The sequence below is a fragment of the Muscardinus avellanarius genome (genome assembly GCF_963383645.1).
Source record: "Muscardinus avellanarius genome assembly, chromosome: 10".
In the NCBI taxonomy this organism is placed as follows: Eukaryota; Metazoa; Chordata; class Mammalia; order Rodentia; family Gliridae; genus Muscardinus; species Muscardinus avellanarius.
In genome coordinates this window covers 39,782,909-39,854,997 of record NC_137796.1, presented here as the reverse complement: position 1 = coordinate 39,854,997, position 72,089 = coordinate 39,782,909, and the positions used below count along the sequence as shown (strand labels likewise).

General features: G+C 40.6%; 1 pseudogene across 1 annotated transcript; it reads right to left on the bottom strand.

The window, feature by feature from the left end:
- Positions 1-22,608: 22,608 nt before the first annotated feature.
- Positions 22,609-48,323, bottom strand: LOC308269324 (kynurenine/alpha-aminoadipate aminotransferase, mitochondrial-like; annotated as a pseudogene). Its single transcript has 13 exons — positions 48,230-48,323; positions 46,628-46,796; positions 45,629-45,761; positions 41,981-42,055; positions 39,390-39,597; positions 37,138-37,203; positions 35,267-35,358; positions 34,522-34,610; positions 32,473-32,534; positions 30,848-30,912; positions 28,618-28,724; positions 24,230-24,331; positions 22,609-22,650 (listed from the first exon to the last, which is right to left on the bottom strand). The product of its transcript is annotated as a kynurenine/alpha-aminoadipate aminotransferase, mitochondrial-like (transcript).
- Between the last annotated feature and the right edge of the window lie 23,766 nt (positions 48,324-72,089).

Below are 72,089 nucleotides of genomic sequence, written 5' to 3'. Positions count from 1 at the left end.
GACAATGTGTACACAATATATATCAGCATCATAATCCCTCCTTCTATTCCCTACCAACCCCAAGCTTTCACAGCTAGGGCATGCACATTTCTGACTTTCTCATAGGCAGGCTGGTGGTAGGCGTCACTGATCATTCTGCAGGCACGTAGCATGGCACACTGCGCATGCTCAAGGAGACGTCCATCTTGTGAGTCTCATGACTTGGCTGCAAGTCTAGGCGCCATCTTGAATCCATGCTGGCAACAAGCCTGGGTGCCATCTTGGTCCAGCCGAGTGGGCCCCAACAACCAGGCACCAGCAAACAGAAACTAAAATGAAATAAAATTAAAGAAAACAAAAAACATAAAGCCCCATGTGGAAATTAGGCCCTTTATACAAAACCTCAGAGACCGGGCCCCCGAGGCAAAGGTAGGAGCACATGCCTGGGTCCGCATCTGGGTCGCTTACTTGTGACAGGGACTTGCGGTGCACACCGAACAGACAGACACACAGCCCGCTGGTCTCTGCTCTGAGCCCTGGCCTGCCTACACGATGGAAATCCTTTTGGTTCTGATCCCGTGGGCCTCCATCCCTCTCCTGTGCCCAGTTCTGGACACTGTCCAGATTGGGAGGTCTGTGTTTCGCTGGGACATCGGGCATGGAGCCCCTCAGCCCTCTCCAGGCTCCCTCCTTTTAAAAAACCCAGTTTCTCTGGGTTCCGTGGTCCGCGCATGCGCAGTGGCAGTTTGGACTGCCTCCCCTCTCCAGGGCATTTGCCAGGGGAGGCAGAACAGTCAGCAGGCTGGGGTGCATGTTGTACAGATTCCCTCCCATTCCACGGAGCTGCCTCCTGTTACCCAGGGATTCCAGTGCCCTCTTTGCCTTGCGGTGTCTACTGAGAACACCACACAAGGCCTCTATTCTGCCCTATGTGTAAGCCGGGACAGGAAGCGCCACTGGGACTGTATCATTCTTGCTAGAGGGCATGCAGCCCCTCCCGCAAGCCCAGGTATTCACAGCTGCGGAGGCTTAAATCCCAAGTGGAGCCTGGCAGGGTGGCGCACGCTTATAACCCCAGTGCTGGGGAGGCTGAGACAGAGCGTACAGGTTCGAAGCCAGCCTCGGCAACATAGTGAAGCTTTCAGTGCATCCAGGGTTAAAAACAAAATATTAAATAGGTCTGGCAGTAGAGTCCGGAGGTAGAACAGACATTGGGCTCAACCCAGCACCAGCCAAACAGAAACTAAAATGAAATAAAATTAAAGAAAACAAAAAACATCAAGCCCCAAGTGGATATTAGGCCCTTTACGCAGAACCTCAGACTCCGGGCCACTGAGGCGAAGGTAGGAGGACATGCCCGGGTCCGCATTTGGGTCGCACTGGTGACAGGGACTCGTGCTGCACATCGAACAGACAGACAGACAGCCCGCTGGTCTCTGCTCTGAGCCCTGGCCTGCCTCCAGGAAGGAAATCCCCTTAGGTCCTCATCCAGTGGGCCTCCCTCCCTCTCGTGTGCCCAGTTCTGGACCCTGCCCAGCTTGGGAAGTCTGTGTTTCGCTGGGACTTTGGGCATGGAGCCCCTCAGCCCTCTCCAGGCTCCCTCCTTTAAAAAACCCAGTTTCTCTGGATGTCCGTGGTCCACGCATGCGCAATGGCAGTTTGGATAGCCTCCCCTCCCCTGGGTGTTTGCCAGGGGAGGCTGAAGAGTTAGCAGGCTGGGGTGCATGTTGCACAGGTTCCCTCTCTTTCCACGGAGCTGCCCCCGGTTACCCAGGGATGCTAGTGCCCTCTTGGCCTTGCCGTGTCTACTGAGCGCACCACACACAGCCTCTATTCTGCTATATGTGGAAGCCGGGAAAGGGAGCGCCATGGGGACTGTGTCATTCTCGCGAGAGGGCATGTGGCCCCTCCCGCAAGCCCAGGTATTCACAGCTGCAGAGGCTTAAACCCCAAGTGGAGCCGGACAGGTTGGCGTAAGCTTGTAACACCTGTGCTGGGGAGGCTGAGATATAGGATTGTACAGGTTCGAAGCCAGCCTCGGTGACTTAGCGAAGCTTTCAGGTCTTCCAGGATTTCAAACAAAATATCAAATAGGTTTGGCAGTTGAGTCCGGAGGTAGAACAGACCCTGAGCTCAACCCAGCACCAGCAAAACAGAAACTAAAATGAAATAAAATTAAAGAAAATAATAAACATAAAGCCCAAGTGGATATTAGGCCCTTTATGCAGAACCTCAGACGCTGGGCCCCCGAGGCGAAGGTAGGAGGACACTTCCGGAGCCGCATCTGGGTCGCTTATGGGTGACAGGGACCCGCGCTGCATACTGGACAGACAGCCCACTGGTCTCTGCTCTGAGCCCTGGCCTGCCTCCATGCTGGAAATCCCCTTTGGTCCTCATCCCGTGGACCTCCCTCCCCTCCTCTTCCCAGTTCCGAGACCCTGCCCAGGTTGGGAGGTCTGTGTTTCGCTGGGACGTCAGGCATGGAGCCCCCCAGCCCTCTCCATGCTCCCTCCTTGTAAAGAACCCAGTTTCTCTGGGAGTCCGCAGTCCCAGCATGCGCAGTGGCAGTTCAGACTGCCTCCCCAGGACGTTTGCCAGGGGAGGCGGCACAGTCAGCAGGCTGGGGCGAGAGGTGTACGGGTTCCCTTCCTTTCCACGGAGCTGACCCTGGTTACCCAGGGATGCCAGTGCCCTCTTTGCCTTGCTGTGTCTACTGAGTGCACCACACAAGGCCTATGTTCTGCCCTTTGTGGGAGCTGGGATGGGAAGCACCACGGGGACTGTGTCATTCTCGTGAGAGGGCACGCGGCCGCTCCTGCACGCCCACACATACACAGCTGTGGAGGCTTAAACCCCAAGTGGAGCCTGGCGGGCTGGTGCCCACTTGTAATCCCCGTCCCGGAGAGGCTGAGACATAGGATCGCATAGGTTCGAAGCCAGCCTCAGCGACTTAACGAAGCTTTCAGCCACTTAGTGCGTCCAGGGTTCCAAATAAAATATCAAATAGGCCTCGCAGTATAGTCTGGAGGTAGAACAGACCCTGGGCTCAACCCCAGCACCAGCAAAACAGAAACTAAAACAAAATTAAATTAAAGAAAATAATAAACATCAAGCCCCAAGTGGATATTAGGCCCTTTTCGCAGAACCACAGACGCCTCGCCCCCGAGGCGAAGGTAGGAAGACACATCGGGGCTTCACCTGGGTTGCTTACGGGTGATAGGGACCCGGGCTGCACACCTGACAGACAGCCCGCTGGTCTCTGATCTGAGCCCTGGCCTGCCTCCACGCTGGAAATCCCCTTTGTTCCTCATCCCATGGCCCTCCCTCCCTCTCCTGTGCCCAGTTCAGAGACCCTGCCCAGCTTTACCATGGAGCTATCCAATATCTATGCTCTCAGTCCTATTGACTCACATCGAATATTCTTTTTCAGGCTGGGTACAATGATGCATGCCTGTAATCCCAATTTGTGAGGCTGAGACAGGAGGATAGCAGGTTTGAGGTGAGTGTTCAGTGACTTAGTGAGATTCTGTCTTAAAATAAAAAATAAAATATGGCTGGGTGTATAGGTCAGTTGTAGAACACTTCTGGTTTCAATCTCCAGTACTACATACACATACAAAAATATATATAGCTATTTTATACAGGTTATCCCTGCCTACACAATGCATTGAATTGTGAGGAAGCTATGCAAAGAAAGCAGTAATGCCAGTTTCAAAAAGGCCATGGTATTTCTCTCTGTGCCATACCCTACTCTCCCCTCCCTGTACATGCTAGTGAGATTGTTAATGATACTTTCATACAAATGCAGAGGGAAACACACCAAGAGATGTGTGCATCTGTGAATGTATCACTGTGAATCTCACTATGATGTCTAATTACACAGTTTAATTAATTATAAAATAAATATATCAGATTTGCCTAACAATTTAGAAATATTGCATAATTTATAGAAAGAACCAGGGTATTTCTTTTTTAAAGCCATGCAACAAATTAGAGGGATACTCTTATCCCATGATTTATTCATGGTAGAATATTAATAAAAAATTAAGTGTGATGAATACATTTTAGTGACAGGGTTCTAGTAAGAAAAAAATGCCAGAGGCCGTGAAAATTAAATGAATTTTACATTTTTAATCAGTCTAAAGAATTTTGCTAAACAGCAAATTGAATGATTTTATATTTTACCTTGTACAACATGAAGATTGTCTGATTATGCAGATTACATTTAACACATATTTTGTTTTCCCAAATGAGGGTTAAAACCCGTTGAAGATAGAGGTTACAACTCTATGTTCTTACAGCCTCTGCATAGCCAGGTATTAATCCTGCACATAGAGGTACTTACTAAATGTCTGTTGATGAATGTATCAATTTGATAATGATTTAGAGTTTTCAAATAAACCAGCTTTTGTTAGAAAGAGAAGTATATAAAAGAAAAGCAATGAGTCTGTTTTGAATAGTTACTCCAAAAGATAGAATGATTATTTGGCTAGGGCTAAGTTGGTATACTGGGAGGTGGTTTCTCAGGCAGAGTTGTTACAAAGTTAGCAGACAGCAAAATTATCTAGAAAAGCCCCCAAATCCATCACAAAATTTAACATACCTGCTTGAATATAAAGTCCATACTAAAATTTTTATGCACACGAGAATTTCTGAAAGAAAGAATTGAGGCAAAGTCTCCTTGCAGATGTCTGGGTGGTAGTTGCCCATCTACTGTCTTGATGGTATCTATCAGATTCCTAGGTGAGTGAAGGCCAAGGAGGGATGCCCGAGCTTGTCCTGCTCACCCATGGGTGTGCACCATTCTGTCTAAATAGTAAATCTTCATGGCTTAATCTATCTCACTACAATGATTAAACATGACGAGAAGCCACATTTTTTTTGCATCTAAGGTAGGAAATGGGCAGATGCTGAAACCAGGGAGTCCCAGGCCCTTTATTTTATTTTTTGCAGTACTGGGGATGGAACCAAGAGGCATTCTACCTCTGAGTGACACTCCCAGCGCTATTTTTTATTCTTTATTTTGAAACAGGGTCTCACTAGGTTGCAGAAAGCCTCACTAAGTAGCTTAGGTTCTCTAAGAACCAAGATTCTCCAGTCTCAGCCTCCCCAGTACTGGGATCAGAAGCATGCGCCACCATGTCCGGCTTCCCGGGCCCTTTATAAAGATGGCTGTGTCTGATGTGAAGGCAAACTGGAAGTGATTCTCTGATTTAGTTGAACTTTTTGGAGTTGCTGTGGCCCTATGCTCAGCCATCTCTAAGTTTGCTCAGAGAAGGTCTGATCCAGCAAAGAACTTCTCGATGAGGTCCTGTTCAGTTGGTCATTGCTCTTGGGTCACAATATAGTGTGATATTAAAGCTGATATGTCATTTATATATGAAGTTTAACCTCATTTTCCTCTGAGTCTTAGGAAGACTCTGTCTAACCATCTTAAAGCTGTCAAAAGCGAGATGGTACAGTGGTGTATTCTAGGCAAAACGTACTATACAATTCATCAGCACAATAAGCAAAGACCATGCAAAATCAGATGGAAAGTTTAATGTTGATTTTATGTCTGAAGTTCACCATTAGTAATGTTTTTCAACAGAGATATACTATTTTTGTTTTATTGTTGTTCCTGCACTGTACATTTCCCAGCCATTCCTCTTCTCCTCTCCTCTCCTCTCCTCTCCTCTCCTCTCCTCTCCTCTCCTCCCCTCCCCTCCCCTCTTGTTCATCCTTCTCCTCCTCTTCCTCCTCCTCCTCCTCCTCCTCCTCCTCCTCCTCCTCCTCCTTCTCCTTCCCTCTCCCTCTCCCTCACTCTTTTTTCAGTACTGGGGATTGAACCCAGGCATGTTCTACCTCCATTCTTCACCCCATCTCCATTTTATTTTATCTTTTGAAACGGTCTCACTAAATTGCTGAGGGGCTCCCTAAGTTGCTGAGGCTGGCCTTGAACCTACCATCCTCCTGTTTCAGCCTGCTACATACTGGGGTTATAAGCATGCAGCACCATGTCTGGCTTTAAGCCTTTTTAAAATTATATCCCTACCAATTTAAGTGCTACCTGGGCCTGTGTTTGTCAGCTGCATAAGGAGCCTGGATGGTCTAAGATAATGGAAGATTTACTCTGAAACAAATTGATGGTTTAGATGCTAAAAATGCTGAAATTTGCATTTAGGCTTCAAATACCAGTAGCTATGATGGCCCAAGTTAGCAAAAAGATTTATTCCTGAAAATTTTAGGAGAGGACTTCAGCTTCTGAATCATTTTCTGGAGGTCACAAGGACACTGACACTTGCCATATTGTTGAGCATAAACTGAATACTAGATAGCATGGATCCTGTGAGATCCATGATTTTTTGTGCTTTTTCATTTAGTTATAGTTTATTATTATACTGATCAATTTTCTTGGATTATCTGCTTTATGTAAATGTCATGTAGTTATTTCAGGCTTTGAAAGCACATGTCTTTATAGTATCAAAGATCAGGTATGCATTTTCACTTGGTATCTAAGTAGACTTTACCATCCCCTTAAAGCAGACTTGATTAACGGTGTAAGTATCCTGTCCATTTCAGACCACATGGTTTATAATGTACTTGTTGGCCACATGTTTTTATGCATGCCACCTCAAGTTATTTTGAGAAATAGTTTATCTCATAACAGTGTGATTGGCTTGGAGATAATTTATAAAGTGTCAGTATTACGGTGAGAGACTGTTGGGCTCCAAAACTGTAACAGTGATATGTAGCTGCGGGTTCTTGTTCTGAGCTATGTATAGAAAACAATAGTCTGAACTCTTGCTGTAAGCTTAAGTAGTTTTATTATTACAAAGATGGAAAGATAGGACCTAGCTTAGAGTAAAGCCTTACACCATAAAGGGTGCCATAGTGGGGTGACTTGAAAAGTCACCAAAGTCTTTTGGATACAAAACAGTCTTATACCAAGTCTTCTGACCTGACTAGATCTGCCCCTTCTCCAGGCAGGTCTTTTGATGTGAGGATTCCTTCTTGTAGGCCTGCCCTGTCTCTGGTACAGACCCCAAGCCTTTTGTTACACCCCAAAATGTGTTAATTGATTATCAGAGTCTGGGATCTCTTGCTTGGGGAATTTTGCTTATCTTTAAAATGTAGAAGACCTTGGGCTTCCTCTATTTTCTCGCTAATTGCTTCTGGCCTTCCAATACCAAAGTTATTTTCAAATACATTTTAAAGCCATTTCCCAATTCTGGCATATTAATACCAAAGCTATTTTCAAAAATATTTTGAGGCCATTTCCCAATACCGGCACAAGTACCAGTTGGATCCTTGATAATCATGGGACATGCATCTTATTTTGCATCTTAAGATCACTGGACAAGGCCGGGCGTGGTGGCACATGCTTGTAAGTGCTTGGGGGTGGAGACAGGAGGATCACAAAGATTCAAAGCCAGCCATGCTATTAAGAGACCCTGTTTTCAAATAAAAAAGTATAAAAATAGGTCATAGGTCTGGGAGTATAGCCCGGAGGTAGAAGGGCTTCCAGGAACCCCAATACCACCAAAAAAAAAAAAATCACGGGACAATAAAGAGCATATTATTTTAAAAATTAAGGAAGGTCCTTTAGTAATTTGGTCCAGCCTATCTCCTTTTTTTTCCCAAACTGACAGTCAAAATAAACTCACTGTGTTATATTTTCTCTTGGGCCACACACTTACTAGACTTCTATCATCTAGGTTAAGACGTCAGGGTCCAATTGTTCAAGGGAGCGCTCATATTGAGGACTAGGAAACTTATCAGAGATACAAGAATTAATCCCCTTCATCTTGAAGCAGAGTGGGGAGGGGTTCATGGGTCAGGCTGTGGAGTGAAGTAGAAATAATAACTGAAGCAATGAGGACTCGATCTGACTTGTCAGCCAGATGTCAGGTCAGCCTCCATTTCCTGCTTTGATAATGTTGGCTTTTTTTTTTTTTTTTTTTGGTACTGGAGGGTACTGGAGATGGAATTCAGGGGCATTCTACCTCCAAGCTACACCCTCAGTCCTATTTTTTATTTTTATTTTTTATTTTGAAACAGGATCTCACTGAGTTGCAAAGGGCCTCACTAAGTAGCTGAGGCTGTCCGCACACCATGATCCTCCTGTCTCAGCCTCCCAAATGCTGGGATTACAAGAGTGCTTCTCCACACCCAGCTTAAATGTTAGCATTTTGTTGGGAATGTAGATGCAATCATGTACTTAGGAAGTTTTAAAAGTTTTCAGGGCTATAAGAATCTACTGGGCTTGTCTCTGTAACAAGATAAGTTACTTGGGGAAATAACTTTTTTTTTCTTTTTTACTTCTTAACACCCCCTGGTGAATTCATTGTTAGTGAAGCCAGAGATTTTTTCTATTGTTAATAAGGTCAATAAGGAAAAGTATGTTATCTTCCTGTAATACATTCAGTAAATATTTTGAGAGTAAACACATGTTTGCCATGATTGCCAAGTGAAGTTTGTAATTTTTAACTTTGAATAATATTGAACTATGCTCTTAAATATTATAAAACTATTTAAGAACTATGCTCTTAAATATTATAAAAATTGCAACCATATATTAGTCCTTCCAAAGAGTTAAATATAGTTTCAATATTTCTCTAGAATTAATAAAACATTTTAAAAAACAAATGAGACTAAGAGTATATAATATACAGTTCTCACATACCAAAGCAAATTTATGTTACAGATGGTAATTGGAAGATCAATATTTAAGCATATTATCCTCCTCACCACAACCTATAATGATCTATAATTATACTTTTATCTAGTGTGCAGAAATTTATCCTGATGGTGAATTAAACTTAATATTTACATATATTATTACATTGTATTTTTGTAGCTAATTGAATGAACAGGTTTAGTCAACCATTAGTCATAAAACTCTGGGCCATATTATAATTAAATAATATTGTATGTTACAATTAAATAATATTGTATTTGAAATTCCATATAAATATGAGTTATGTTTGGGTTTCTGTAATATTAACAGAACCAAAAAATTTACTGGAATCTTTTCTACAGTTTTAAAGGATTCACCATGAAGCCAGGCTGCCACCTGCTGGTCAAAATTTGTTACTTTATTTTACATTTCAAATAAATGGCATTTTTTATTCACCACAGTATTGGATGCAATGATACAATATGAAGCAATCTATCATACAGAATTTTGAGATTTCTTAGGTTGTCACAAATTAAGCATTGAAATTCTCTTTTTATTGTGGTACTGGGGTTCCTGGAAACCCTTATACCTCCAGGCTACACACCCAGATCTATTTGGAAACAGGGTCTCTTAAGCCAGCGTGGCTGGCTTCGAACCTGCGTGATCCTGTCTCCACCTCACAAGCGCGGGGATTACAAGCCTGCGCCACCACACATGGCTTTGCACTGAAATTCTAATAGTTCCATTTTCACATGGCTTTTGTGTTTCTTCTTCTTGATGATCATTAATTACAAATTCATGGCTGCCTATTTCTGAGTCTTTGATAAATCTGACTTGGGCCCCTTTCTCTGGAGCAGTTGTGAGCCAAGCGTTGTCTGTAGGTGAGAGGTCCCTAAGTGTTGCTATACCTGCTGCATAACTGTACCTCTGCCTTTTCCTTTTCCAACCACTATCTCACACACATAGGTAATGCTGCTCTGTGCCTTCCTACTCCTCTGATCAGCTCTGAGCCATCCCTGAGGCCATCCATCACAGCAGCTATTTTCAGCTTATTTCCTAAAGTGACACAGTCACACATCTTTTTAATACCTTTATACCTTTATTGGTGCATTTTAATGATACATCATACCGCACTATGGAGTGATAGGAATGCACTTGCACGTGGCCTGCTTTCCCCTGAGAATCCCAGCCCACTCCCTCTTCCTCCCTGGATTTGTGATTGAGACTGGTTTTGGTGACATCACATGTGCACATGGTGTTATTTAAACTGCTACTCTCCTTGCGTCTCTGAAAATCATGCATCTTGACCTGAGTCAAGGGTTGCTTTATCCTTGGCTACCTGTGGGGCAGTAGCCTTCCAGAACCTCTTTTCCCTGATTTATAAAATAGGGCAATCATTTTGTTTTTAAGGTTTTTTTTAATTTTTTGTTCTTAACTGAGGATTGAATCCAGTGGCATTCGCCTCTGAGCTACACTCTCAGCCATATTTTATGTTTTATTTTGAAACAGGGTCTCACTAAGTTGCTGAGGCTGGCCTTGAAATTGTGGCTCTCCTATCTCAGCCTCCTAAGTACTGGGATTATATATAGGCATGTACCATCACTCCCAGCTACCAGTTGTATTGAGCACTAAATTAGGTAACTCATGAAAAGCTTTAAGATGAGTGTGGGATTACAAGAGTGTGTCACCACACTCTTGTAATCCCAGCATCTGGGAGGCTGAGACAGGAGGATCATGGTTTGCGAACAGCCTCAGCTACTTAATGAGGCTTTTTGCAACCCAATGAGACCATGTTTCAAAATAAACAATAAAAAATAGGGCTGGGGGTTGCTTGGAGGTAGAATGCTTCTGGATTCCATCCTCAGTACCAAAAAGAAAAAAGAAAAAGAAAGAAAGAAAGAAAGAAAGAAAGAAAGAAAGAAAGAAAGAAAGAAAGGAAGGAAGGAAGGAAGGAAGAAAGAAAGAAAGAAAGAAAGAAAGAAAGAAAGAAAGAAAGAAAGAAATGCTTTATTATTATTTGTGAGCCTTATAAGATTCTACTCTACACATTTATCTTGAGAAGTTGGAAGATTTACTGAGATAATGAAGGTGCCTCTTATCTTTTCTTTTTATCTTTTTTCTTCACTCTCATACTTTGAAAACCCCCTTTCTCGGCAGACAGAATTTGCAATTCCTGGCCATTTACATGAAGTCATTTGGAGCCTGGGGAGATGCCCACAGGGTCCTCCCAACAGGGAGAGCATGTCCAGCTTTGCTTGTGGGCTATTCAGTCTTTGCTCATTAAACCTAACTTTGTATTTGCTAAAAAGAGAGGATAATAATGATCACTATTTCGGTAAATAAGAGCAAGTGAAGCAATTAGTTTAATAAATGTTAATTAGGCACTAACTATATGCAGCTACTGTGAGAGGTGCTGGGAATACAAGATCAGGAAAATAGCCCTGGTCCAGAACTCTACCACTATAATCCTAAGAAGGAGGCAACTGTCCTACGTATTTTATGTTACATATGGATTCCCCAAATTTGTTTGTTTTACGTTATTGGTCTTCCATGCTTCCAGGTCCTAAAATTTCTATTTTCCTTCTCTCCATAGATGTATTGACAAATTATATATGCTGGATGGGTCTCTGACTATCCTGAGTCAACAGTGTTCATGGTACAAAGTACACATTCTTCTTTCTTTTTTCTTTTTGTGGTACTGGGGATTGAACCAAGGGGCATCCTACCTTTGAGTTATACCTTCAGCCCTATCTTTGAAATAGTCTTTTCTATGTTGTTGAGGGATTTGCAAAGTTGCGCAGTCTGCCCTTGAACCTGTGGTTCTCTAGTCTCAGTTGCCCAAGTTGTGATATTACAGGTCTGCACCTCTATGTCCTGCTCACTCACATTTTTTTATTTAAAAAAATCAACCTCCAAAATTCTACCCTGTGCTATACCCCCAGCCTGGTTTTACTTTTTGTTCTGAAACAGGGTCTTTCTGGGTTGCCAAGAGTCTCCCTCCATTGCTGAAGCCTGTTCATCTTTCTTACCTTTCTTTCTTTCTTTCTTTCTTTCTTTCTTTCTTTCTTTCTTTCTTTCTTTTTCTCTTTCTCTCTTTCATTCCCTTCCTTCCTTCCCTTTCTCTCTCTCTCTCTCTCTCTCTCTCTCTCTCTCTCTCTCTCTCTCTCTCTCTCTCCTCTTTCTCTCTCCTTTCTCTCTTTTGGTACTGGGATGGAACCAAGAGGCATTATAGTTCTGAGCTAAACCCCAGCTCTATTTTTTTCTTTTCTTTTCTTTCTTTTTCCAATGGTACTGGGGATGGAACCCTTCTACCTCCAGCTACACTCCCAGACCTATTTTATATTTTTTTATTTTTTATTTGGAAACAGGGTCTCTTAAGCTAGCAAGGCTGGCTTTGAACCTACGCCATCCTCCTGTCTCCACCTCCCAAGAGTGGGGATTATTAACGTGCGCCACCACGCCAGGCATTTTTTATTTTTCATTTTGAAACAGGGTCTCACAAAGTTCCAGATGACCTCATGCAGTTGCTGACGCTGACCTCGAATGTGTGATCCTCCAGCCTCAGCCTTCCCAAGCACTATGATTACAAGTGTGTGCCACCACTTATCTTTTAAAATGCAGTGTTTAGCAAGTCCATACTGGATGGAAAGTGTTCCATACAAACTTATTTTAATTACTGAAAATGATTTTCACGTTGTCAGGGGACCACTTGTCAACATGTTCAATAATTTAGGTTTGGAAATAACAGACGGGGTAGCATGCTGGACACAAGGGGAAGCTGGCGCAATGTCTGGGAACTGAGGCTGACCGCTGCGAACTCCACCTGATCCCTTGGATCCCTGGTGCCAGCCACAGATCCTGGCAGGTGGGGGCTGAAGCATCTAGGAAAGGATTAGAATAACTCTTATTATTATTTTTTTTTGGTGGTACTGGGGGTGGAAGCCAGAGGCTTTCTACTTCCGGGCTATACTCCCAGACCCATTTTATATTTTATTTGGAAACAGAGTCTCAATAAGTTGCTGAGAGCCTCACTAAGTAGCTGAGGCTGGCTTCGAACCTGTGCAATTCTCCTGTCTCAGCCTCTCAAGTGCGGGGATTACAAGCGTGCGCCACCATGCCCGGCTAAATATCTCTTATTTTGACTTCTTATAGGTATGTTTTTTTCAGTCAACTGGTAAAAAGATCTGAGGGAACCACCTCAAAACATCACCCCCCCAAGGCGCTGCTCATTACTCTTCTGATACACACCACCAGGCTTTGTCTATGAGCACAGCTGCGTGGAGCTCTTTTCCTTCCACTCTTTGCCGCACCCATGGCAGTCAGCTTTGCAAAGTTCTCCTCTCCCCAAACCTGCCTTTACCCAGGTCACCAGTCATTTGCACATCATGTAATCCGGGAATCCCCTGGGTCTGTCTGTGCTGGGTCTTCAGCTTGCCTGATTGATTGGGGTACTTGGCACTGATTGCCTGATTGATTGGGGTACTTGGCACAGTTGGTCTCTGTCTCCTCTCTGCTGCCCTTTCTCCCCTGGCTTCCAGAGTTCCCCACTCGACTGGCATTTCCTACCTGCTGGTTTTCTTCCAACCTATTTTGTCTCTTCTTTCCCATAGCCTCTCCCTGTTGACCAGAAGCTGAAGTGAGAAACTAGGAGGTTGCAGATGCCATTAGTTAAGAGGAGGTCCTCTGGATGGAAGTTGGGGCTCTACTCCCATATTGCTGCTGTCCTTGGAGAGGGAGATGTGGACACAGATGTACATGTGCAGTCAGGGACAGTGTTTCAGGTAGGTATCTTTTTGATAACAGGCTTGTATCAATCTAAGAAGTCTAGGATTCTACTCTCCGGGACTCTAGCTAATTTCACATATAAGACTTAAGGACCCAGGACTTGCATATTTTCAGAAAAATGTGTGAACCTTCCTTACTTGAGAAAACTTAGAATTATAATGTTCACAACAGAGTTTTAGTTAAAATTGTTTACTTGCAGGGAACATTAGAAAATAAGGATTGAAATCCACAAGGGTGATGAAATGCATTTTTAAAAATTGTTAAACAGAAGCATCTAAGAGCTCGAATGTGTTGAAAATTGCCTCCCAAACGTTTTCTGACAGAAGGCAAATGAAAAGCTTAAGGAACAAACCAAAGATGAGGGAGAACTGTGCCATGGCTGGATGAGCCCCGACCTTCCCTTGGTCCACCTTTACTTAAGCACTCCATGTCCCCTTACCTGTCTGCCCCATTACCTTTTCACTCTGGAGATAAAGGAAAAGGAGGAGTTAGCCAAATGCCTTACAGGTGAGATGCTCTGACCAGCCTGCCCTGCCTGTTATGACTGCTTTGGTTTCATAGTCTGAAGAACTTAGCTTAGAATCATGTGAAAGACTTTTTTTTTTAGTGGTACTGGGGGTGGAACCCAGAGGTTTTCTACCTCCGGGCTATACTCCCAGACCTATTTTATATTTTTTATTTGGAAACAGGGTCTCACTAAGTTGCTGAGAGCCTCACTAAGTAGCTGAGGCTGGCTTCAAACCTGTGTGATCCTCCTGTCTCAGCCTCCCAAGTGCAGGGATTACAAGCGTGTGCCACCACGCCTGGCGTGAAAGACTTCTTTAAACCAAGAGAAATCCCTCAAAACTTTACCAAGGAATCAAAAATCCTCACAGGAGCTCACAGAGCAGGACTCTCTGACCTTTATGAATTTATTCATGTGATATTCATTCCAGACTAGTGAGGATGGACAGTGGATGGCAGTAATAGATGGGGGAGAGCCTGAGGAGGCTACACAGAAATTCCCAAAGCCTCCTCACTAGATGAGCCAGAGGAACTAGAGGAATTGCCGGAAACCTTTTAAATTCAATCCCCAAGCTTTTTCCAGAAAATAAATAGATCAGTTAATTATACAATATTACAAAACAAACACAAAACAACAACAACAAAGAGAGAACCAGTTTTTCCTTATGGAGCTTGTTTAGAAACAGTATTTGTAAACAATTGGGGGCTCTAAATACAGCCAGGAGTAGTTCCTGTGGTGTCTGGAATGGCATTAACTGCTTTTTGTAGTTTGTTTGTAGATGGACTTCCTCCTGAACTCAGTAGCCTAATTAAAATATGGAAGCCACTGGGATGGGAATTTACAGAAACGGTTCAATTAGTGGCCTTGGCTGAGCATTTAGAGGATTCAAGAACAGGAGAGAGAGAGCCCAAGTCTAACAAGCTTGACTCCAAGTACAACAGTCACAGGGAACAAGACCAAAAGGAACTTCTCATCCTTATTTTAAACTACAACTAAGAAGTGCGACAACAAGAAATTCTTTACATCTACATGTCTGCTTTTACTGCAGCAACCAGGACACCGGAAGAAAGATAATCCACTTTTAGATGCACCAATATGCCTCCTCCTTTTACACTTGACTATGTAACCACTAGAGGGAGCCTGTGAGATAATGATCCGGGCTTTGAGAGATTACTGAGAATCCCTATAATGCCTTTAAATAAAGTCTGAAGAAACAAAAATGAAGATAAACAGGAAATCCTGCATAATTCTAGTAAACATGAAGGCCACTTTGCCTTCACAAAATCCTGTATTAATAAGCTAAAAAAAAACCCCTCAGAATAATAAAAGTCATTTCTGTGGTAAGAATTCTGAACCAAGTTGAGAGGTTCCCATAACATAAATCCGTCCAATTGATGTTGAGACCATTTTCTGAAAAAATATAATGTTATATGATATGATACTGCTCCAGTAAGCTTTCTAGGGTGTAACTTTCTAAGCTAACGGAGTATATAGAATTCTCTCTAGAAGGAGAAATAATCTTAGGGTTTCCTGACTCCTGAAGCAGAAATGCTGTGTTCTTTATAGGTAGAAATTTATAAGTTTGAAAAATATGCCTGTAATGATTCTGATCTTTCTGAAATACTTGATTATTTATGGTCTTCTGTCTCTACTAGTATAGAAAGAGTTGGAGCCATGCATGGTGGCACACACTTGTAGTCCCAGTACTTAGTGAAATCCTCAGGCTGGTCAGGCTCAGACAGGAGGATAGCAGGTTCACAGCCAGCCTCAGCTACTTAGGGAGGCCCTCTACAACTTAGTGAGACTCTTAGTTTCAAAAATAAAGAATAAACCGGGCGTGGTGGCGCACGCTTGTAATCCCCGCGCTTGGAAGGCGGAGACAGGAGGATCGCGCAGGTTTGAAGCCAGCCATGCTGGCTTAAGAGATCCTGTTACCAAATAAAAAGTATAAAATAGGTCTGGGAGTGTAGCCCTGAGGTAGGGCTTCCAGAAACCCCAGTACCACAAAAAAAAAAAGAATAAAAATAGAGCTGGGGATGTAGGTCAGAGGTAGAATACCCCTGGGTTTCATCCCTAGTATCAAAAAAAAAAAGCTTGAAAATATAGAGCCTATAAAAGTATAAATAGATCATTCTAACCCTTTGCTTAAATTATCCCAAAAGACACTAAAACTTGAAGCAATTCAAGGATTCTCCTCAATCACAGAGGACTTAATTAAACAGGGACTTAAAATTCCACGTGCCAGTCATTGTGATGCTCCTATCCTACCAGTTAAAGAAACAAACAGACATGTTTGGAATTGTGTCAAGATTTATGAGCAACTTATAAAAGTGTGATACCACAGTTTTTTATAGCTACAAACCCTAATGCTATATTATTTAATGTGCCCACTGATTCAAAGTGGTACACGCAAATTGCACTTGGGTCTTCTGAAAGTAACATATCATGAGGAAGATCTGAGAATCCCTACATGGTGAACTCTCAACCTATGCAGTGGCCAATACTGTTCCCAATACAAGGAAAAAGACTGTTCGGGAGAGAGGAAACAGAAAGAGCCCTGTTGATGCTTGACTACCAGTGCCTACACATGGGCTCAGATCAGTTAACTTTTAGAGTCCACCTTCCCAGAGACAGCAAAAGGACTGTCAGGCAGCAAGTTTTACTCACCCTGCCTAAGGGTGTCCAGGACAAGTGGGCAGTGACCTTGATTCTGGAAAAACAGCTCACTTCTTACACTCCCTCCTCCTATAGCAACTCTTCTCCTCTTTCATCTCTATCCAAATACCCCCACACCCTCAAGAACAAGATAAAATTAAGTAAAGCAATTTACTTATGTGTACACATGTATGTATGTGTACATATAAATGCATACTCATGTATACACACATGCATAAACCCAAAGCAGAATAACATTAGAGAAAGTCATAGAAGGCAACCAAGGTCTTTTTTGTGCACCCTCAGCTCAGTGTGTGTGTGTGTGTGTGTGTGTGTGTGTGTGTGTGTCTTTTACTGGACATTTTGCCTGTGTACTAGACCTTCAGCTCTATTTTATTTCTTATTTTGAAAAAGGATTTCACTAAGTTGCTGAGGGCTTTGCTAAGTTGCTTAGGCTGGCCTTGAACCTATGATTCTCCTGTCTCAGTACTGGGATTCTTCCTCCTCCTTCTACTTTTTTTTCTAAAATTGAAACAGGATCTCACTAAGTTGTTGAGGCTGTTCTTGAACTGGTGATCCTCCTATCTTAACCTCTCAAATAGTGGTATTATACCTAGCTTCTCTGAGCCTTTAAAATTAGATATCCCCAAGGAAAAAGCAATCTTTAGTAAATCGCTTAACCAAACAATTCCTACATATGCAGCTAGAGGCAGAATTGTATCCTTTGTCAGAATAATCATTTCTCTGTTCCTTTAAAGCTGAAAACCAGCAGCATGCCTAAAAATGGATTTAACACTCCAAGAATTAAAACCTACACAAGAACAGACACCTACAGAAATTTCTCTGATGTTTAACAATTGAATATTGACCATGAAAGATATGATGTAACAATAAGGATAAAATTGTTTTTGAAAGATATGTAAGCCATGTGTGATAGTGCACTCCTCTAACTCTAGTACCAAGGAGGCAGAGTCAGGAAGATGGCAGGTTCAAGGCCATCCTCAGCAACTTAGTGAGACTCTTACAAAATAGAAAATAAAATAGAGCTGGGGTAAAATGCCCCTGGGTTCAATCCCCAGTCCTACCCCCAAAACACACACACACAACACACACACACACACACACACACACACAAACACAAACACACACACACACTCTACAGGTCCCTCAAGGGGTTTTCAAGATGAGGCTAAAAAAATTCATCAGAGGAAGCAGAAGTCCTTATAAATATTAATAATAATGGGTGAGGGAACAAAAATTACCCTGAGTCTACTGTGATATGTTGTCAGGTTATGCCAAAATGTTTCAAATGGCTTCACTTGAAAAATAGCCTCTATATCATGATCTGAGATTCACTGGTGAGGACTTAAATCACAAAAATGATAATATTGCATTTATAAATATGGTATTTCTGAAGAATTGAAGAATTACTTGTGCTCAATGTATTGGCTATAATGAGAATAAATAGTAAAACCAAATATTTTTTAAAGCCCCCAAAGCAAAAATTCAAAATGTTGTGCAGTGATCAACCTTCAGTCAGCTTCCTTTAGTATTCCTGTTGAGAAAGAGGGTCAGTATTTGCTTGATCTTGGCAAAGTCAACAGTACACCTGGGCTGCAACACCCCAAGGGCTTACTGATGCTCCTTCTTAATTTTCCCTGGTGTTGCATCAGGACTACAGCCCTGCAGTCTCTTTGAAATTCTATGCTCACTCGGTGCCTAGATGATCTAGTGTTACACTTTCCCCTAAAGAGTGCCCTGAAGTTGACACAGCTTACCTTATACAGAAATTTGCACATAAAGGTAACAAAGTTTTGAAGGAAAAACTTCAGAGTTCAAGGGAAAATGTCCCCTATTTAGGACCTGACCTGCCTGCCAAAGGGATTTCCCTTTCATCTGTGAGAACAAAAACTGTTTAGCTGCCCCTGGCTTACAACCAAAAGACAGTTAAAAGGTTTTCTTGGATTGCAGAATACTGCACATCCTGCAGATTTTTCACTGATGGCCTCATTGTTATGTGAGCTCACTAGCAATGGAGCCCTGAGACTTTACCTTGGGAAGATGGTCAAAGTAGGGAATTAATTGAAAACAACAGCCCAGACACTTAAGAATTGCAGTTATACCAAATCCTTTACCTTGTTTCTTCCTGAGTGCAACAATTAGGCATTTGGAGTTCTGACTCAAGAACCTGGGGGGAAACACTGGCCCATTATATATTAATATGGCTGCAGTTAGGCCTCATAGCTGAGGTGTGCCCTAAAATGTTTAACAGCAATAGCAGCAGCAGCCAGATTGGGAGAGGTCTCACCTGATAATGGTTTTAAGAAATAAACTTTGTGAGTCCTTTGTGCTAGAAAGCCTATTAGCTTTCAGACTCAGCATTTCTCAGCAGATAGACTACCCTGAGTTATCTTTATTAGCTTCATTAAATTCTTCACTTTTCTCCTTCTAATGTCCATCTTAAGTGTTTTAACTCACTTAACACTGTGAATCTACGTACCTCTATCTGATGATAGAGGAGATCCCAATTCATGAATGTAGGGTCAGAAATAGTGGTGGCTTCTGTTGATTATTTGTGAATGACTGCATTGGATAATTCTGAGTTCATACTTTCTACGGAATATCAATGGATCTTAAGCCAAAAACTTGCAAGGAAAATATAGACAGAGTCTGCTGTCACAACCAAGATGCGTCTGTAGAAGAGAACTCTTAGTAGGGTATGGTGGTGCATACCTGTAATCCCGGTACTTGGTAGGCTGAGATAGGAGGATTACAGGTTTGAGCCTAGCCTCATAAACTTAGTGAGAGCCTTATCAATTTAATGAGACCCTGCTTCATAGTAAAAAATAAATAAATTAAATAAAGGGCTGGGAATGTAGCTCAGAGGTAGAATGCTTCTGGGTTCAATCCCCATTATAAACAAACAAACAAACAAACAAACAAACACTTCCACAAGAGTTCCAGGAAAAGGAACTCTTCTCTAATTGGAGTCAACTCAACCTTCAGAGCTGCTTTTTCTCTCACACAAACTTGTCATATAGCAATCAGTAATGTTTACGCAGATAAGAGATATGATTTTGCGGTAGACTGCAGTTTTGCCAAATACTTGTGGGAACAAAGAGGGTTTCTCACTTTTAGTCAGACTCACATAAAAAATAGACTCCAACAGATGAACTCCTTTTTGTGATCCTGTTACCATCACGAATGACCGCAGTTAACGCTGAAATGACAACCTGTAAAACTGATCCCACAGATCAAGAAAATGTGCCGGCAGATTTCTGGGCTAAGTCACGAGTGCTAAAACTATTGGAATGTGTAATTTGAAAGAATTCCACAAGATGGGTCCAAGTCAGCTCCCCTAGATGACCTATTTAATAAACAGTGCATTAAACCCTGCAAGAGTTTAAATTCAACGTTATGCTTGGAAAACTGCCTGATCCTTCCTAAGTCCTTGAAACTTTCATTGTAACAGCTGTGTGCTCCTCAATGCAGACAAGATGATCCAAGTTATGAAAAATAAAATCATTGGTGGAGTGAGATGCTCTAGCCTTGATAATATGAGTCAGGCATGGAGGCCCATGCCTCATTCTAGTACTTAAAAAGAGTCTGAGACAGGAGGATTACATGTTAGAAGACAACCTCAGCAACATGGTAAGATTCTCAGCAACCTATTAAGACCGTTTCAAAATAAAAAAGGCTAGGTGTAGAGCTAGTAGGTAGACTGGCCCTGGGTTCAATCCCTGGTACCATAAAAAATAAACAAATACATTTAATAATATGGTTTATAATCAATGTTTGGTTTGCCAAATTTGTTATCCAGGGGAAGACAACTAAAATGACACGTGGTGTATATCTACCACCTGGTGGACAAATTGAACACTTAGAGGTTGACTCTACTTAGTTGCCTCTCTCATCTGGGTATCAATTTGTTCTTCTAACAGTCTGCATGTTCTCTGCCTGTATAGACATTTTCCCATGTAGGAAGGCTGGTGCTATGATGGTAGCTAAAAGTTATTAGGAGTTGTGTGTCTTAGAAATGAAGATTTGGAGCCAGGTGTGATGGCACATGAATTTAATCCTTCTTGTTGGGAGGCTGAGAGAGGAGGACTACAGGTTCTCAGCCAGAAAAATAAAATGAAATAAAACAAAATAAAAAATAGGGTTGGAGGTTTCCAAATGAAAAATAAAATAAAATAAAATAGGGTTGGAGGTGTAGTTCAGAGGTAGACTGCTTCTAAGTTCAATCCTAGTGACACAAGAAAGAAAGAAAGAAAGAAAGAGAAAGAAAGAAAAAAAAGGAAAAAATTGGGGGTTGGGGTTAGCTCTTTTAACATTTGAAGTAGAGATTTTGGCTTAATAATTTTAGCTGTTGGAAAATGTGACATCTCTTCCAGATTCCAGGAAAATAATAAGATGGTGGAAATCTTCATATACACAAGGGATGGAATAAATAACAATGACATAAACTTCTCAATTTCTTATAGGAACCCATGACTTCTGAATCTTGAAACACTGTGGTAATGTGTTAAGCAGTGGTAGTAAACAGTTACAAGGTACTTAAAATACACTGTCATGATGAGTGTCTATAGTTTTAGATATTACATGTGTTATGCCTACAGTTTTAGATAGTACATGTGTAGTTTTTTGTTTGTTTGTTTGTTTGTTTTTGTATTGGGGTTTGAACCCAGAGGCATTTTACCTCCAAGATATACCCCAGCCCTTTTTATTTTTAGGGAATGCTAAGTTGCTGAGGCTGGCTTTCAACCCATGATATTTCCATTTTAGCCTTCCAAGTACCAAGATTACAGGTGTGCACCACTGTGCCTGGCTCGTGTGTATGTATTCTTATAGGAAGAATGATATATGCTCAGAGTAGTTATTGGTGGAGGTGAGTTAGTGAACGGCTTTTACTTTACTCCTATGCTTTCTTGTTAGAAAATGTAAGGTGACCATATATAACATTAATAATCAGATAGGAGAATGAAGATCTTAAAAAGTGAGGAAAAGCCGGGGTGGTGGCGCATGCTTGTAATCCCAGCATTTGGAAGGCTGAGACAGGAGGATCACGGTTCTTGGACAGCCTCAGCTACTTAGTGAGGCCCTTTGCAACTCAGTGAGACCCGGTTTCAAAATAAAGAATAAAAATATAGGACTGGGGGTATAACTCAGAGGTAGAATGCCCCTGGGTTCCATCCCTAGTACCGCAAAAAAAAGAAAAAAAATGAAGAAAAATGTATTTATTTTCCTTTTTTTCCTAAGCTCGTTCTCCACTCTTTATTTAGAATTAATAGGTCTGGTGCTGTCAGTAGTTTCAGGATTTAATATTTATTTGTATTTATTTTCGTGGCACTGGGCATTCTACCTCTGAGCTACACCCCCAGTCCTATATTATTTTTATTTTGAAACAGGGTCTTACTGGGTTGATGAGAGTCTGCTATTTGCTGAGGCTGTCCTCAAGATTGCAATTCTCCTTTCTCAGCCTCCCGTGTACTGGAGTTACAAGTATATGGCACCATGCCTGGCTAGAATTATATTTTAAAGGGATTTCTTAGCATAACATAATATCTATGACACTCTTACTAAATTATTCTTTATAATGGTCAAATGACTAAAATTTTTATAAGCTCTCATTACATTTCCCTAAAAATAGAAAGCACCAAATTATATGCAATTTTGAATGTAATTGTTTCCTTAAGATTTCAAAATAAATTAATGTAAAATGTTGGTCTCAAAGATTGATAGGACATCATAAAGCAGCTAGAGAGTTCTTTACAATAAAATCCAAGAAAAAATAATTTTTTGCTCAGATTGAAATTTACTTAAAAAGTATAAATGGGTTACAATTTTTTTTGACAATCTAATAGATTTAGAGGCACTTTGAAAGTTTCTAATTAAACTGTGAGGCACAGATGTGACTTGTTTCATGAAATCTGGTCTATAAAATGTAACTCCAATGATCATATCCTCCAGCTAAAACACAGAAATCACTGGAAAAATCCATGAGTACTCTGACAGTTTGATTTCTTCATAAAGATTCTTTTATAAATTGGGCTAATCTCTGGAAGGCCTGGAATAGAAAAAGACAAGAATTGATAAAATTAGGATGTTACTATGGAAGAGCCCAACATAACTTTAAAAATTCAGAGTATTCATGTGAGGTTGGGTTAAGATAATAAAGAGTCATGTTCGGTACCAACCTTTTCTGGGTAAGAATGCCATCAGTTATCTACTAAAATATGTAGGTATTAGCACATCAGATTTCCAGGATTTGTTTAGGTTCTTATAGCCCTCCTAATTATCATTTTCTATTTTATCCACAACACATTTCATATTTTCATAAACACTCTTTCCTGCAAATGCATTCTACTAAATTTTAGTTTCAACTGTCCAACTCTATTTATATATCTAAAAGCAGAGATAACTATTTTTGGTGGTACTGGAGATGGAACCTAGGGGCAATCTTCTCTGAGCTACACCCCCAGCTGTATTTTTTTTATTCTTTATTTTGAAACAGGGTCTCACTAGTTGCAGAGGGCCTCGCTAAGTAGCTGGGGCCTTGAACCTTCAATCCTCCTGTCTCAGTCTCCCAAGTAGTGGGATTACAAGCGTGTGCCGCCATGTCTGGCCATAGAGAAAACTTGAAAAGTAGCATTTAATGACATGAGAAAGCAAGAAAAAGCAGGCCCCAAATGTTGATCCCAGGGTTAAATATAAACTCTTCCAGTTAATGTGTAGCTCTTCTTTTTTAAAATTTTTATTCTCAATTCTTAGGACTTTGCTTTTTGCTTATTTTGATCAAAGCTACACTGTGAGTAATCAAAAAATATTAATCGATTTGATCTTTGATGATGCTTTGGTCTTCAGAAAAAGAGTCTGATGGATGTCATGAATTTGTGCATTTCATTCATGCCAATTCCCTGAAGGAAGGAAGCAGATTTTTCTGAGAACATGTTGTTAACCTCCTAGCGCCGATCAGTAGATTATGAAAACTTATTTATGAAGATAGCAAACTTTAATTAAATTTAGTCCAGTTTGTCTACTGAAGTCTAGCAACAAAGTAAAAGGGGGCATTTAATGGGATCCACTAAGAACTGCTTTTTAAAACACAAGAAGAAATCCCGGGCATGGTGGCGCACGCTTGTAATCCCCGCGCTTGGGAGGCAGGGACAGGAGGATCGCGCAGGTTCTAAGCCAGCCTCGCGCGCTGGTTTAGGAGACCCTGTTTCCAAATAAAAATGTAAAAATAGGTCTGGGAGTGTAGCCCGGAGGTAGAAGGGCTTCCAGGAACCTCAGTACCACAAAAAAATAAATAAATAAAAAATAAATAAATAAAACACAAGAAGAGCCGGGCGTGGTGGCGCACGTTTGTAATCCCCGCGCTTGGGAGGCAGAGACAGGAGGATCGTGCAGGTTCGAAGCCAGCCGCGCTGGTTTAAGAGACCCTGTTTCCAAACAAAAATATAAAAAATAGGTATCTTGGGAGTGTAGCCCAGAGGTAGAAGGGCTTCCAGGAACCCCAGTACCACAATAAAAAAATAAATAAATAAAACACAAGAAGACATTAAACAATGTTCTAAACTACACAGTGAATGCATGCACCAAGAGCCAGAGCTGAGAGCTAGTGTTACTCTGGAAACAGCACTCACCGTATCCATCTGTTCTGGAGAAACTGAAGAGAAGGAAGCTCTGAAATAAGGTCTGGGAGCTGAGCTATTGATGTAGAAAGCATTCCCAGGAACCATTAAGATCTAGGAGAAATGGCGGAAAAATAAGTGAGGTACCACTAAAGAAAACCTAAAAGAAGCTGTAGGTGGACTTTCATCTCAGAGTACAAAGGGACACTTTACAACAAAAGTAATTAATAAAAGCACAAAAGAAAAAGTAATTTATACAAAAAATACCTATGTCATGCAATACACAAAACTAAATGCATAGGAACTGGAAAAAATGTGTATCACAAATATGACCAAGGTCATATCTTCTCCAAATTATAAAGAAGGCACAGAACCAGATGTGGAAGTGCACACCTGTAATCCCAGTACTTGGAGGGCTGAGGCAGGAGGATTACAGGTTCAAGGTCAGCCTCATCAATTTAGTGAGACCCTCAGCAACTTAGCAAGAGCCTATTTGAAAATAAAAAATAAAATAGAGGTGTAGCTTGGAGGTAGAATTCCCATAGGTTCAATCCCCAGTACCACCCCCCAAAAATTAATAAATAAATAAAAGCAAAAACACTGAGGAGAGAAAAAATGGTGGGTCAGAGGAACCCACAATATCATTGTAGCTCCCCAAGTTTGCACTAAAAGAACCTTTTGCAGCAGCAAACTGCGGTAGGAAGACCATGGGAAAACTATGTCCATGGTAGTAAGCTAGCACACAGGTAAAAACTCCAAATATCAATTTCTAGGATAGAAAGAGAATTAATAAAAGTGATAGATAGTAGCCAGGCACCTGGTATGGAGTAGCTCAGTGGGAGAAGAGAGGCTCCCTTCCTACTGAGCCAAAACACATTCTCCCACACAGAAAAATAGAAGCTGCTTTGTCCAACAAATTCACAATCTAAGCAAAAATTAGGCCCTGATATGGGAAGCTGAGCTGACATGAGAGACAGTCCTGCACTCCCAGCAGAGAGAAGCAAGGCGGGCGCAGCCCCAGCTGGAAAAGGCTCTTGGTTTGGACTCCCAGGCAGGAGACTAGAAATCCCTGCATATGTTTCTCATTTTTTTTTCTATTTTCTCTTTCCTTTTTCTTTTGTACTGGAGTTTGAACCCAGAGGCATTTTACCTCCAAGCTCTATACCCCAAGCCATGTTTTATACTTTGAAACAGGGTCTCACTAAGTTGCCAAAGGACCTTGCTAAGTTGCTGTGAATCCTCCCATCTCAGCCTCCCAAGTACTAAAATTACAGGCCTGCACCACCATGCTTAGCTTTTTATTTTTGTCTTGTTCTTGGTATATTGCTTTTTAAATACCCAAGACTAACCAGTGGCTTAGGCTCTACTTGTCACTGGATCAGTGGGTGTCCCCACAGTGAGTGGGGTTTGGGCACAGGAGTGAGACTGTACCACATGCTGGCGAGAAGATCAGAGCAGTCAAGGTGACTGTGGATGCCCATTGATCTGTCCGTAGCCAAGACGAATGAAAGGTGCTTTCATTTGAAACCAGTAGTCTGATCTGCTTGGCAGACAAAGCGCCCCCGTCCACCTGAAGTGGAAAAGGGTGGAGCTCCCTTAATAAGTTTTGCTGTTTTGGGTGCTGAAAATAAACAAACAGCTTGAGCTTGGCCTGGTGGCTTATGTCAGTAATTCTAGTCCTTGGGAGGCTGAGACAGGAGGATCACAGGTTCAAAGACAGCCTCAGCAACCTAGCCAGACTCTGTTTCAAAGTAAAAATAAAAATAAAATAGGGATGGGAGTATAGCTCAGAGGTAGAACACCCTGGACTCAATCTCCAAGACCAAAACAAAACAAGAAACAAATGGGAAACAAAATACTGCAGCATAATATTTCTATCACACCGACTTCCTCATCGTTGGGAGATTATAAAATCAAAACCCTCCAAAGAAAGGCCTCTGTTTCTAAAATCTCAGAAAGAAGAAGCCCAAGTCTCTAACAGTTTCTGAATTATCTTGACTGACTTCTGGTGCCTCCCCACCTTTTCTGTTTTGTCAGACTTCTGTCTGATTTCATATATTTTGTCAATTAATTAGGTTTTTTTTGGGGGGGGGTACTGGGGATGGAACCCAGAGGCATTGTACCTCCGATCTATACCTCCAGCCCTATTTTTTTAAATCTTTATTTTGAAAGAGGGTCTCACTGAGTTGCAAAGGGCCTCACTAAGTAGCCGAGGCTGTCCATGAACCGCGATCCTCCTGTCTCAGCCTCCCGAATGCTGGGATTACAATAGACAGTCTCTTGATGCCTCCTTTCTTCTCTTTTTTTTCCATCTCTATCTCTCTCCTTGCTCCTTCATTCTTTCTACTTCTGTCTCTTTGCTCTCCATCCATTTCTTTTTTTTCTCTTTTTATTTTTATCCTTCTTCCAATTAAACTTAGTAGACTACCATTAATGCTTAATCTTTTTAGCATATTCTTTGTCTTTCTACCTATGTTTCTCTTTGGATAAAAGACTGGTATAGGCCACTAGTCTAAACTGTTACAGCATATTTTGAAAAATGGCTTGCTTTTAAATTTTCATTGTTACTGGTGGTTACTCTCTCCTTTCAAAGTGGTACTGGTGGTTGAAATGGACACTTTGACCTACTGGATGTGTTGAATCTAACATATAACACCAGGCAGAAACTTACTTGTTTTTTATTTATTTTTCTGGTGGTACTGGGGATTGAACCTAAGGGCATTCTACCTATGAGCTATATCCCATTCCTATTTTGTTTTTATTTTGAAACAGAGTCTTTTTAAGTTGCTGAGTCTGGCCTCGAATCTGTGATCTTCCTGTTTCATGATGCCTGGCTCAAGGGCTTACTTATAAATAAATAACAACTCACTAAAAAGCCCTCAGATAAAAAGAGGAAGAGGAATCCATCTCAACAGATGTCCAAATAAAAGACTTTAGAAAACATGAGAAAACAGGCCAATAAGATGACTCCAAAAATTTACAACATCCTGTTAAAGGAAATAAGTCTGATTTAGAAAGTCAAGGTCATATGTTTTCTCTCATATTTGGAAGACCGAAAAAGTCAATCAAAGGGGATGTCATGAAAATAGAGGAGAGACTAGTAGAGAAAAGGGGTCAGGGGAAGGGAGGATAGGAAGGAAAGGGGAGGTACTAGGGTTAGGGCAATGCATAAGCATGAGTCCTGCACTCAAGTTAGATGCCTGAAAGCCGGGCATGATGGCCCATGCCTGCAATGCCAGTACTTGGGAGGCTGAGACAGGAGGATAGAAGGTTCAAGACCAGCCTGAACATCAGCTTAATCAATGTCTGCAAATTAAATATCAGTTGATTTATGACTTAAATATAGAAGGAAAAAAACAAACCCTACATGAGTTAATTTTAAATAAAAAACAAATAAGGATTACAGCCAGGCATGGTGGTACATAGTTTATTATTTTTTTTTATTTATTTATTTTTTGGTGGTACTGGGGGTGGAACCCAGAGGCCTTCTACCTCTGGGCTATACTCTCAGACCTATTTTATATTTTTATTTGGAAACAGGGTCTCACTAAGTGAGTAAGTAGCTGAGGCGATCCTCCTGTCTCAGTCTCCCAAGCGTGGGGATTACAAGCGTGCGCCACCATGCCCGGCTGTGGTACATAGTTTATAATCCCAGTATTTGGAAGGCTGAAACAGGAGAATCATGGGCTCAAGGCTAACCTCAGCAATTTAGTGAGGTACTGTTTCAAAATAAAAAATCAAATAAAATAATGCTGGGGTATAGCTCAGAGGTAGAATGTCCCTGAGTTCAATCCCCAGTAACACACACAATAAAAAATTTAAAAAATAGGAATACAACCTTTCAAAATCAGGAAAAACATCCCTCTACTTCAAATACTAGTGGCTTACACTTCTTGAGCATGTATTATGTTCCAAGTATTAGTCTAAGTGTTTTATGCAGATAGGTCTTTAATTATAGCAACCCTAAGAGAGAAAGATCCTCCCTATTTCTATTTTACAGATAGGTGCCTCCTTAGCGCAGTAGGCAGTGTGTCAGTCTCATATTTTACAGATAAAGCACACCGAGGGAAACTTACCCAAAGCCACATGTCTATAAGGTGGAGTTGGGTTCAAATCCAAAGATAATCTCTCCAGACTCCTCTTAGCCACCAAGCTAATCATTTGTTGAGATGAATGACAACATTTCTACCAATCTAGGCCAGCTGAGTAACTATGTAAACCCTCGATGCCTTGATGCCTTACGATCTTAATAATGACATGACATGCTTAACATTAGATGTTCATGGTTGGGTGGAGAGCATTGAAAACTATCTCTTTTCATCATCCAAGTAAAAATGCACTTGAGAGAAAATGAGTAACTTGTTTATAGGCCTCCCTTCCTACCCATTTCCCAGTCTTACCTCTTTCTTAAGAGCTTTTTCTTCGATCAGCCATTTTACATCAGGAATGCCCTTAATTTTAATCCACAGGAACATGCCGGCAATGGGAACATGCCATTCAGCCAAACCTACAGCCAGAGAGAATGAACATCTTCCAAAGGCTTTGCTGATGGGAGCAAACATTTTTTTTTCTGTGACCTAAGCCCTAAGTACTAGTTGAAAACTAGTACTTCCCCCCAAAAGTACCTTAGGCGTAATAGTTTTGAAAATATAACTTTAGAGCCCTAAAAACTAATATTCTGGGTTTATTTCAGAGAGTCAGCATGGTGTGAGAGGTAGGTAGGGAGCCTGAAGCGCTCTTTGTACACAAATGTCACAACTGTCACCAGTTTTGGTGGAGAGCAAGAAATCTACTCCCTCTCTCTTCTTCACACAATTTGACCACACCTCAGACACATATGGCTGTTTCAGTTTTAAAAGAGGATTCTTCAAGTCTTTCTCAAATCTCCTGTTGTTTCAGTAAATACTATATTTTCTGCAATTGTTTAGAAGTCCAATGAATTTTTTTAAATCAGAATGTAATTAATTTTGAAAGCAGGCACCTAAGATTCAGATGCATTTGTTGGCTTTATGTTTCATTGAGTATTAGGATAAGAGACCCAAGAAAAAATTAATTATTAATTTTATTTTTAATGACTATCTCTATTTTTGGGGACTGGTGATTGAACTCAGGGGCATTTTACCTCTGAGATATGCCCTCAGCCCTTTTCTATATTTTACTTTGAAATATGATCTCCATAAGATGTTACAGGTCTTGCTAAGCTGCTCAGGCTGGCCTCAAACTTGCATTTTTCCTATCTCAATCTCCAAAGGACTAGGATTGAGGCATCTGGCTAATTACTATTTTATTTTATTTTATTATTTAATTTTTGGTGGTACTGGAGTTCCTGGAAACCCTTCTACCTCTGGGATACACTCCCAGACACCTATTTTTTATATTTCTATTTGGAAACAGGGTCTCTTAAGCCAGCGAGGCTGGCTTCGAACCTGCACAATCCTCCTGTCTTCACCTCCCAAGCGCGGGGATTACAAGCATGTGCTACCATTCCCAGCTGCTAATTACTATCTTGAAGAAAAAAAAAACTTACTGTTGGTTTAAACTTTTTCTTCAGTGCTACTGTGTGAAGTGGTAAAACAGTCTTCTTATCAAACAGATAATTTTGTTTTTTTACCAAGACTTTGTAGGGAATAAGATATGGTAGAAATAAGAAAGATTTTTGGTTTATTATTTTTCTTAACAAAAGTGGCTTTTGACAAGCACTTTATGGTATAATTAAGGCCAGGTATTTTATATGACTTTCTTCCATAAAAAAAAACTAAACCTAAGCTGGGTGTCATGGTGCATACCTGTACTTGGGAGGCTGAGACAGGAAGAATACAGATTTGAGGCCAGACTCAGAAACTTAGAAAGGAGCTCAACAATTTAGCAAAACCCTGTTTCAAAGTTTAAAAAAAAAAGAAACAAAATAGGGATGTGGGTGTAGCTCTGAAATAGAATGCCCCTGGTTCAAACCTCAGTATTCTCTCCCACCACGACACACCACACACACAAAAATCTAAAACATCCTATTGTTTAACTGATGATAGCTAGATAAATGAGGTAAATGATTAAAAGACAAAAAAAATTATAATGAGTGATAATCCATAGACTCTACTGCTCATCTTTACACAGTTCAGTTTGAAAAATATATTCTCTGGAACAAAACTTTGAAATACTAATTTTTTTGAAGATGAATGCTATTTAACTTCAAGTAGATTTTTGTTGCTTCATTTTTAGACTTTATTTTTGGTACTGGGGATTGACCCAGGGCCATTCTACCTCTAATCTACATTCTCAACCTTATTCTATTTTTAATTTTGAAACAGGGTATCATTAAGTTGCTGAGGCTGGATATGAACCTGTGATTCTTCTAATGCAGCCTTCCAAGTACTAGGATGACAGGCATGTACCACCACGTGTGGCTCAGACTACATTTCTGTTAGAACCACAAATCCTCCTACTGGACAGTCAAACAGAGATAGGTGGAAGTATGCCGAGGTTCAGAGAATGCTTCTTGTGAGGTTGTTCATACAAGGCAACATCTTTTTGGCAAGAATACTCTCAGACTGCCGTTTCCCATCAAGACTGTGTGCTTCTCCCCTGCCCCAGCTGTTATTGTCCATCATAAGGACAGGTGTGCGTTCCACTCACCACTTAACCACTTGTCTGCAGCTGCCAAGATCGCATCCCTCTGGTTCCTGTAGAAATCAGTGACCCTAGGAGAAGAAAACAATGAGGATGATGTGCTCAGTCCATTGACTGCAGAAACAAAAGGCTCTGGAACTTAGATGATCAGTATTTGCTTTCTATCTTGACTACAGTGTTGAACCCTCGATAAGAGAACAGAGCATATCTGAGTGACTTGTCTAGTGATATTTTACCACTGTAATTTATTTTTTATTGGTGCATTGTAATCATGCATCTTGATGAAGATGAGGATGGTAAAGGCATATATGTACACAGCACTCATTTAGCCCCTCCCCAATTCCTGCCCCTTCCCTCCCCCGTCTCTCATGCTCAGCACAGTGATTGACTGATAAGTTTGTGTATGTACATTGTGTTCATGGAGGTGTTTCCTTTTCCTCCCTCTCATTTCCTTCAGTTAGGTCACCTTCTTCACTCATCTAAGGTTCCTCCTTTTTTTTTTAAGTTCCTTCTATGACCCAATTTCTCCCTAGCTTCTGCATATAAGGGAGAACATCTGACTTTTCACTTTTTGTGACTGACTGATCTCATTCTCCAGTTCCATCCATTTCCTTACAAATGACATAATTTTGTTCTTTTTTATGGCTGAGTAAAATTCCATTGTGTACATATTCCATAGTTGTGTATTCCATTAATCTGCTGATGGACATCTTGGCTGGTTCCATAGTTTGACAATTGTGAATTATGCAGCTATAATGATAGATATGCATGCATTACTCTCAGTACTCTGGTAGTTTGGTTTCCATTCTTTTGGGTAGATACACAAACAACAACAAGTACTGGCAAAATGTGGAAAAGTAGGAACTCTAATACACTGTTGGTGGAATTGCTAATTAGTGCAACCACTTTGAAAAACAGTGTGGATTATCCTCAGAAGAATGGGAATGAAACTATCATATGAGCTGGCTAAACCACTCCTGGGTATGTACCACTGTGATTTAAAAAATGAAAATTAACAAAGAAAAAAAGTTTTTTTCTATGTAAAACATGGAACACAGAGGGAACAATCTTTGTATTGTCTGAAATAATTGATTGTCATCTGCAGGATTATAGAGCTCTCAGGATCAAAGAAAATAAAATTAATGAATCACTGGTCTGGGAATTAGAATAATAGCTCTTTTCTCCTTATTTATAAATGGCCTAGGATGTACCAATTTATATAACCAAAATAATTCATAGCTTGCATCATTATACTGATTGGGAAAATTTTCCTCACTCATCTAGACTTGAGAAAATTCCTGTGTCATTGTATCCCTTACAATACATGGCTTATTGAATAAACATGTGTATGGGTAGTTTCTCCTCTAAATCAGTGACATAACCCAGTAAGGACTTCAAGTTACCTTGGCTGTGGGTGGAGACTGCTTTCAGGCTGTACCCTGGATGCTTCTGCGAGGACTTTCTAGGTGAGGAGTTACTAAAGTCAACAGGCTTTAGACTTCAAATACTGTTCTTATCGTCTATCTTGGGATACTTAAGAAGGGAGAATAAGAAATCGATACTGGGTTCTCTGTACTTTGTCTACCTGGCTCCTATTTTGCTTATAAACATTTAAACAAATGATCCAATACCTTTCTATGTGAGCCAGGAAGCCCTCTTCTCCCCATTGCTGTAGAAGCTGTGATACCATGAGCTAAAAGAGAATAACATCATGGCTTACTCTCTACAAGTGTTTATTTTTGTAAATCATAGACAGAAATTACTCCTGATTACATGTAAACCACTATGCAAAGATAAGCTGAACCTAGCTTCAACCAGTCAGTGATTTATAATAAATGTTAATTAAAACTATGCCAATAACATTAGTAAAAATAACAAATATTTATAAAGTACATATTGTGTGCCAGGCACTGTTTTAATATATTAATAGATTTGGGCTAATATAATCACCCAGTTATTAGGCAGAGTATTTCTATTTTACTGATAAAAAAGTTAAAGCATGAGGATTAATTTTTCAGACATTTAGCAACTAGTCACAGAGTCCGGATTCAAAGACAGATTGTCCAGTTCCAGATCTGAGCCACTGGTTACCAGATTGAAGTTCCTCTCTAAATACACATATTAAAAACATTATATTCTCTTGGCCAGGCATGGTGGCGCACGCTTGTAATCCCCACCCTTGGGAAGCAGAGACCGGAGGATCACTTCAGTTTGAAGCCAGCCGCGCTGGCTTAAGAGACCCTGTTTCCAAATAAAAATATAAAATAGGCCTGGGAGTGTAGTCCGGAGGTAGAAGGGTTTCTAGGAACCCCAGTACCACCAAAAAAAAAAAATATATATATATATATATATATATATATATATATGTATATGGTATTCTCTTATTTATTTATTTTGGCAATGCTGGGCTCAAACCTAGAGCCTTGCACTTACTAAGCAGATGCTCAGCCACTAAGCTACATTTCCAGCTCAAAACAAAAAGATATAAAGTTCTATAATATATTTAGAGATTTTTTTTAATTTAAAATGAAAGCTGTAAATGTTACAGATGCATAGTAAACTTTAGTTGGGAGTAGATAGTAAGAAAAATGGGGAAAGTCCCCAGTGTGGTAAAACATGGAGACATTGGCACTTTACAGAATGCAAAGTATTAAACCAGTATCCTACGAAATACAAACTTTTATATTTACTTTCAGATCTTACATAACAATCCTGTCCTTAAGATCTGATTCTCATGATTGTAATAATTTCCAAATTCAGTAATTTCTCAAATTATTTGAGAAACATTTACACATTCTCTCAAATTAAGTTGACTTCATTTTCATTAAAATGCATTCTGACTAGTGTCTGTGGGAGAGGACGGCGGTGTGCAGTGGGGGTGGGCAGTGAAGTGTTAGACGGGTTTGGATTTCTTGCCCTCATTAGAGGCTCCAACACAACAAAGCTACAGTTAATATTACTTCACCAAATTCAGTTCCAGTGATTTTATTTTTGGTGGGAGTACTGGGGATTGAACTCAGGGGCATTCTACCTCTGGGCAACACTCCCAGCCTGCTTTTATTTTTATTTTGGAGACAGAGTCTTGGTAGGTCGATAGAGTCTCACTACTTGCTGAGACTGCCTTCGAATCTGTGATCCTCCTGTCTCAGCATCCCAAGTACTAGGATTACAGGCGTGCAGCGCCATGCCAGACTCCACAGTATTTTTGAATTCTCTTAGGGACACAAGATGAGCACAATACCCCGATTGTCAAGGCGCAGTGACATCGGGCTAATTCAATTTTCATTTGCCTTTTAGAGTACCTGTGTTATCTGGTTTTCTTATTCAGTCTGCATTGGAACTAGAGATTTAGCATCAGCAATTTTTTCCTCCCTGTCGCTTTAACTTAATCTTACTTGCCAGAATCTGATTTCTGTTTGAATCTGATTTTAGGGGGATAGTTCTGGAGATTATCCCCAGAATCCAGGGGCATTATACCCCTGGGCTACACCCCCAGACCTATTCTATATGTTTTTTTTTTTAATTTTGAAACATAATCTCACTAAGTTGCAGAAAGCCTCACATAAGTAACTGAGGCTGCCGTGAACCTGCAATCCTCCTATCTCAGCCTCCCAAGTACTGGGATTCCAGGTGTATGCCATCATGCCTGGCTTCTGACTTTTTAATCCTATTGTGCTTACCTGTGACAGTGTACAGGGGTGCAGTGATGAGACTTGTGTGTGTAGAACAATTCTCTCTATCAATGTTTTTGGACCAGTTATAAATCCTACTATACACAAAAAGAGAAAAGGCTCAGTAACAATACAAATGAACAATCAACATATATCACACTTGGCTTATTTCATTAGATGACATGACCTCCCCAGGACTAGAAATGGATTTCAATCAAATGGATCTAGAAAATAAAAACATTCTAACAAAACTGACTACTTCTTCTACCAAATACAAATTTAAGTTTAAGTATACATTTATAAAATAATACAAGACTGGCTAGGCATGGTGGTGCATGGTACTGTAATCCTGGTACTTGGGATGCTGAGAGAGGGGGCTGGCAGGTTTGAGACTAACCTCAGCAATTTAGCAAAGCCCTCAGAAACTTAATGAGACCCTGTCTCAAAAAAATAAATAAATAAAAAGGAGTGGGAGTATAGCTCATGGGTAGAATGCCCACACACATATGACTAAAGAACTTCTAAATATTCTTTGATACCCAAATCATTAACTAGTTCCTCTACAACTTTAGATTAATGGCCAAACTCTTTAGATTAATGGCCAAGCATCTTCTGACTACTAGACATGAAAAAAAAGAGAAACATATTAGAAAATCAAACTGGTGGTTTAAGGCCAGTGGAATATTAGTATCTTAAATGAGAAGAATTTTTTTTTTACTAGAAGGTAGTAAGGCGAGATTCCGGGTAGAGATACAGGCCTTACCCCGAGGAGAGGATTTTGGAAAAGGAGTCAGCTCTGATGACACACCCATCAACGTCCATGGAAAGAAATGTTGGCTCACAGGGCTTAAAATGGGAAGAAAATTAACACTGATCTGTGAACTCTTAGTTACTTAGGAGTTACTTGGTACACAGCAGAGAAGGCATGGATTATAATACAACAGCACTAATCTCTCTTAGCTTTGTCTCAACCATTTACCACAGGGTAAGAAACACACATGCATTTTTATTTTTATTTATTTTTTACTAGCGTCTGCCCATCTTTATGACTCTTTTGCTAAGCACACTCACTGATTTCCTTGTTTGCTCCTGATGCCATTACTATGAATTTAGAGAAACCACAAACAGGCCCTCTTTGTCCTAAGTTAAGGTTAAAATTCAGGATTAATAGATTTAGAGGAAAGACTCAAGAAAAACTTATTTGGGCATAATTTAAATAAAGAGAGACATAGCCAGGCGTGGCGGTGCACGCTTGTAATCCCAGCATTCGGGAGGCTGAGACTGGGGGACCACGGTTCGTGGACAGTCTCAGTTACTTAGTGAGGCCCTCTGCAACTCAGTGAGACCTGGTTTCAAAACTAAAGAATAAAAAACATAGGGCAAGGGATGTAGCTTGGAGGTCGAATGCCCCTGGGTTCCATCCCCAGACCCGCAATAAATAAATAAATAAATAAATAAATAAATAAATAAATAAAGCAGCCTTCAGGAATGCTTAGATAATGCTTATTTTTTTGACCCAACAAAAAAGATTAAAAAAAATATGAGAATGAAGATTAAAAATGTAGCCAATATGAATTGACTTCAGGATTTACTTACTTATTGTGGTACTGAGGACTGAACTCAAGGGCATTCTACCTCCGAGCTACACTCCTAGCCCCAATTTATTTTTATTTTTGAAACAGGGTCTCACTAGTTGATTAGAGTCTCACTACTTGCAGAGGCTGTTCTCAAACCTGCAATCCTTCTATCTCAGCCTCCCAAGTATTGGGATTACAAGTATGTACCACCACACTCAGTTCAAGATTTATTTCAAAAGTAGGTAGAAATGATAAAAGGATTCATAGCTATGCTGAGGGTGGGAAGACAGGGAGAAAAAATGATGTTCTGGCTGGACATACAGATAAATCAGAATTTGTGTTTCTTCTCAGTAGACTTAAGGGGGCAAGGGCTCAAGTATATGTTCTTTGTAGACCTAAGAGCAAATAAACTGGTAGGTTTTGAGTAATAGGGCATTGGTAGTTGGTACAAATACTCCAGTCCCTTAGGAAGCATGAATCAGGGAAAGCAGCCTGCATATATAGTGAGGAAGGATTTAAGAGCCCATTATTCTGAAGATAAGATTCAGGGCATAAATGATAGGGTTGCAAACACATAGCATTCTGCTTGTAAGACCTTCTTCTGTATCCAAAAGGAACTATATTAACTGAGAACAGTCTTGCTTCTTCATATTGAATACAGCTTCCCAGCCCTTCTTAAATATCATTCTGGTCAACTGGTACCATGAGGCTGAGGGTGATACCCAAGATAAAACCAGCTTTGTGTCCCTGGTTCTTAAGGAGTTAGAATTTGGAATTCAAGACTATCAGTCTGACTTACTCTAAATACACCATATAGGGAGCCAGCTACTATTTTGAAAGTAAGCAATTTCTAGAAAGATCAATAATATCAACAATGAAAATCACTAATTGCATGATAAAACTGGAAGTGGTAGCAAATTAATAATTCATTCAATTTCAGTATATGAGTGGGTCACTTTGACTCAGCACCCAGGCTGATCTCAAACACAGTGCAATAACTTGATTAATTTATCTTCTAATAGTGAACCAAGTTCACACTGACACTTACCTTGTTGAACTGAAGAAAATAGTAAGGATCGTCTTCTATTATGAGGAAATCATATTGTCTTGCAAGCTGAAAGATTAAAGTAACACATTTACTTCTTAGCAGCATTCTAAAATTAAAACCATTTGGCATAATTTTTTGTATTTATTTGCCCAATCAATTGAGAAGCTACTGAGTGCCTGCTATTCCTAGAGAGTAAGACTAGAGATGAATGAAGTACTGAAGACTCTTGTTCTCATGAAATTTATATTCTAGTCGGAAAGACAGACTGTGCATAAACCATTGGGTAAGGAAGAGAAATTAGGTGGATGTTATGGTTTGGATTTAGAATGCCCCCATAGACTTCACATATATAAGACAGCCAGGTTGGAGGCAGGGCTGGTTGCTGAGAAAGCATCCCTGGGGTGTGGTACTGGGTATTATCTATGGCCCCTCCTCCCCTTGCTCTTGTGATGTGAAAGAAGGGCTCTTGTGTTCCCTTACTTCCCATGCCATGCCCTGAACTCTGCAGACTTCAGCTGACCTAACATGGACTGAAATCTTGAAATCTCCAGAACAGTGAGCAAATATATTTCCTTCCTCTAAATTGTTGTCATCAAGATTTTTTGGTCACAGCAGTGAGCATGATGACTGAAGGTGGGGAGGTAGGAGTTGAATTCTAGGCAGAACATTAAATAAGATTACATCTGAGAGGGTGAAACGGGTTACGTGTTCACGTTGAAGCACTGGGAAGTCTTTCCTGACAAGGTAGCATGAGGGCTCATAATGATGGGAATAAGTTAGTTGTGCAAATATCAGGGATGAAGACTCTAAAGTGAGGGATGAGAGCAAAGATCCTGGGGTGAACAAAACACTTGGCATGTTTAAGGGCTAGAAAGAAAGCCAACATGGTTTCAGCTAGAAGGCTATAACAAGAATAAGAGAAAAGGCCAGAGAACAGAGCTGACTGCGCCACCTGGCATTGCAAGGGAGATAAAGGAATTTATATCATAACCATGAGGGAAATCCACTAGGAGATGATAAACAGGATAAACAGAAGAGTGGCTTACATTTACCATACACCCAGAAACATGACCAGGTGCTGTACAAAGAATGTCTGGTTAGAGATTGCGGGTAAACTTCAACAAGGCTGAGTGAAACAGCTGTTTTCTATTGCAGTGAAGGCAGGTGGTAGCTTAGAATATGGGGCTAGGTAGTGGAGAAAATTGAATGGGTTTGGATAAATTTGCTGGTGAAGTCCATTGGATGGAGGAGATGTGGGAGTTGGAGAGGAGAAAAAGGAAAGAGGGGGATGAAGGATTATTCTTCATGGACACACTGTGTGGAAAGATTGTAGATTAGAGGTTTGGAATGGGGGTGGAGAAAACTAGGGTTTCCATTTTGGTCAGGATATATAAAATGCTATTAGATATCTATGTGAAGATATCAGGTAGAAATTTGGAGGCAAAAATCTGGAGTTCAGGGAAGAGGTAGGACTGGGTAGTATGGGAGCCTTCATCTGCAGAGTGGAATTTATACCCATGGAACTGGAAAAGGTCACCTTGGGAGAGCATGTAAATAGAAGGAAGAACTCAGGAGAGAGGCCAGGGAAGAATTAAAAAATAAGTAAATATTTTGATACTATATTTTCCCAGTAAAAGGAACTTCTTGGAATCTTGTGTATGATTATATAACACATGATCATATCCTATATAGTTTAACATGAGTGTAGCACTTATTTAAAAAGTCATATGTGGAGAGAGTTTAGGGAGCACAGTGAAGTGCAGAAAGGAAACTTTACAAAAGGCATATTTTTCAAATATTTAAGTATAGCTTAATATATATTTGTTACTTAAAAATGTTTAGAGTGAGAAGCTAGGATTGTAGATACCTAAGAAAGATGTTGCACACCTCTTATTTTTAAAGAGTTCTTTGTAGCCTGAAACAAGAAGGAATAGAAAGCAGAAGAGATGAGTTAAAAACACAAATATAAAATAATAAAAATCAAATTGGGGTCAAATATTTAAAAATCAGGCCAAGAATGCTATTTGTTTTATATTAAAACATCAATTAAGAAAAGGAAAAAAGTCTCAGAAACAAAAGACATTGCAATTTATTTTGTCTCAATTTATTAGGATTCTTGGCATAGATGAGGTCCTTTCATTAAAAATAATCATTCTTGAAAGATAGAGATAATAAGGGAACTTGCATAATACTCTTTTTAAAAGTAAGAAAGAAACAGGAACATAACCATATAACACATTCTTTCAAAATACCTCATAGATTTTCCTTTTGCGGTCACCTGTCAATGAATTCCCAGTAGGATTGTTGCCATTTGGGACAGTATAAAGAAATTTGGGGGTATTTTTCTGGGGTCTTTTGAATCTTCTGGCTTCCATTTAGAAGTATTTCTTTGAGGGATCCTGGAATCATCCCGTATTCATCACTGGGAACATTAATAATGTTGGCACCCAGGGGATGTAGCTGCAGAGTACAAAAGAGATCCAGGTCAGGCATGAATACAGAATTTAAATGCCATTGGGCCAGGTGTGGTTGTGCATGCCTGCAATCCCAGTGTTTGGGAGGCAGAGACAGAGAGATCATAGGTTCAAGACCAACTTCTACAATTTAGCAAGATCTTATTTTTGATAAAAACATAAAAATATATAAAAGGGCCGGGGAATAGCTTGGTAGTAGAATGCACCTCGGATCAATGTTCAGTACCAGAAAAGAAAAAGTGTCATTGTTCTTTAAAAAATACTGACCAAAGCTGGGCGTGGTGGCGCACGCTTGTAATCCCATGCTTGGGAGGTGGAGACAGGAGGATTGTGCAGGTTCAAAGCCAGCCTCGCTGGTTTAAGAGACCCTGTTTCCAAATTTAAAAAAAAAAAAAAAAATATATATATATCATATGCATATGTATGTGTGTATATATATGTATATATGTATATATATATGTGTGTGTATGTATGTATGTGTGTGTGTGTGTGTGTATATATATATATATATATATATATATATATATATATATATATATATATCTGGGAATGTAGCCCGGAGGTAGAAGGTTTTCCAGGAACCCTAGTACCACCAAAAATATAAATAAATAAAAATAAAAAATAAATACTGTCCAAGCCAGATGTGGTAGTACAGGCTTGGTTTGTAATCCCAGTACTTGGGAGGCTGAGACAGGAGGATCACAGGTTCAAAGCCAGCCTCTATAACTTTGCAAGGCTCTCAGCCTAGTGAGACCCTGTTTACAAATCATAAAAAAAAACAGGCTGGGGGTGTGGCTTGGAGGTAGAATACTTCTGGGTTCAATCCCAGTACCAAAAAAAAAAAGAAAGAAAAAAGAAAAAAAAAGAAAGAAAGAAAAGGAAAAATACTGACCAAGAGCACTACTATTCACACCTTTAAAACATAAAAACATATAAACTTGGACTCAGCTCCAAGCTCCAGAGTGTTGAGGTTATATATTGTACTGCTTGCTCTCCTAGGGTAAATTCCATGGTTGTTCAACAGCCCCCAATCTCTTTCTAGGAGAAGGATTATACCTCCTTACCCCATTCATGTTTACCTTGGTCATGTGTCTTGCTCTGGATAATCAACTGTGAATAGAAGTGATATGTGTTCGAACCTTCTAAGCAGAAGCTTTATAAATCAACCTTGTGCTTTTCTAGGTCTCTGTTCTTCTGCTCCTAGGTTGGTAATGTCCCAAGCACAGGATCCTCTATCAGCTTGGGGCTGGCAAAGAAGATTCCATTTGACAGAGCTGCAGTGGTTTCGTGATTGTGGAGTGGAAGAAATAAACCGCTCCAGCTACAAGCCACAGAGAACAGAACTGACTGCCACCTGGCTTTGCAAGGAAGTGAGCCAGATAGATGGCCAGTCTCTCCTTCTTATGTTAATAGTCTCACAGATTTAACCCAGAAGTGTAAAGTCCTAATTACACTATATTAGTTCAGAGTTATATTAAATTCACACATGATATGGTTATACTTAGTCACATAGTAATAACAGTAATAAAATCAATTTTTTATAAACTAAGTCACATTTCAAATAAAATACTAAGAAAATTGAACATGATTTTTTGCAACCTAATTTTAGTGCCTATACATAAAAAAATTTTTTTTTCAGTACTGGGGAATAAAACTAAAAGGGCACTCTAACTCTGAGCTCCACATTCAGCCCTATTTTTTATTTTTGTTATTCTTTTTTTATTTTTTTTATTGGTGCATTATATTCATACAACTTATTGGGGTAAAAAACTTGTGTGTACAAACATGAACTCATCGCTGATTTAACCCCTACCCAAATCCCACCCCATTCCCTCCCCGTCCCTCCCTCCCTTGCTTGGCTTAGTGATTGACTTCGATATGTTTAAGTACATTGTGTGCTTTAGAGATTTTCCTCTTCTCCCCTCCTTTCTCCTCCTTTAGGTTGTCTTGTTTGCTCCTCTTTTCTCCCTAACTCTCACATATTAGGGAAAGCATCTGATTTCTTATTTTTTGTGCCTGACTAATCTCACTTAGGCGTCATTTTCAGGGAAATGGATGGAACTGCAGCCCTATTTTATTTTATTTCCTTAAATTTTAAATCAGGGTCTCGCTAAGTTATGTATGCAGTTAGCCTTGAATTCATGATCCCCTTGCCTCAGCCTCCTAAGTACTGGGATTATAGGCATGTGGCACCCCACCCAGCTGAAACAGAGGGTGCATTTAACATTTTTTCATATATATCATTTAAGATTCTCCTGCTTATAGATGAAAAATACTATTTTATTTTTTGGTGGACAGATAATTCTCAAGCTGCAAAACTTCCCCTATGACTATAAGAAAGATGCCGTTTTGTAGAAATGTGTACTCACAGCTTGAAGTGTTCCTGAATAAACAGGTTCATTTAGGAGAATATTGTCTCCAGGATTAATGGTCATTTCAAATACCTAAGAAAAGAAGCATAGGTTAGCTTGGATAGTATTGTTACCATTCTCAGAAATGCTTTTCTCCTTTTTTTTTTTTTTTTTGAGGGTCTGGGGATGGAACCCAGGGGCATTCAACCTCTGAGCTACACCCATTGCCCTATTTTTTTTTTAATTCTTTATTTTGAAACCCGGTCTCACTGAGTTTAAGAGGGCCTCACTAAGTAGCTGAGGCTGTCCTTGAACTGTGGTCCTCTCGAATGCTGGGATTACAAGCGTGTGCCACCACGCCCGGCTTGCTTTTATTTTCTTGTTTGAGTGAATAGGACTCAGCAAATTTTCCGTAAAGGGCCAGATAGTAACTGTCTGTGTTGCGACTCTATAGCGCCTGGGTCTCTGTCTCCACAGTGGGAAAGCAGTCACAGACAATACATAAATTGGAGTGTCATCTACATTATTTACAAATGTAGATGTAGATACATTCTGTATCTGTATCAAATGTAGATACAGTCTATATTTGGCTTTCAAACCCACTTCTGTCAGAGGGTACAGTGAAAAAGAACATAACTGCTTTGCCTCCAAAAATTCATGTTTTGGAAATTGTATTAAATCTCTACTTTACTTCAGGCCAGTCTAAGATACTGGAGATACAATGATGAGCAAAATAATGTGGTTCTAACTCACATGGCATCGGCAATCTTCTGAGATAGCTGGACAGTACTCAACAGATACACGCTGAAGACAATGTTTGAGTGCTATGAAGTACAGGAGCAACGTCCTGAGAACTCATGGCGGGGTGTGGGGACTTGGGAGTTCAGAGAAGACTTCCCAGAGGAATTGATGAGCTGGCGTTGGGGATGACAGTAGGAACATTTTGAGAAAGAACCTGGGACTCAAGGTTGGGCATAAAGAGAATGGTGGAGACAGACCTGGCAGAAGTGGGCAGAGCCATGCTGTCTGGGCCTTCGGGTGAAGGGAGGTGAGTGAGAATTTTAAGAAGAGTTGGGAGGAAGAGTCACATTATCAGACATGCATTTTGGAAAAATGATAAAAAATGACTCTGGTTGCAATGTGAGAGAATAAGAGAAGAGCAGAAACACACGTGAAAGTTTGGGAAGTTTTTAGGACGTTCGTGAAGTTACTGCCTCACCCTGGGGAGGGAAGGGGAACATGAAGAAGAGCGTTGGTGCGTAGGGTTTTAGGAAAGGAAACCCAACAGAGCATGGGTATGGACTGTAGGGGGTGAGGAAGAAGAACTGCTAAAAAATGAGGCCTTCTACAAGTTAGTGAGACCCTGCTTCAAAACAAAGAATAAAAAAATTGGGCTGGGAGTGGAGTTCAGAGGTAGAATGCCCCTGGGTTCTATTCCCTGGCAACACACACACACACACACACACACACACACGCACACACACTCCTAGACTTCTGCTATTGAGCTAGAGAGATGTGGGCATGGTGCTATTTAAAAGGGAAAAGCTGTTTTTTTCTTAGGTAGTACTGCTTCATAGATGCTGAAACACAGGAGCCTTAAACGGCATCTGCCCTGGAGAGAAAAGTGGAAAAAATACTAAACCAGATTTCCACTGACACTCCTGTAATAAGCAGGTCTATAAATAATGTGTTATCAAGTAGTTTGGCTACTTGTACCATCTTCCTTTATTGATATGACTGATATTGTAGCAAAGAAGATACTGTCTTGATCATATTTCCATATAACTTGCTAAGAAAATAATTTTATGAAAGAGACTTTTAAAATATCAACCCATAGCTGGACATGGTAGTCCATGCCTATAATCCTGGTAGTTGAGATGCTGAGACAGAATGATTTCAGGCTTGCAGCCAGCCTCAAAAACTTAGTGAGGCCTTCAGCCACTTAGCAAGAACCTGTTTTCAAATAAAAAATAAAATAGGGCTGGGGATATAGTTCAAAAGTAGAAAGCCCCTAGATTCCATCCCCAGTACCACAAAACAAACAACCAAAACAAAAAATATATATCAACCTATAAAATCACAAATGTTTCTCTTCAAGAAGAAATTCAAACGGTAGCTAATCCTTTTACTTTTACAAAAAGAGGAAGAAAAAGCTGAGCGTGGTGGCACATACTTGTGATCTCAGTATTGGGGAGGCTAAGACCAGAGGATCATAGGTTCAAGGACAGTTCCAGAAAGTAGTGAGACTCAGCAACCTAGGAAGAGTCTGTTTAAAAATAAAAATAAAACAGGGCTGGAGGTGTGGCTAGGAGATGGAATGCCCTTGGATTCCATCCCTGGTACCACTATTCTATAATGATAGTTTAACTATTAAAGTGAACCAGATGAGTTTTCACAAAATAAGAAAGAAAATGAAAGCTACTCTGATGTATAAAGATCAGTCCTGTTTTAATTTAGATGTGAAGACTGAAAAGAAACCAAGTAGATGAAACTAATCAGAAGTATGGGTGTGGCCTCTTTGTTGTGGGATTTACCTAAAGGTAGTTACCTATGTGGGGTTCTAGAAACCCATCAAAAGGCAGATAGAATAACTAACAGAAGTGGGAGGGGGGAGAAAGAGAGGGAGAGAGGAGAGAGAGAGAGAGAGAGAGAGAGAGAGAGAGAGAGAGAGAGCAGATAAATTAGAGATAGACATATACAGATGGTTCCGGACTTACAATGGTTCAACTACAAATTTTACACTTTACAGTAGTGTGAAAGTGATATACATTTAGTAGAAACAATCCTTTGGATTTTGTATATTGATCTTCAGAGCTAATGATGTGTGGTATGAGTCAGGGTGCTGGGCGGCTGTAGGTCCTGGTCAGTCAAGCAATCATGAGGACAAAGCAAGCGAAACTCTCTGTTCTATGTAGAGTATAGAATTCTACTGCATACTGTGTTGCTAAGTTGTGATGTTCGGTAGGGCAGGTGTATTCAATGCATTTCTGACTATTTACAATGGGTTTAATCAGGATGAGCTCCCATTGTGAGTTGAGGAACATCTGCAGATACATCTAGAGAAGTACAGTTAAGAGGAAGAGAAAATGCAAGCAGTAGTAAGCACAAAGGCACACAAAGGAATAATGTTTTATCTCAGGAGTGTGAGGATTTGTCCTCTAAAAAACTTTAAGAAACATATTGAAATTTTATAAGTATAGGTAGAAATCAAATGAGACCTGAGTCTTTGAGCCAGATAAAATTGAGTAATGCTCATGAAGCTATTTGTAGGTGTTTAGTACTCCTTTAGTGGGAATCTTGGTTTAATGACTCATAGCTCTGGGTCATTGATCACATGCTTTGAATTTAAGAAAAATCAGGCTGGTAAATGATATTAAGAGCAGGTAATATATGAAAGTCTTCATGTTCACAATAAGGGAAACTAGAGGGAAGTATAAGTAGATTAACCTAAGTATTAATACTATTATTATTGCTAAATATTTCCACATATCTTCATGTGTACACCTCTCCCATCCCATGTTTTGACTTTAAGTTTCCTCTTTACAATTTTAGGTAAAAATAAGAAAGACTCACAAAACACCATCTTCTTGTGGTTGAGTGAGAGATGACTATATTTAGGAAAGTATTGGATTCTGCATGTTGACCACCTTTGTCTTTCCGTCTTACCTTACAAAGACCATCTTGGCTGCCAGATGTGACACAGAGATCCATTTGTCCTTGACTGGGTGTATGATGGGTGGTGGGTGGATTAAGCAATTTTATTTGTAACTGTTTGAGCCAGGATAAAAGTTCTGGAATTCTAAAGCATAAAATATATTTTAGATTTATAGTAGTAATAATCATAGTGATAGTAGACAGGAAATCTACGATAATTTTGCACCAAATCCATTAGGCATTTAATTTAAAAATTCTTAAAATGCTTTTTGCTGGAATCAATATTTTCATTTAAAAGATGAGGCAATAGACACAGAGATTAGGAAATTCACATACATTCAATCAGCTAGAATTCATACAAAGTCAATCATTTAATTAAATATTAAGTCTTTTTTTAATATACCAGAGCATTCACTGAGTAATGGATTCCATGTTTTCCTTAAGAAGAAGTTTAAGCTCTGCAAGTTCTTTGTATCATGGAAAGAAAAGCTTATGTATAATTACATATTAGTTATGTAATTATAATTACACACACTCATATTTCAATATACTCTTCAATCACAGAGCAAAGTTTTAATAAAGCACAATTATAAAATTCATGAACTATCCTTTATCATTGGAGACAACCAGCTAAAGAAAGTGTGTATTTCAGATTGCTTTGAAGAAATTAAAGACATTTGAACCTATGAAAACAGTGTATTTACATAATTGCCCATTTAGAAGGGGACAGACTTATTAGAAGATGGCCCAGAGACTTAAAATTGCGGCTTCCTGGCCCATTCATTTCCTCCTTTCTCCCACAATGATTCTTTATCTAGCCATTTTTTTTCAGTTTTCACAGTTGCTGAGAAGTGTTAGGAAATTCATAACCCTTTTGCTCATAATTAGCATTTGAAAAGTCTTACCCTAACCTCCCTCACCACTGAACACTTCATTAAAAAGGCACAAGTCACTTTATCGATGGGACATAAAAATAACTCCCCCAAACGCCCATATCTGTTGACAGCCTACCCAGAACTTGGAGAATACTGAAGTGCTCTCTTCATCAGATCTCCTTCAAGCTGGATGGATTTTCCATTTTCTACTGTGATAATAACACTCTTAAAGGGGGACATGTTCAGATTTGGAGATCTAGCAGCCAAAGAGATGAGGGATTTTGGTGCCTTGCTGATTTTGTCAGCTGTGATAGACATGGAGAAGAAAAAAATACTTTCAATGAAGATCGTTAAAATGAATCATGTGTGTATTAGAGTCAACGCTTTATAAAGGCTCATACTTTCTGATGGTGAAATATACTAGGGAGAGGATGTTGGCCTCCTTCCCACCCTCACAAATCCATATGTTGAAAACTAACACCCAACCTGATAATATTAGGGCATGGGGGCTTTGAAGAGGTGATTAGACCAGGAGGCTGTGCTTAAAAGGAAAAGCCCAAGAATCATCAAGAATACCAGCGATAATAAATGCTGGAAAGGATGTGGGGGCTAAGAAATGCTTATACATTGTTGGGGGGATTGTAAATTGGTAGCACCACTGTGGAGATCAGTATGGAGGTTCTTCAAAAGACTAGGTAGGAACGGAACCAGCATATGACCCAGCTATACCATCCTGGGTATCTTTCCAAAATAATTAAAGTTAGAATACTATAGAGATACACGTATGCCCATGTTTGTAGCAACGCAGTTCACAATAGCCAAGTTATGGATCCAGCTTAGGCGTCTGTCAACACATAAATGGATAAAGGAAATGATATACATGCACAACAGAATGTTACTCAGCCATAAGGAAGAACAAAATTATGCTGTTTGCAAGAAAATGGACAGACTTAGAGAACATCATGCAGCCACACTCAGAAAATCAAGGGCCACATGTTTTCTCATATGTGGAAGAAGGAGAGGGAAAAAAAAAGATAAAAAGGAAAGGAGAGAAAGGAAGCCCATGAAAATTGGAAAGACCAGCAGAGTGGTAGAAAGGGAGTAGGCAGAAAAAAAGCTAACCTTGCAGGAAGGAAACAGACGCAGTCACATAATGTGCATATATGAATGTATAACTACGAATCTCACTATCATGCACAATTACAATGCACCAGTAAAAGATAAATAAGAAAGTAGTCCTGAAGGAGCACCCTTGCCCCCTTCTGCATGGGAGGATACAAACGCCCCCTTGCAGCGCAGCGCTCCAGGACACCATCTATGAGGAGCTGCCTTCCCAGGAGTCAGCTGGTACCTTAATGCTGGACGTCTAGCCTTCGGAACAGTGAGCAATACATTTCTGCTGTTTCTAAAACACCAGCTGCAGTATTTGGGTAAAGCAGCCCAAATGAACTAAGATAGAAGAAAATGAACGTAGAGTAACGTTTCCCTTACTGGTGGTATTCATCTCCTCGCAGCTCCCTTCTAAGGATGGATGCGCCCCACTGCAGGCGGCTTGACCCTCTTCCCACCACTCCGCCTCTACTCCAGCAGAAATGTCAGTGCCAGCCTGAGTTCTTTGGGAACAAAAGTCTACCTACTTCTTTTCTGCTCGCAAAGCCTGGCTCCCAGTCCTGTGGAATAAAAAGAGGCCACCAGGGGGTGACCCTAAGGTACTGATACTCTGGGAGGCAAGCTATACCCGGCAAGGACCTCACCCATTTCTCACTCATGATTCGGATGGGAGAAGGCTTTCTGGCTGCACTCTTTGCAGTCAAGAACCGTGCGTAATGCATGACTCTGATAGTCCAAAACCCAGCACCTTCTTCACTTGCTCAGGACTACAGAAACCAAACAGCTGCTCTAAGCACTGTCTCTTAGCTAGTCACCGAGCCAGCACCACCATTAGTCGTCCGCCCGCAGTGGACACCCAGGCTGCGGGCAGCTTTCGGTCTCTGGATCCTAAGTAGGCCTGCGGCAGTGGGCTCGATGGGCAAAGTCCACCGCAGAGGGGATGTCCTTGCCGCGGCGGCCCAAGCCGGTTGTGCTTGGCTGTGCCCTTTCCAGCCCAGCACCTCTGTCAGGGTCAAGGCCCTTGGCGCGCAGGGCGTGGCCGGGGAGGCCTGGCCGCGGACCGACCAGTGCCCGAATCCCTGGGTCTTGAGGGTGGGAGTGTGTGCAGCACTGCGTCCTGGTTGGCCTATGCACAGACCGCAGATCTTGCAAAGGAGCTCCTGGAGGGACCAGAAGTTCGTCACGATCCTAGTCCGCGAGTACCATCTAGTGGTCACTTCGGTCCATTGCAGGGAGCTCTTGAAGCTGAGCCCAGCCAGGCATTCCAGCGCACTCTACCCAAACTGAGCATTTAGTACCTGCTCAGACTACTGCCATGCTAAATTCTTGGCCTTCATTAATGAAACTATGGGCACTATTCTGGCAGTCACCCAGGGGATCCAGATGAATTCCAGTGAGCATGGCAGAATGAGGGTGGGGGTGCTGATCTGAATTTTGAAGAACCACTCAAAGTTTCCTCAATTTTAGTGAACAGATGATTAAGGTACGATTTCATGAATCACTTGGTTGTGTTTCGTACAGAGAATTTTTCTTAGGTCCACAATGCTTAACGAGGAGGAAACCACAAAGGGAATACACATCACAAAGGAGATACGGTGACTGCACGGCACTTGATTTTCAAGGTTATTAAGTTTATTAGTAGTAAATATTGTTATTAAGGTATAGTTATAGCTATAGTTGGTGGCGCATGCTTGTAATCCCCAGCATTTGGGAAGCTAAGCCAGGAGGATCATGGTTTGTGGCCAGCCTCAGCTACTTAGTGAGGCTCTTTGTAACTCAGTGAGACCCTGTTGCAAAATTTAAAAATAAAAATTAGGGCTGGGGGTGTAGTTCGGAGGTAGAATACCCCTGGGTTTCATTGGAGGTAGAATACCCCTTGGTTTCATTGCCAGTGCCACACAAAGAAAGTACAGTTATGACAAGATTTCCAAAATCATTAAAGTACAGTTTCTTAATGAGGATGCAAGCAGGCCTCTGTGGAAAATAAAGTTTAATTAAGTTTGAAGTGTGCCCCTAGCTGTGAGAGGTAAAGAGGTGTTGAAAGGCTCATGATAAGATTTGCATTTTTCCTCCAATGTGCTGGATGCATTAGGGAAGGAAGAAGCGGAAGTTGCTAGGAAGTGAAGTTGATTGAATTGTGTTGGGTGCATGTAGAATATGCTAAAATGAAACTCACTAATCTGTATGATTAATATGCACTACTGAAAGTATCTTTAAAAAACGAGGTGGGGTGAGCCTGTCATAGTGGTGCACGCTTGTAATCCCAGAATTGGGAGGCTGAGACAGGAGGATCACACACATTTGAAGACAGCCTCAGCTACTTAGGCTCTCAACAACTTAGTGAGCCTTTATTTCCAAATAAAATATAAAAATAGGTTTAGGGGTGTAACCTGGAGGTAGAAAGCCCCTGGGTTCCATCCCCAGTACCACACACGCACACACACACAAAAAAAAAGAGGTGGTGCTACTTAAAGATAGTTTGGTCATAGGGGATCCACCATTCTGAAAATAGGTTAACTCCATCTATGAGGGATGGGTTAGGTTTTCTGTTACTGAATGAATTCTTAGGAGAGTGAGATGTCATAAAGTGAGGTCAACTAGTGCCTTGAACTCTTCTTTACAGTAATAGTTCCCTTTCTACTTCTCCACTGTGTTCTGATGCGGCCAAAGGCATCTTCACCAGGACATTGAGGCCATGCGATTTGGATCTTCTAGTCACCTGAACAATAAGCCAAATAAATCTCTTTATTTTATAAATTGCTTGCTTTTCTGAGCCTCAGGTATGTTGTTAGAACAACACAAAATGAACTAAGACAGGACACATGCAGTGTTTGCTCATATGGATATTACATATTAAATGCAGAAGTAAAAGTATGCTGAGCTTTAGAAGGTTAGAATTGACGAGAAACATGGCACCACTGAGGAGACGACATTGGGGTTGTCTTGACAACCCCAAGACAAACTGGGGTTGAGAAGAGTAAAGGAGAGGATGCTGAGAGTTGGCTTTGAGGTTGCAGGCTGATTACACAGTAAAAGGATTTGTTATCTGTATAGAAACCGTGGGGTTTTTATCCTACTGCAGCAGGTATGTTTTATTTAAGAGAATGGCCTGCTAAGATTTGCGCTTTTTAATCTTTAAAATAAAAATATTTTATTTAACTCGATATATTGAAAATATTATATAATGAACATTTAAAAAATGTTAATGAGATACCTTACATTCTTGTTTGCCCATTAAACTTTGATGCTCATAACACATCTCCTCAGGGGCCGCATCACCCATGCTACTATTCTAGATCTCGCTGAGCTGAAGTCTGCGTTAAAAACCACTGCACACTCCGTCTGCGTGTGAAAAAATACCTTTTTTTCCTTTCCTTCCTTTCTCTACTATAAAAGTATCAAACTATACTTTTCAAAAATTTAAAAGAAATGATTTGCATACCATATAGTATTAGAATATTTAAAGGATAATTCATTACTGAGGGAGTCTGTAAGATGGAGATTGGTATATTTGTTCAATTAAAAAAATGCTGGAATCAAATTGTAAAACTAAACACAAAACACATGTTCCACAGGACTCAACTTTTGAAGTAATATTTCCTATTGGGTGGAAAATCTTTTGGTGCTTACCAGTCTTCTCTGAATTAACCCTTAACTTTACAGAATATGGACCATACTAAAACAATAAATAGTAAATCTAATATTATGATATTCCATTGAGAATCAGATGATACTTACATGAGTTTGTTAAACTATGTTCTACTATGATTTTGAAAGAGTACACAATAATTATTTTATCTTTTTTCCAAGTTTTAGGTAATCTCTTTCCCTTTCTCCCTCCCTCCCTCCCTTCCCCTCTTCCTTCCTTCCTTCCTTCCTTCCTTCCTCCCTTCCTTTCTTCCTTTCTTTTATTTCCTTTATTCCTTTCATACTGGAGAATGAACCCAGGGCCATTCTCCCTCTAAGCTACACCCTGAACCCTATTATATTTCTATTAGGGTCTCTCACTAAGTTAATAGAAGTCTCAGTACTTGCTGAGGCTGGCCCAGGGCCTGGAACCCTCAATCATCCCGTCTCAGTCTCCCAAGTACTGGGATTATAGGCAAATGCACTACCCTGCCTGGCTAGATAACTTTTCTTAATATGCTCTTTCTTTCTAATTTCCAAACATCTTTAGTTTATTCACATTTTCTCTTTAAAGCCTATAGTCCTGTACACAATTGTTATGAGTCCTGTTCTGGCTCTGGGGACACAGTGGTGAGAAAGACCCCTGCAAAGCTCTCCCTCACTTGCTCTCTCTGGCTCTCTTCACTGGGATAATAGCTCTGCCTCTCAACCCAGCCTGGTATGAAAGGCAAGACCAGTCACCATCTACCTGCCACTTAGATCCTTCCATCCTTCCTTCTTGGGAGTTAGTTTTGTTTGGTCATGTACCAAAGGTTCTCTTGACAGCTTTCAATAAAGCTAGGCTCTGCTGCTACATGACACATTCCCCCTCCTGGAACTTTAAAATCTTCTTCCCTGCTTCTCAGATGTGTTGGCCTTTGGTTATGGAGGCTTCAGTCCCTGGTTGGCTGGTTCCTTTGCTTTGGGCCTGAGACAGAGATCATGGCAGAAGGTTGTGGTGGAGGAGGGCTACTTAGCTCATGTCATTTACCAAGGAGAGAGCCAGACTTATCTATGCATTTACTCTTGCTACTGAGTTGGAGAAGGGCTAATAGAGACACATTGAGTCATATTTTCTATAATAATAAGGTGAGAGATGATGGTAGAAGAGAGAACTCAGGAAGCAAACAGAATTAAGAAATACTCAATGGATAAAACAAAGATTTGAGGTAGAGTGATGTGAAAAAGGCCAGGCTGAGGATGAATCAGTTTGTCAGTTCTCCAGGATACCATAACAAATTGCCACAAATTTGTGAAACAGAGGTGTCTCCTCTTACAGAGTTATTATCTAGTGCATTTCAGTGAATGAAGTCCAAGGAGTAGCGAAGGGTATAGAAATATGAAAATTTATTTTAAGTCAGCAAAAAATAGAAGACAAAAACATCTCCAGCGCCCCACCCCCACATGGTAGAGAGGGGTCCCCAAAAGAAAGTAACCACTGAAACTCTTAGGAGGTGACCTTTTAAACCTTACTGAGTTCTGAGGTTTTCCATCTAATATTTTGTGATAAGTTAAAATTGAGTTTTGGGGAACCAGTGTATTTTAGACAAAATTTCATCCTTAATTTGAGTTGTTTTGCTGTGGGCTTGTGGGCCCTGATCTCCTGGTGCCCACCGGTCTCTCGCTTCCCTGATCACCTCCATATTCCTCATTAAAGGCAATGCAGATGGCCTTTTGGAATCCTTCCTGTTCCCAGTTCCTCTGCCCTGCCTCATGTGTCCCCTCTGTGAAGTGACCCGAACTGCTTTAAGGAAATGAGGAACAACCACTCCTAACTGCTTCCAGCTGGTAGGGGGCGCTATCAGTATCATAGGGTTTCAGGGGGTGGGTGATCTAGAGGACTGTGGAAGAAGGAGTCCTTCATATGAGGTTTGGTTCACACAGCTATCTGTAGCTGGTGGGCTGAAGGAGCCTGGTTATCTTGGATTAAAGTCACTCATGGTGATCACTGGGCATCTACATGAAAAACTGATATGTTAGTACATGATACAATAACAGATAGATATCTTGTCATAATGTTTTTTTACCATAACTCTTTATCTTGGACCATCTACTTGTTAAAATTTTAAATTGGAGGCCAGGTAGCCAACCCATTTGCAATAGACCATGAGTCATTATATATAAAACATTGTGAAAAGTTCTTGTGGCACAAAACCTAAAAAAAAAAAAAACCCAAAACCCAAGCATGTTGTGTTTAACTTAGCCTAAACAGGGTATTGTTTTGTTTTGTTTTGTTTTTTGTTTTTTGCAGTATTGAGGGTGGAACCCAGGGGCTTTCTACCTCCGGACTACACTCCCAGACCTATTTCATATTTTATATGGAAACAGGGTCTCACTAAGTTGCTGAGAGCCTCACTAAGTAGCTGAGGCTGGCTTCGAACGTGTGTGATCCTCCTGTCTCAGCCTCCCAAGCGCAGGGATTACAAGCGTGCGCCACCACGCCCGGCATCTGTCAGGTTTTGAACAGAACTCAACTCTGTTACGTTTGTAATGGTGCTAAGGGCTCTTTCCCACAATTCAAATAGGTAAGTTGAATCTGGAAATTAAAACTAATAGCTCAGTTGCATCTTAACCGAATTTTATTACAAAGTCAGTAGGATATAGAAAGGGAAGAAGAGCAGTGTGCCTGGAAGACAGACTGGATAGCCCAAGAATGTAACTCTGCCCTGCCCCACTTTTTGAATCTGGCCCTTAAATACTATTTTCTTATTGATGTGATATTTATTTATTTATTTATTTTTGCTGGTCTGGGGATGGAACCCAGGGGCATTCGACCTCCAAGCTATACCCTCTGCCCTAATTTTTATTCTTTATTTTGAAACCAGGTCTCACTGAGTTGCAGAGGGCCTCACTAAGTAGCTGAGGCTGTCTGTGAACTGCCATCCTCCTGTCTCAGCCTCCCAAATGCTGGGATTACAAGTGTGTGCCACCACGCCCAGTTTATTGGTGTGTTAGTTTCGGCACTACCAAGACAACAGGCTAGTAAATTATTTCTTACACAGGTGGTACCTTCTAGTCATGGACAGTGTACTTACTAAGTACAGGGGTTAATAATCTATTGTTTTCTACCTCTGTTGTATCAGGCTGTAGTGATAGCCTATTAATTATGGGTGTTTTGAAGTAACATAAGGAGTTCACATTCCACATACTGAGGCCAGGTCACAAAAAAGAGGAGGGAAACAGAGGCACTAATTATAGCTGGTGCAGCTGTGTGTAATCTCTAAGAGCAAAGCACAAGGCTCTTGCTACCTTCATAGTTTTCAAACGTGCTTAGTAGAGTTTCTGAGGTCTTAGGACTTTTAATTGCTTTTATATATTTTTAGGGACAAAGGCTTTAATTGCCTCTCTGTATTTTTAAGGCTAAAGGTTTTAATTGCCTCTACATTCTTTCCATGGGTTAACATCAGGGAAAAGAGGAGGGGAGGGAAAGTTCTGGGGTACAACAGACAAAGCTGCTTTTTTCCTGGCCTGAATGCCTGTGTAGCACCCAGGCTCTGACTGCCCTTTACATTTTTATTGGAAATCAATGCTGGAGTAATTTTTCAATACTGGTACAAGATGCTCCAGGCATTTACAGAAATAGGAGTTTTCACTTTGTGTGGTATCTGAGGGTCCTGGACCTGTAAAACTTTAAGAACGACAGATTTGTCTTTACAACATTTTAGAAGGACTTAATTAGAGGGAGGTTTTGAGCATTGGGGTTATCTTATTTTTATGTGAATTTAAAGGTAGAAGCACTACACAAATGACTTAATATAGCTCTTGTTTTTGTTTTTGTTTTTTAAATAGCACATTTACCTTTGGTTATATTGTTCTACTGGGTGTTCAAGACCAAGCAGGTAGCCCTTTCATGGGAAAACATAAGTTTTTCTAACTTCTTTTTTCTGTTAAGGTTAGTCAAGCCTCCTCAGGGTTATTCATGGGGACTCGGAGAGGATTTACCTCAACTGGTTGTGTACTAGTATTGCGGAGAGGTTTTAAATTGTATTAATGTACCAGTATTGGGAAAGATTTCCAATTTTGAAAATATATCATTTGTACCAAAGAAAGCCAGGACTGGCAGGAAGAAGGGACTTGTAATTTACATTTCTAAGGAGAAGGAAAGAAAGCCAGAGCCAGGGAAGTGGTCTCTTTACTTTTCCAAGGAGAGACAGATGGCCTAAGGGATGGGAGGAAATCGCAGATCCAGGAGAAGCAATTTAACACATCTTGGGGGTATAACAAAAGGTGAAGAGGTCTGTGTCAGGAAGACAGGACTGTCCCCACTTCTGGGAAAATCTGGCTGGAGATAGCAGAAAAACTGGGCTAGAGATAGGACAGCATATCTACAGATCAAAGGACTTGGTCAGGATAAGAATTCAGCATACTGGGGTTCTTTGGTATATTCATTCAAATTGCCCCCCTGTGCCATTCTCCGATGGCATAGGGCTATAACTATCTTCTGTATTTCTATCCTTTTAATACACTTCTTTAAATCTTCAGCAACTGTCCAAGCTATGCATATTTATTCTTAGCTTAGGACAAGAACCTTCGGTTTTTCTGTTTTTCTGTTTGTGTGGTTGTGTTGGGGAAATTACTTCTCCCCTCACACACCGAACATATTTCACCACAACAGGTTGTGCCATTTGCCAGGATGGATCATGGTTTTGCTGACCATTTGGCTTCCCTTGAAGCATAAGGGATATTTCCCTCTTTGATGACCCTTCTTTTTCAGAGTATGTGCTGGTGGCTTCCGGTCTTTGGAGCTTTTGCCATCTTCCTGTTTGGGGAGGTCAGATGACTCACTGGAGTTGCAGGAGAGAGGAGGTAGAAAGACATAGGCAAATAGAGCCAAAGGGACATGGTGGAAAGACTTAATTTCCTGGAAGGCAACAGATGATAACTAACTTCCAAAACTCCTGAAAGGACCAGACCTCCTGAATGTCAAGTTCTAAGAAGATCAAACGCCTCCTGAGAGTGAAAACAGATGTTTATAAAACTTTAGTTGTTCCTGCTGGTAAGCAATCTCAGGTGATAACAGGAAACAGCATCTGGTACCCAACTGAGGAAAGGAGACACAAAAAAGGACATTGTCTAAGTCTCAGAAAACTGCTGCTGAGGCACTAACGGGGGGAAAAATAATTGAAGGAAGCATTTAAACCCTCCAGACAAGCTACTCTAAATGGTTACCCATTTGTCGGGGCCCACTCAGCTAGACCGGGATGGGGCAGTGGCTCAAGATGGCACCTAGGCATGTTGCCAAGTCACGAGGCTCACGAGGCTGGTGGTGCCCTGAGCCTGCGCAGTGAGCCCTATCAGGTGCCCTATGGATGATCAGTGATGCAGCACCTCGTGCTACCACCAGCCCGCCTATGAGAGGGTTAGAAATGTGCATGCCCTAGCTGTGGGAAGCTTGGGGTTGGTGGAGTGATGAGGGAGGGGTTATGAGACTGATATATATTTGCCTGCTGTGTGCATTGAGGGGGAAGCATTAAAGGGGAAGCATTAAAGAAGAAGTATCATCAGCAGACTCGGCGTTTGTGTCTTCTTTCCCTGGGGCTCTGCAGGTCAGAGCCTTAGGGACATGACACCCATTTGGAAATTCTTCCCGCTGGGAGCTTTTCTCTTTCTTGCAGGTCATATTGGCCTATAGAAAAAGCAATGTGTAACTGATGGCACTTGGCCCAGGCTACAAGATACATGTGGGGTGTCAAGACTGATGGAGGCCCCTAAGGGTGGCCTGCGCCTCTCCTTGGTAGATCATGTGGACTTTCGAAGGAAGCAGTTTGTAACTGATGGTCTGTGGGTTGGGCAGCTCCCAAGTAATGTCCAGAATCCCAAGGTCCCAATTGCTCAAAAGGATGGTCTACCTTTTTCCCCCATTCCCGTTCTCTTTACAATAAACTCCCTGCTCACCTTCTATTGTCTGTGAGTATAATTTTTTGTACTTTATAGACAAGAACCCCAGTAAGGGAAAATGTGTTTCATTGGGTGGCTTAAGACAACAGAAATGTATTCTCATAGTTCTGGAGGCTGAATACCTGGCTCTGTACCAGCAGAACATGAGATGATATGATGAAAAAAATGCTCACAAGACTTTATTTCTGTTCTCAAGGAGGTGAGAGGGGAGCAGTCAAGAGAACCAACTTCCCAGTAAACTCAGTTCTTCCTTTTATTACAGGTTTATAGAATTAAGGTTGAGTTATAAAATAACTGTCTTTGGCTAGGGAATAGAGCAGTGTGTTAGGAATGCTTTAGAAGATAAGCTGTTATCTGGCAGCTTTGCAAGAGGCAAAGATTGCTGTCTTCTGCCCTCAAGAAAAGCAAGCAAAAGGTGTAGCAAAACAGAAGGAAATAGCTTAGATAGCAAAGGAGCATCAAGGTCACTGTCTTTGGTTCCCTCAAGGAAGGCAGTCTTCTGACAAAGCAAACAAAAAGCTAAACATCCTCAAGCCAATATTTTTTAGACTTAGAACAGGTTTCTGCCACTGGAGATGTGAAGTGGAAATATCAAGCAGAACCACGGTGCCTCTAGGCTTTAGGTCAAAATCTCTCCTTGCTCTTCCTGGCTTTTGTTGGTGCTTATAGTGCTTGGATCACAGCTATTGCATTGTGATTTCTGCCTTTGATTTTATCTGGTCTGCTGCCTTCTGTGCATCTCTGTCTCTTTCTCTCCATTTAAGGACACTAATACTTGGATCCAGAGATGCCCCCCTCTTCCCTCAAACCAAGTATGACTTCATTTTTACTTATTTACACTGGCAAAGACACTCTTTACAAAGAAGGTCATATGCTCAGTCTCTGTGTGAACACACATTTTTGGGAGATGCTAGGTATTACATAGGAATAAGAAGGGCAGCAAAAAGACAGAGAGTAGCCTTCCTGAAAGGGAATACAAGAATTGCCTTGCCCAGCTGTGGCCAGCTTTAGATTCCTCCTGACACAATCATGCATAGTTGCACTAAGCCTTGGTGCAAAACCCAAATTACTATGCATAAAAAGAAATAAAATTTCTAGGGATATGAGACCCACCATATGGTAGGTGAGACCCCTGTTTTATACTCAGCAATCCTCCTACAGAACTTACCTAATAAAGCCTTTTTATGCCTACCCTATCTGAATTCTCTGAATGAAATATTTTTTGGGGTGATTGGATGGAGAGAACCTCATGATTCTATAACAGCAGACACTATTTAATCCACCACAGTAAACAACTAAAGGGGCCTACAGTGCAATAATCAGTGAGATAAAAGACAGCCAGGAGTCTACAGTAAAAAGGCCAGCAAAAAAGGAGCTTTTTGAGAAAGACTGAGAAGAAAAACTTCTATTTCTAGCCTAGACCTCCAGGATCATATGTCCAATTCCCGCTCAAGCTTTACCTTTGATGTTTTTCAGGCATCTCAAATTCAACATGTCCAACCATGAATCATACTGTTTTCCCCAGTGTTTTTCATAATAGTAAAAGGTACCAATGTGCAGTCATGAAGTGAGAACGAGTACATGTGCCAAGATTCATCTTCATGAGGCAGGGCAGAGGACCTGGGAACAGGAGAGATTAATCAAGGCCGTCTGTAGGCTGGGCGTGGTGGTGCACACTTGCAATCCCAGTGCTTGGGAGGCTGATACAGGAGAATCTCACAGGTTCGAAGCCAGCCTCAGCTACTAAGTAAGGCTCTCAGCAACTCAGTGAGACCCTGTTTCCAAATAAAGTATGAAATATGTCTGAGAGTATAGCCTGGAGGTAGAAAAGTCCCTGAGTTGTACAGTCGGTACCACACACACACACAAAAGGCCATCTGTATTTTCTTCTGTGAGGGGGGAGCAGGTGATCAGGAAGGTGAGAGATCAGGAAGGAAATCAGGGCCTCTCAGCCCACAAGATAACAATTTAAATTAAAAATTACAATTGCTCCAAAGATATTGGTCCGTCAAAAACCAACTCTGACCAATTTTAAAAGAGCAGATGAAGAAAATCAGTAAGGATTAGGAGCCCACCTCCAAAGAGTTTTGGTGGTTACTTTCTTTTGGGGACCCCTCTCTCCCCACATAGTGGGGGGCTTTTCTGTCTTCTATCTTTCCCTGACTCAAAGAAAACTTTTCATATTTCTATATACTTTTCTGGCCCTTGGGCTTCATTTGTTGAAATTCACTGGACAACAACCCATATTAGATAAGACACCCTCATTTCATTAATACTATGTAGGATGAGTATTCCTGGTTCAAAAATCTAAAGTCCAAAATCCAAAAGTATTTGGGCTCTTACATGATGCTGCAAGTGAAAGTTACTTTATCTCATCTTATGTGTCACACTAAAAGCTAGGTGCACTAAAAATGTTCTAAATAGTTCAGGCTAGAAATTGAGGGGTCAAGGTGGTAGAACACAGGCACCCAGAATTCCCCTGGCCCATGCCTGCAAGATAAAGCAAAGAGACAGGTGTGTAGCTGCATTTAGAAGAGAACGGCTGTGGATGAACATTGGACTTTGACAGGAGAGAAGTGGAGAATTGGTGAAAATGAGAGAATAAGCCTAATAGCACAGCAAGAGAAACTTCTCTGGCACCTGCCTCTTCATGCTGTGACCAGGAGGATCCTCCCTTCTGAGCTGATAAAGGAGAGAGGAAGAGAGGGAGAGAGAGAGAGAGAGAGAGAGAGAGAGAGAGAGAGAGAGAGAGAGAGAGAAGAGGAGAGGGGAGAGAGTGAGCACTTGGTACAGAACCCTGCACTCTGCACACATACAATCTAGATAAACAAAAGCTGATAAAGGAGAGAGAGTGAGAGCGAGAGCGAGAGCGAGAGAGAGAGAAAGAGAGCAAGCTAGCACACTTGGTATAGAAGCCTGCACTCTGCATACATACAATCTAGATGAACAAGAGAGTTGGAGTTTACACAGCAGGTTAGATTTAGAGAATGAGTTTCTTCCATCTTTCAGCAATCTCTTAGAGTGACAAAACCAGAAGCCACATTGAGGAAGGTTCTGCTGTTTGAGTTTATATTATTATGAGGGTCAGAATTCTGACAAATTCCAGTCTCTGGGATGCCATGGACACACTACTGTACTGCCTGGGAGGGTGGTGGCCCCAGGAGATAAACTCATCAAGAGATCTGTGCCAAGGGAAATGTGGGCTGTGATGCAGAGTGCAGGGCATAAGGGCATGGCCTTCTGGAATTGTGGATCAGGGGCCTGTCTTCTGAGTTGGGAAATGACATGATTGTTCATGGTCTATTGGGGAGCAGCATCAAGGATGGCAGGAACACAAGTGTTCTGCCACACCCCTCCCAGCACAGAACATATGGTTCAATTGCCCCCCTCCACACCCTTGGCAGCAACATGGGTCCACTATGGCTCTGCATATAAAATGTATATGAGGGGAAGATGGTGACCGAGGGAAGCAGCATGTATCAGTCCTGCTGATACTCGATTCCTATTGCTGTGAAAATAGTATCTTGACAAGAAAAAGAAACCAATGTAAATTTGAACGGAGCAATGAGAATTGAAAGGCAGAAATAAGGCTAGAAGGCACATCAGAGAGCAGCAAAGTACTCTGCCTATCTCCAATGGTTGCAGCTTTGAGGGCTGCTGTGTCACCATTTTGCCTCACTGTGCAGGGGCTGCTGACACTGCAACCTCCAGAGACCCCAGCAAAAAAGCCAGTAACTTGAAGGGAAGTAAGTGACTGCAGCTCATCGGAATTGTAAGCAGTTGGCTCCTCTTGCATGGACCCTGGCTACAAATTGCAGAAGTGACAGCTGAGCTCACCACATCCTCCAGAGATTCAGTGCAGTGCTCAGCACCATAAGTGAACCAGTCATCCCCATGAAAGACCACCCAGTGTGGTAGCAGAGACTTGAGCAGCAGAGACTTGAGACTTTGTGGCTCACTCTGGTGAAGGTGGGAATGGAGTATGCGGTGGGACACAGCAGAGGCTTGGATTACAAGATAGCCCCCAGGGCCAATCAGACAAAAAGGCCTATAGTCTCCAACACTCAGTGCCCTAGTAGGGCCTCTGGAGATAGCCACCCCAGACTTCCCCAAATCAAATTATGAAAGCCAGGAAGGCCCGGAGCAACACTGATTATATTTCTCTCCACTTAAAGTCTTTCAATGACTTAGCAATCCAGAGTAAAACCTTAGGGTCAAGAATAAAATGCTTATTGGCCTGTGAAGTGCTACATGTCTAGCCCCTGGCTGCCCCTCCAGATCCATGGTCACCATTCTTTCTCCTGCTGCCTTCTTCCAACGACACTGATCTCAATACACCAAACTCCTTCCCACTGCATCACTTTGCACATCATGTTTTAACTCCTGGAAACTCCATTTTATCTCGTCATTGGATCCCATCCAAGTCAGTTTTGGCAGCCCAGCTTTGATCCCTCTTCCTCAGGAAGAACTTAATGAACTCTTCAACTTTTCGTTTGGAATGAGATTCCCAGCTATAATTGAGCAATTACTTTAAACTTACATTATTTATATATCTGTGCCAAAGTAGTAAAACCCATGTGGTTAGATACCATATTTATCTTGCTAACCACTGAACAGTGACTCTGCCTTGCACAACCTAGATGAACGGTGCCTTTGAATCATGCATGAGTGGCCCGGCTGATGAATTCTGACACCATGTTCAGTGCCATAGAGAGTGCTCATTGAATGTTTGCAGAATACCTGAATCAAATAAATAATAAATCAGAAGACAATAGAAATGATAAAGTTGGCTGAACTCTACCAGGGGAAAAAGACAGAGCCTCGAGTTGCTCCAAAAGGTAAGAAGGGTCATGTAGAACAGAAAAAGTTAAGAAAGGAAACTGAGGTATTGCAGGCCAAGTGGAAGAAAATCAGGACAATGTAGTATCATAGCACTAAAGGGTGAAAGAATTTAAAGAAGAGAGTGATCCAGAATGTCAAATTGGCAGGCTGTTCAGGCCAGATGAAAAAGAGAAATCTTCTTTGAATTTAGTGATGTGAATTTCACTGCTGCACTTGACCTAGATAATTTTATGGAGTGTTTGGTGCTGAAGCAGGATTGAGTGGGTTGAAGATGAATAGGATATGAGGAAATGAGATAGTAGCTCTTTCAAGGAGGTTAATTGACAGGGAGGAAGGAGAGAGACTGAGCAATATTCATAGGTTGATATGGTGTTAGAAGGAGACTTTGTTTCAGAGCCAGGTGGAATAATTGGCCTGAAGATGGAAATTAGGATTTTTTTTTTTAGGAAAGGAAGTTATAAGCAGATTTACACTTCTGATATGGACCCATAAAGATCCATATCTAGCTTTGGGCCTCGAACATTTCTTTGCAAAAGATAGAGTCCTCACAGCCTGTGCTGGGCATATCTATTTGTGAATGAATATTGTTTTATTCTGTTTTCTATTGCTATAGCAGGATAGCAGAGGCTGATTAATTTGTAAGAAAAAGAGGTTAATTTTAACTTACAGTTCTGTAATTCTAAGAGCATGGTATCTGCTTGGTTTTTGGTGGGAAACATGGTTGATAACATCACATACCTGGACTGTGTGTGAATGATGAGTGGGTGCATATGAGAGGGAGGTGAGGTTCCAGGTAGTTTATACAACCCATCTTCATAAAATAACTTACTCCCCTCATGGGGGTTACACTAACAACTAAGCTCTTCATGAATATGGAGCCCCTTTGATGTAGGATAGAAGAAATAAGTAGGTAGAAAGGAGACAGACAGGAAGGAAAAGTAAAATATAACTTTAATATAAGAACCCAGAGCTGAAGTGCTTCAGCCTCTAGTCCACAAACCAGTTCTCTTTCCTAGGCCTGACTCTCTCAAAAAATTCCTGGGAAACTTGTAGATCCTAGAGTTAACTACAATATTTCTGAGAAACCTATAATTTAGGATATGCTAGCTTATCTGTCAATCAGCTAATGAGGACCCTGATCAGCCTGAAGATCCTAAAGCTGACCAGACCACCAGACCAACAGGAAGCGCCTCAGGACTACTGGACTGAGCTCATCCATTCTAAGGCTGACCAGACCACCTGGCCACCATAAAACACCTTGGGACTACCGGACTGAGCTCATCCTCGCATACCTTCTCTAGCCCACCCCTCATGAAAGTCCCCTATAAGAAGAGAACCCTGAACTCCCCAAAATGCCTTCCTCATCTTGAGGTGGCCTGCATTCTCTCTTTAATGTGCATTTCCTCCCCCTTTCCCCAAATAAACCTCTGTCTATGTCTCTAACTGGCGCGTGCTGAAATTTTTTTCTGTCACGTTAGCCAAGGACCCTGCTGATCCTGAGTTCCTGAGCTGAGGACTCACCCCAACACCATGACCTAATTATTTAAAAAAGTCTCAGCACTTCCCAACACCATTACAATTAAGAACACTGATTCCATTCATTCCATTCCATTCACCCTCTAAAGGACCTACCTCATAATACTATAAAACTGAGAACTAAATTTCAACATATTAATTTTGGGGGGAGGGAATGCAAATATTCAGACTGTTAAGGGGGGTTAGAAAATAAAGATTACCAAGCATCTTCCTCTCACACCACCAACTCCCCAAACCTTTATCTCTCTCCCTTTTCTGTCAGATTTTAATTTGTAGTGAGAAGCAGAGACAAGAATCTGAAATTTTTGGAAGTTTCTAAGTGGTTCTGATGCAAGTGATCTAAGATTGTGTTCTTAAGAAACATTGCTTTTAGAAGTATGTAAATAATAATCACCACAATGCATGACCTTGTTTCTGTCTAAAATTGAAAAACTCCTGGTGGTTATTTATACTATGCAACACACTTATCACTCAAATTACTTTTTGAGTAAACAGTCTCTCTCTCTCTCTCTCTCTCTCTCTCTCTCTCTCTCTCTCTCTCTCTCTCTCTCTCTCCTGAAATCATTCCAAGTTGTCATTAAACTTATTTTAGACCTTTATACTCTTTTCTACATCTCCTATTTTTGTTAAATCCTGGCTTACCAAAGCCTGGCTGGCTACTGAAGTTACTAGTTTTCTCGTGCCTCTCTCAAGTAAAAACTTCTCAGCATCTCACCCTCTCTACCTAGTTACCTCAGAATTGAAATATGAAGTTAGGATTTCCTTTCTTCCCAAATCAGGTTCACGCCATTACTCCCACACCTTCTTGCAAAAGCTTCTGCTTCCAAGATTCATGCCTACGAACAAGAGTCTCATAATTAGAAGAAGAGATTTTTCAAATGTCCAAATATTTTAATAAAGCCTTACAGGCCTCTAGAAAGAAAAGGGGTGATCCTTGAGCAGGTGATCAGTTGAAATGATCTTAAAATGCCATAGAGGGGGTTGTACCTTAATTTATTATCTTTGCATGGTTCAAAAACATATCGGAGATGATGAACTAAATATATGCCCAGTACTTTATATGCTTGAAGCACTAATAACAAATCTGGGAAACAGCAAAGTATTCTGGGATAACAGCCATTTTCAAATCCTACTAAAATGGGTATGGGGCAGGGCCTCTACTGTCTTTCATGCCCCTGGGACTATTTGGGCTTTTAATGAAAGTAGTGGAAGCAGTGATGGGTTTGAATTTCACTACTGTCAGATTTAAGAAGGTCACAGGTAGTGACTGTATTCAAATCACTTGTGTGTGTGTGTGTGTGTGTGTGTGTGTGTGTGTTTATATTTTTACTAGAGATCTAACTCAGAAGCATTCAACCTCCAAGTGATACTCATAGCCGTATTTTATTTTTGAAACAGAGTCTCATTAAGTTGCTGAGGGTCTCACTAAGTTACTGAGGCTGGCAGTAAACGGGTGATCCTTTTACCTTAGACTCCCAGGTACTGGGAGTTTTACAGGTGTGTACCACTACCCCTGGCTCCAAATCATTCTAATTAACACCTGAGCCCCATTTCACCAAGAGGTGAAAATGACTCTCTAAATTATTCAACCTCGTCAATCCTAAACCTGTTTAGTCTTCCTCACCTGTCCCTTCTTGTGAGAGATACACAAAAGGGTCTTGGCAGTTTCCCCTTTGACTCTGCCTCCTGACTCTGGAGCTTCCATCCGTAACCCCCACAGTGGCATGGTGTGCCCGTTCTCTTGGGATCTGTGAGTTACAAGTTATGTTTTCAATGGCAGTTATCTCCTATCTGTTGGCCTCACCATACCCTAATAATAATGAAACCAGTGGTCTAGAGAATAAGCAAGAGATAGTTCTGAGTCAGCCAAAATCCACAACCTTTCAGATACTGTTGGCAGCCTCCAGTACCCTTTACTGGATGGCCATCTTCCTCATGGGATAAGTACCAATGCCTCAGACAACTCCAGATATGTAACAGACACAGTCTGCCATCTTCACTCACTTCCTTGGAGCTCTACTTGCTGAATTCCCTGAGTTGACATCAGAGAGCTTTGCTTTTGGAGTCTTTCCAAACTCCACAGAGTGAAAGGAGAGATTAGGAAGGAAACTCCAAATCAGAAGTGAAGTTTTTTTCTCCCTGAATGGGTCTGTGGGGTTTTCTTCAAGGTAAGGAATGACACTGAAAGTCATTGAATACCACTGAATGTCTCTACTGTCTCACAATACATGTTGCAGCCTCTTACTGTGGGGGCCTGTAACTGTTACTCTGCTCCCTCTGGGGAACGTAGAAGGGCAAAGACAGATGGGCTCAGGCCTGGCTGGTCTGGGCATCCCCTAAGCTCTGTGCTCCTTACACATTCTTGCTAAGGGAAGAGCATACATTGTTGCCTTTCTCTGTCCTGATCTGCCATTCCCCTTGTGTAGGAAGGAAGCAGGTCAACCAGTATGCTACATAACCATGTGTCAAAGCAGAAAATGAGATTCCAGTCTACTATTTCAGTAGGTTCCTCCAGTCTCGACTAATGGGCCTTTTAGAGCCTTAACTCCCACTGTGGCAGTAAGAAAACCTCCAAAGAAAGGGAGGGAGAAAGGTCACATTTTTGCCTAGTGGTCCTAGTAAATAAATAATTTTTTTCTTCATAGGGATGGATGTGGTGATGGGATGATGTTTCAAGACTTACTCAGCCAATTTATATCAACAAATATGATCCCATTGAAGATAATATGGATTTTAAGTGAGGGAGTGCAAAAATATTCAGACCACAGCAACTCTGATATATTTTCAAGTGTATATGTATATATACATGTGTACACACACACACACACACACACACACACACACACACACACGATTGAACCCAGGGCATTCTATCTCTGAGGTATACCCTCAGCCATATTTTATTTTTTATTCTGAAACAGGATTTCACTAAGTTGCTGAGGCCTTGCTAAGTTTCTGAGACTGGCTTTGAACCTGTGATCCTCCTGCCTTGGTCTCCAAAGTACTAGGATTACAGGCATGTGCCACCACTTCTGGCTAATAGTTATATAGTTTTCATTAAGACACAAGAGTATATATAGTTGTATTAAGAAATGGAAAAACATCATTATTGTTTCATTAATGAAATGTTGCTTACATTAGTTATTACACTAATCTTTGGACAGTTTTAAGGCTATTCATGATACCAGTGACTGAAAAGGTTTTTGTGTACTGCATAGATGAACAATTTCTTCATTCAGCATGTTAGTTTTCTATTGCTCTATAGCCAACTGCCACAAGTTTTAGTGGCCCAGAAAAACACACATTTATGATCTCTCTGTTTCTGACATTTGGAAGTCATGGTGTGGCATGAATGAATTCTCTGCTCCAGGTTTCTCTGGGCTGAAGTTAAGGTGTTGCTTGGGGCTTCAGCTCCTATCTGGGCTCCAACTCTTCTTCCTAACTCTCTGCTTGTTGGTAAACTTAATTTTCTTGTGGTTTGTGTGACTCAAGTCTTCATATTTCTTCTACGTGTTAGTTAAGAATGGCTCTCAGTTCATTGTGGCTGTTTACTCTGTGAAGGTTTATTTTCTCTAGACCAATCAAGTGTGAGGTGCTCTGACCTCCTCTTCTGTACCGGCAAGATGCTGGAGCCCAGCAGTGTGTGGGATGGCACAATAAAAAATTACTCCTGAGATTTTATTTCTTGTCTCAAAGAGGTGAGAGGGGAAAAGGCAAGAGAGCCAACCTCCCTGAGAGAAACTCAGCTTTTCCTGTTATTACCTGCTTGTAGATTTAAGATTGTCATCAAATTCTTGGATGTCTCTTGCTATGGAAGAAGAGCATGGTGTTAGAAATGTTATAGAAATGTTATTGTCTGGCAGGTTTGAGAGTTTGGCAGAGGTAGCTGTCTTCAGCCCCAGTTGGTCTTCTGCCCTTTAGCAAAGCAAGTGCCAAGGTAACAAAAGAGAAGGAGTTAGCTTAGGGAATGAAGAGGCCTCAAGGTCATTGTCTTCAGTTCCCTCAAGAAAGGCAGTCTTTTGACAAAGCAAGCAGGAAGCTATCAATCCTTAAGTCAGTATTTTTTTTTAGCATTTTAGTTTCCTACAGCTAGAGAAAACTATAAAGGGCTTATGTCGTTTGGTGAAGCCTGCTATGATCATTTCCTGTTTTAAAGGCAATGGATTTGGGACCTTAATTACATCTGTGAGATACTTTCACAGTAGCACTTAAAGTTTGATTGAATAGTTCCTTTACCCTGTTGCATAAGATAATAGTTCCAAGAAGGCTAATGAATCAGGTTTAAGATAGCTTTGTAGTTTTTCAGTTTTATTGGCTTTTGAAGTATATTACTAAGGTTGTATAGTCAAAACACCAAAAGTTGTGTTAATGACTTGAATTAGTTATATTCATTTCAGTTTTCATATTTTAGAGATTTATTTTCACATTATTAATATTAGTAGTATGCAAAACATGTATACGTTCTCAAGGTCAGAACTATAAGTATGGGGCATTTACAGAAGTCACGTATATCTGTCTCCATCACCCTATTCTTCTTCTTTGTACATAACCATTTATATTGGCTTATAAATAAGTATTTAATTTTGCAAGTAGGAAAAATTCATATTTGTATTCAAATTTTTGCACTTATTTCAAGAAGACATCCTGTATGCACTCTTCAGCACCTTGTGTTTTCAGTAAGATATATAATAAGGACCATTCTATGTCAATATACAATTTTTCTTTGCTCATTTTTACAGCTACACAGCTTTTTTTTGTGGATGGCCAACAGTGTGCTCAAGTAGTCTTCCTTTTGATGTATAATTGGACTATTTCCAAACTTTCATTAATACAAGTAATACTATATTGATTAGCTTTCTGTCAACTTAATTTTGGGATATGATTCCTGGAAATGGGATTGTTGGTCAAAAGATAAATGCCTAAGCAATTCTGCTAAACATTGCCAAATTCCTCTCCACAGAAGTCATACCAGTTTTTATTACAATATTTCCTAAAAAGTATTAAAGTACTCATTCCTCACGGTGTTGACAGTAAAGTAAGAACATTATAAAACATATAGAATTTTACAAATCTAATGTGTGAGAAATGATATCTCCTTGTAGTTTTAATTTGCATTTTTCTCAAATATCACTCTAATACCCATGTATAATGTTTACTAGCCTATTGCAATAATTGAAAGAAGACAGCATGATATTACTGCATGAAAACAAGAAAGACTAGCTAGGATTTAACCCACATGAGAGTTACAACTTGAAGATGACTAGTTGTTTTCACTAAAATCACCAGATTATACCCAAGACATTTCTAGAAAAAATCTTATTTACAAAACTATAGCTTTGAATGCCAATGTTTTATATTTTATTCATTATTTATAGTAGGAAAATATATAAAATTTCTATGTAAACACAAAATTTTAAAAACACAGATATTTTAGCTGGGCGTAGTGGTGCACGCTTATAATCCCTGCTCTTGGGAGGTGGAGACAGGAGGATTGTGAAGCCAGCCGCGCTGGTTTAAGAGACCCTGTTTCCAAATAAAAATATAAAAATAGGTCTGGGAGTATAACCTGGAGGTAGAAGGGTTTCCAGGAACCCCAGTACCACAAAAACAAAACAAAACAAAACAAAATAAAACAAAACCCTAAACACAAATATTTTAAATTTGGCATTTTATTAATAATTTTAAATGTTGATCTTTATAATTTCTTAATTGTTATGCCTTTGTTTTTGGTGTCATGGTGAGACAGTCAGGGGTTACTATGGGACAAAGGACAATGCACTCCTGGCCCTTAACTCACAGCTTGTCAGCCTCTAAAAGCATGGTAGGAGCTGGGCATGGTGGTGCATTCTTGTAATTCCTGTACTGGGGAAGCTGAGACAGAAGCATTGCAGGTTCAAGGCCAGCCTCAGAAATCTAGCAAGATCCTGTTACCAAATTAAACAAACCACCACCAACAAAAAATATGGCTTGAGGTGTAGCTTCGAGGTAGAATGACTATGGATTCAACCCCCTGTACTACTATCACCTCCAACAAAAAAGCATGATATGTTTCTTTCCTAACCTAACTCACTAATTCTTACACAGTCTTACTGGCCTCAAGAAACAGGTACATCATTAAATCCAGGAGATCCTCACTATGACTACCCAAGGAAAAGAAACATAAAGGCTTAACTTTTGAGAAGTCATAGAGGAAGCAAATTCCCAGGGCCCTTCACTTGTTACTGGCCATGATTTCTGTTTTCTACATCCGATGTGTTCTCTTCACAAAACAGCAACTCATCCTTAGACATATGTTTGTTTAGGATAAGACAGTGATATGAGAGATATAATATTTGATTTCCCCCATCTCAAGGTTAAAACGCCCACTAAGGAAAAGCACCTTCCAAAGTGTATCTAAAGCCAGTGAACATCCCTAAGATTTAGCCTACCCCTACCACCTTTTCCCAGGAATAAAAGTAGCTCTCCCCTTTCTCCTGGGAGCCACTTTGACATTCTGGGTCAGTGCTGTGTCTCCTTTCTGCTTGAGCAAGAAATGTTTTATATTTATTTATTATTTATAGTAGGAAAATATATAAAATTTTCATGTAAACACAAAATTTTAAAAACACAAATATTTTAAATTTGGCATTTTATTGATAATATATAATATTATATAATATATATTATGATATAATATAATATTATATATATATATTTTTTGGTGGTGGTACTGGGGGTGGAACCCAGAGGCTTTCTACCTCCGGGCTATACTTCCAGACCTTTTTTATATTTTATTTGGAAACAGGGTCTCACTAAGTTGCTGAAAGCCTCACTAAGTAGCTGAGGCTGGTTTCGAACCTGTGCGATCCTACTGTCTCAGCCTCCCAAGCGCGGGGATTACAAGCATGCACCACCACGCCTGGCTGATAATTTTAATTTAAATATGGAGTCATATTTGGAGTCTGTATGCAGGCATGCCTTTATCTTGTTCTTCTGATGGTATGCACATGAACCCACCTAGTCTGTAACAATGAAAGTAGTTGCAAAAGAATTTTTAGAATGCATTTATATATTTCCATTAAATTTAAATATTTGAATTGTGCCATGTGTGATGGCACATGCTTGTAATCTTAGTACTTGGGAGGCTGAGACAGGAGGATTGCAGGTTCAAGGATGGCCTCAGCAAATAGTGAAACTCACTATTTGCTTTATATAGATTAATCTAGTGAAACTCTGATAAAAAAAATAGTGCTGGAGGTGTAGCTTGGAGGTAGAATGCCTCTGGGTGCAATACCCAGTACACACACACACACACACACACACACACACACACACACACACACAATATTTGAATTGAAGATGTGAATGTAATCTTCATTTTTCTCAGAAAAGTTCTGCTAATTACTTGCCTTCCTGTGAATTAGTGCTTATTCTAAAATATATCATTCGAATATCTCATAACAGGTCATTCATAAAAAAATGAGGTTTTATTTGCATGGTCATTATGACTGTACATTCTTATGAGATAAAATTAAAACAAATTTTTATTGGTGCATGGGGTACAAGATGGTGGAGGCATACATGCACACATCACCCAATTAGTCCTTACCCAATTCCCACCCCATTCCTTTGTCCTCCCTTCTTCTCATGTTCGGCTTAGATGAAATACCTCTAATGTTATTAAGAATTTGTAGATGTAGTAATAATTACAGTGGGACATAAATGTGATTCGCTTGTGTTTCTACTGGTGTTGGAAAAGCTAGAAATTGTGTGGCTAGTCTCCTGTCATTGATCACTTAGTTCATTGGCTTAATTAATGTTGGAAAATTTTAATCATATGAAACTTTCAAACCAAGTTGCAGGTGTGTTAGTTAATGCAGATAACAGTTTTCACTAAAAGACATCAAATTATTGGGGCTTTCATATAAACAGTGATGCTTCGAAACGTGTTTATAGGAAAGCAGTCACTAAAGCTTCTATTATCTTTTCAGAATAGAAGATGGAGTCAAGTAGAAGAAAACAAATTAGAGCTTAAACAAAACATGGGAACGGCCTCTGGTTATCTAATGCGATTTAACAGAAAAATTTGAAAGTTAGTCCCTAAAAGCAGTATACGGTTGTCTCTGTGGTTATCTAGTTGACTGATTTTGGTAGGCAGGTCTCTTGGGTTGTCGTCTGATGGCGGTAGATGTTGCAGTCATCTAATGGTTTCACTGGGCTGGTCAACCAGGATAGCTGTATAGTGGTTGGCCGCTGGTGCTGGCTGTGGAGTGGGAGCCCCATGGAGCCTTCGGAATGGAGGGCCAATGCCTGGCTGCTCCATTTGGCACAGGCTTTCTTAATGTATGATAGCTGCCAGGCCAGTTAATTAATACATCTGAAATTGGCACAGAATTAATTTCCCCACATTTAATTAATCAAAGTGATCACATGGTACAGTTAGATTCAATAAGGTAGAAAAATAAACCTCTCTTGAAGGGGGAGAACAGAGGAACATAGAGGGTAGAGAATATTGCTGAATTATTTTTTGGAAAATACGATCTGCTACATGACTTTTTTCTTTCTTT